At 34.7% G+C, this 71,605-nt stretch overlaps 6 protein-coding genes across 8 annotated transcripts in view; 2 read left to right on the top strand and 4 right to left on the bottom strand.

The window, feature by feature from the left end:
- Positions 1-4,549: 4,549 nt before the first annotated feature.
- On the bottom strand, positions 4,550-8,987 carry LOC146956267 (SUN domain-containing protein 3-like). The gene is made up of 4 exons (XM_085728147.1): positions 8,695-8,987; positions 6,975-8,296; positions 6,780-6,865; positions 4,550-4,864 (listed from the first exon to the last, which is right to left on the bottom strand). The coding sequence occupies exons 1-4, from the start codon at positions 8,855-8,857 to the stop codon at positions 4,618-4,620; spliced, it is 1,818 nt and encodes a 605-aa protein (XP_085584273.1). The 5' UTR covers positions 8,858-8,987; the 3' UTR covers positions 4,550-4,617.
- Positions 8,988-14,329: 5,342 nt separating this feature from the next.
- On the top strand, positions 14,330-18,573 carry HOT5 (GroES-like zinc-binding dehydrogenase family protein). Its single transcript, XM_085728052.1, has 9 exons — positions 14,330-14,484; positions 14,588-14,724; positions 14,833-14,879; positions 15,229-15,554; positions 16,951-17,033; positions 17,123-17,198; positions 17,336-17,493; positions 17,616-17,777; positions 18,178-18,573. The coding sequence occupies exons 1-9, from the start codon at positions 14,451-14,453 to the stop codon at positions 18,292-18,294; spliced, it is 1,140 nt and encodes a 379-aa protein (XP_085584178.1). The 5' UTR covers positions 14,330-14,450; the 3' UTR covers positions 18,295-18,573.
- Positions 18,574-22,763: 4,190 nt separating this feature from the next.
- On the bottom strand, positions 22,764-26,591 carry LOC146956269 (Tetratricopeptide repeat (TPR)-like superfamily protein). Its single transcript, XM_085728081.1, has 8 exons — positions 26,436-26,591; positions 26,149-26,361; positions 25,218-25,409; positions 24,747-24,947; positions 24,581-24,658; positions 24,283-24,415; positions 23,178-23,264; positions 22,764-23,087 (listed from the first exon to the last, which is right to left on the bottom strand). Exons 1-8 carry the CDS (start codon positions 26,538-26,540, stop codon positions 23,011-23,013), a joined length of 1,086 nt encoding a protein of 361 aa, XP_085584207.1. The 5' UTR covers positions 26,541-26,591; the 3' UTR covers positions 22,764-23,010.
- Positions 26,592-27,755: 1,164 nt separating this feature from the next.
- On the bottom strand, positions 27,756-31,469 carry LOC146956270 (uncharacterized). 3 transcript variants are annotated; one of them, XM_085728064.1, is made up of 5 exons: positions 31,057-31,469; positions 30,624-30,969; positions 29,969-30,021; positions 29,717-29,803; positions 27,756-29,561 (listed from the first exon to the last, which is right to left on the bottom strand). In XM_085728064.1, exons 3-5 carry the CDS (start codon positions 29,990-29,992, stop codon positions 28,173-28,175), a joined length of 1,500 nt encoding a protein of 499 aa, XP_085584190.1. In that variant the 5' UTR covers positions 29,993-30,021; positions 30,624-30,969; positions 31,057-31,469; the 3' UTR covers positions 27,756-28,172. The 3 variants fall into 3 exon arrangements, with proteins under 3 accessions (XP_085584190.1, XP_085584195.1, XP_085584187.1); XM_085728069.1 differs by having other exon boundaries at positions 29,925-30,021; XM_085728061.1 differs by lacking the exon at positions 29,969-30,021.
- Positions 31,470-31,640: 171 nt separating this feature from the next.
- LOC146956271 (uncharacterized) lies at positions 31,641-34,163 on the bottom strand. Its single transcript, XM_085749215.1, has 5 exons — positions 33,653-34,163; positions 33,165-33,568; positions 32,904-33,080; positions 32,769-32,822; positions 31,641-32,684 (listed from the first exon to the last, which is right to left on the bottom strand). Exons 1-5 carry the CDS (start codon positions 34,161-34,163, stop codon positions 31,641-31,643), a joined length of 2,190 nt encoding a protein of 729 aa, XP_085605341.1.
- A 32,332-nt stretch (positions 34,164-66,495) lies between these two features.
- Positions 66,496-71,605, top strand: part of ABCC5 (multidrug resistance-associated protein 5) — a 9,114-nt gene continuing 4,004 nt past the window's right edge. The window contains exons 1-6 of the mRNA XM_085728190.1: positions 66,496-68,928; positions 69,062-69,382; positions 69,471-69,557; positions 70,402-71,085; positions 71,166-71,330; positions 71,603-71,605. The exon at positions 71,603-71,605 is cut by the window's right edge and continues 292 nt beyond it. Coding sequence (XP_085584316.1) covers positions 66,826-68,928; positions 69,062-69,382; positions 69,471-69,557; positions 70,402-71,085; positions 71,166-71,330; positions 71,603-71,605 — 3,363 coding nt within the window. The 5' untranslated portion in view covers positions 66,496-66,825. The remainder of the gene's footprint in view (positions 68,929-69,061; positions 69,383-69,470; positions 69,558-70,401; positions 71,086-71,165; positions 71,331-71,602) is intronic.

Genomic DNA, 71,605 nt, shown 5'->3' on the forward strand with positions numbered 1-71,605 from the left:
CTATTATCAGAAATATCTTTCTCACAATGTTTTGGAGTTCTTGATATTTCCAGCAACTTCCTTAAAAATTTCACTACCAAACATGGAAATATATAGTCAAAAACTTACAATTTCAAGTTATAGAATTGCATATCTATGAATGATAGTAGCCCCATTACTTATGATTGCCTGGAATCATACGTGACCTCCAGATTTTCAAACAAAAAATGCCGACCTATTTTTAACTGATGAATCACTCAATCCATGACCTATTTGATAAAACAGGAAAAACAAAATGCAATGATTGTATAACATTCTACGAGTAGGTTTTTCAATCAACTGCATCGATGAAATTTTTCTTTTGGATAAGATCGACGAACTGACCCACAGGGGAAGGATTTTAGGGTCGAATCTAGGTCACGGCGTTCAACATAACAATTTTGATATTTGTCAGTTGAACTAGGATTTGTGAACGCAACGATCACATTTTTATACATGCCCTTGATCTTTCAATCATTACAATTTTCTTTACAAATTTAAAGAATTTTACATAAACAAGGAAACCCAGACCTTTACATACCTTCTTCCCACATGAGCGACAACCATACTAATACACAGAACAAGTCTTGCTGAAACTGCTGAACAGAACCTGCATATCAAGTTGTTTATGGCTAGTATCTAACTCTAATACAAAAATTGAATGAAACCAACTGTAACAACTTATTAAGACACTGCGATCAACATGTTCATTTTGGCCATGCCATAACAATAGTTTGAGGTGCCTTATATTTTTTAGTAGTACAAAATGATATAGTTTTGTAATCAATTTTTCGCTTGGTTATAATGATTTAAGAATTTTATCGTTTATGTATAAAATATTTGTAGTATTAGTATATGTTCTTGTCTATACTAATTAAAATTTCTTGAGTCTTGGGTGAGATCAAAGCAACATGGATTGGATTAAATTGTGGGTCCTGCTTATTTCATGTCCCTGCTATTGAGTTTAGCATTTGCCTCCAAGTTTTGTCGTAGCCTCGTAGGATTGTTGGACTCTTTGTAGGACTCTTGAATGGTATTGCCATTACCTGCTTGTTTTGTTGTTAGCATTTATTCAAAGATTAAATAAATTGGGTGGAAGAAACTACCCACAACAAAACTTCCCACAACAAATTTGGAGTATTAATGAATGTATTAAAGGTTGTGAAAATTGTTAGAGATATAGGAATAGGAAATTATAGATTATAATCATCTCTTGAACGTGGATGTCATGGCTCTACCATGCTTATGAAAAAGTTTTGAAATATCTCCCTCTTTCTGTATCACTGGCATTCAAATATCTCTTTCACTCCAAATTAATGAAAATAACAAAACACTTCTCTAACTTGCCACAATTTTCTCTCACAAACACATTACACATTCGCGCATAGGAGAGAATTCTAGGGTTTCATTTCTACATCTACATACTTTCATTTTCAATCAGGTTCGTTCTCCGCGAATTCACGCTGCCTTTCGATCTAGAGTTTCTGAAAAATTTGAGTTTTTGCGAATATTATTGGTGTTCTTTGTGATTTTATCCTTACTATAGCGATTTATTGTTTGAAATCCTCGATTTATGGTTTTTTATTGCTTATGTCTACCGGATTTAGAATTATGAAATTCATCCATTTGTTGATTTCGAATTTTGTAAAATGGTATAAATCATCTAGTTTTTGTATGGATCGGAATGATTTAGAATATCATATAGCTAAAAGCTTGCAAATTTCTGTGATGATCATGATTTTGATCGAATTGGGTTGGAATGTTTGAGATGATCTTACATGATTTCTGTTTTCATTTGTTATATAATACTTTTTGACCAAATACAAATTTATAAATGAATATCTGTATGTTAGAGATCCACATATTAAATTTGAGGCAAAATGGAGTTAATTTGGTTTGGTAGAAAAATCTTTACTTTTATTAGTAGCTTGGTAATCCTCAAATTTTGAACTTTTTGTGAATGCTTTTGTTTTGAATATATTTGAGGACTGGATAAGTTATCTCTATGTTATCGAAATAATTTCTAGAGTCTTAACATGTTATGGGAATGTCCAGTTTTAGTTACGGGACTATCCAGTTAGTTGCATTTTGATTGAATGGAAAGTGTATGTCTGATTGGTTATCCTCTTGTACAATTATATCATGGCTTATCCCTCCCCTAATATACTAGTTTTCGACAGGTGTTATTAAATAAAAGCTATTGTGGCGCTATCATATAGGGTAGCGGAATATGGACAAACCGCTGTTGTTCTGCAGTACACCATCTAGTACAAAATATTGTCAAATAGCGGCTTTAGTGGCGCTATAGCCTATCCACGATTGGCAACACCAGGTTTGGATGATGTGAATAGTGATGTTGCCTTGCATATAGTTCAATTGCGTACCTTATAAATCAAGGGATGATGTGCTCGTACCCTCTTGATTATAAAAAGGTGTAAGGAACTAGGAAGCCTAAAGCTTCTTTCATTTCTTTGCATTCTTATGAATGATTTTTTTGAAGTATAAAGCTTCTTGTAGTTTACTTTGTAGTTTCGGTAACTGACTGGACAATACACAGACTTTGGTAAAGTACCAGCATTTATTAGCCAATTCATATCATTTGATTCACCATGATTCTCCCTTAAACTTCCCTCTTTTAGACTTGCATGCACATTCTGCATGATTATGCAGAACTGGTGTTTCATTCAATGGATTTATAGGTTTGGCAGTGTGAAGAAAATGTAGAAGGAATAGACTCCTTCAGCTTTGGAATTTCCTTAGTTAAAGATGCAAATGCAATAGTTCTTAGGTTTGGAAATTGAGACGAAGATTTTTCATACATTTTTCATATGGTAAAAGTGTCTTGACTTGTAAGTCTTAGAGTGTGTTTGGATGGAGGAATGTTTTGAGGGAATGTAATGTTACGAGGGAATTCAAATACTTTGAGGTGAATTCCATTATTTGGATGAGGGAATGTAATGTAATGTTGAGGAAATGTAATGTTATGAGGGAATTCAAATACTTTAAGGTAAATTGACTAGAATTTTAAATTCTTTAAAATTTCCAAATTACCTCATCCAAACACACTCTCAGGTCAGTCTTTCCTTGGTAGTTCAAGTTGTGCATATATCTCAAAATTAAAGTTTAGAGGGAAGTGGGAACTACAGAGAGTAGGTCTGCAGAAACCCAACTCAGGGATGGAAATATGAGCTGTTATGATTAAACAAAGCCTCAAACAATGTACATAAAGGCAATGAGTCAAATTGAAGCAAACTAGTGATACATAAATAACAACTGTATAAAGACTTGTTTTTGCTCAGTTTCTATTTTCTATGTTTTTGCAACTGAACTATTTTCATATTTTGGTATTATATAGAGTTTGGACAGAGGGAGTAAGAGCCGAAAATGATTCCACAGGGTTTTGAACATAATAACCACAATTTTGGGAAAAGCATTTATGAGATAACTGTTGGCCATATGCAGGATGGCAGAACCAACAGAAGCACCATTCAGACCACGTGAGAAGCTTATTGAGAAGCAAAAGTATTTATAGAATATGCGTAACCATACTCACTTGAAAGGGCCTTTTGATAAGATTACGTCTGTTGCAACCAATTTAAATACAATCAACCAATTCTATCATAAATTCTATCATAAATCTTTTGATAATTTAGATTAAGGGAGACACATCTTATGATAGAATTTAAATACAATCAACCAATTGCAAGAATTTCAGACTTAAACATAATAATAATTACAACAAATATGAGCAGAAAATTCAACCATGTGTCTAGCACAATTGATGCATGTTTTCACAATTGCTTGAATTTGAAAATGTATCTAAGAAAACCATTGCTATATTAGAAAACCATCGTGTGAATAGGAGATGCATTTTATAAGTGTTCACAATTCAACTTCTGTTTTGTTAATGAATGAATCGTCAGCCACAACGCTAACTTGAAATCCCAAAGGTTGAGGACACATATAACATTTGTCTTTTCAAGTTACTTCGTGTAACACACATGCTTCTTTTGGTATTTTAGAATCGCATATATGATTTCTTTAGTTCTCAGATTCATTCATCAACTTGTGTATCATCGATACATGCATAGTAAATTATTAATGATTATTTTTCAGATCTAAGATTTGTCATTTCCCTTCATCTTGCAAAGTTTACACCAGTGGAATAGTAGCATTGCAACCAATGTGCTTATGGAAACTATTTATCCTCATAAAATTGAGGAAAGAATGCACAGTGATCAATGGTTGTGATGTTGGATAGCTAATAGATTTATTATTATTATTATCACCATCATCACCTCGACTGTGAATATGCATTTGAAATTCAACGACTGAAACTGTTGCCAATGTAACTTTATGAGAATGATGATACATTGATATTGGCAAATGAAGAAAACGACTTAGTTTTTATCTACAGTTGCAGAGGAAAGGTGTTAAACAAGAAGCAACTTCATCACTATGCAACTCACCACCTTAGTTATTGCATCCACTCTAAGTGATGTCGAACTGAACCTTGAAGATTTTAGATCAATATAAAAAGAAGCGACTTCATCACTATGCAACTCACACAAGATAACAAGATATCTCAAAAATGGACTGTCAAAAGGTTAATATGAAAATGATAATGATACAACTCAATAATAGAAGAAACCAGGAAGAGCTACCCACACAAAATTCCCTGGAGTCAACTGTTCTATCAACACTAAGTGCTCTATAAACATTCTTAGCCATATCCAAAGATAGCCGTAACAAAGCAATCAATGAAAAAATACAACATAATAGAAACACAATCACACCCTTGTTTTCCAAAGAAACCTGCTTCTCCCGGACCTTTTCAACCTCGGACCTGAATTATTAAGAAAAAAAATTCAGATTCCAAATAACTATATAGTTCGTAGCATCATCAATTAAGAAGAAGAAAAAAATCTTACTTTCTATTTCTTAATAAACTATGGTGGTAAAAAGGCATTCAACAAATAACGCAGCAACCACTAAACTTAGAGCAATGACCAGAAACAGTAAATAATGTCAACTTTCCTAAGTGTATTATCGTCATACAGTAGGATATCCTGTATAAATAGGAGGTTTATTGAGTTAGAGGGGGCATTGAGTATTTTGTAAAGTTTAGTGAATAGAGTAGTGACTCTTTGTGAAGGGGAAACCCTTGGAGGAGAGATTTCTCTCATATTCTATTTTATCCTTTCTCATTATTTCAATAAAACTGTTCACTCTTTTCAATTCAATTCTGGGTTCCTAACAAATGACTACAAAGTAAAGAGAGTTAGCTACTTAGCTGAAGTGGTCGCATCAGTTGTTGTAAATAGATATGTGTTAGGGTAGTACACCTAAGAGTCGTTTAGGAAATTAGATTGTACAAACTGTTTTCCCGTTGAAAAGTGGATTCTTTCCTTGGGAGCAAAACCAATTGGGTTTTTTCTGATTCTTTCCTTAACCTTGGCGCAACTGGTAAAGTTGTTGTCATGTGACTGTAAGGTCACGAGTTCAAGTCCTGGAAACAGCCTCTTGTGTAAAAACAGGGTAAGGTTGCGTACAATACACCAAATGGTGGGACCCCTTCCCGGACCCTGCGTATGCGGGAGCTTCAGTGCACCAGGTTGCCCTTTTTCCTTGTCTTTCTTTCAGAAATTTTTCCCAATCATAAATGATCTATCAATCGGTCCGTCCAACCCTCCGTTTTTCGAGGGAGTACCAATATCAGCAGAGCCTTTGAATCACACAATTTTTAATTTCACTCAAACTTTTTTAGTACTTAACATAAACTTTTTTAATTGTAATTTCTGTAACTTATGGAACCGATGCATCAGTTCGTAAATAAAAATAACTATTTTCCATCCTAAAAATTGAAATTTTGGTTTAGTAGCAGAAGCTCGTCATCAAAATCGGCAGATGCTGGATCTTAAAATTTGAGTTGGGCCTAACTCAACCTATAAAACCAACTTGTAAAGTGAGTACAGCCCAAACTATATAAGCACAACTTAGGCCTTAGGCAATGTAGGACTAAATTCATCCCCTCACACCCAAAACAATGGTGCTGGAGACTACAACTGCAACAAAGGCAACCCAAATGCCGCACTTAGGTGGCTAGAGGGGACTGCAATTCAGGCGGAATTTCCAACGTCAAGTTTGAATACATCTTTCATTACTTTATTGTAAAGTTAAATTCTTAATGATAATGACAGTATGTGAATGAATCTTCCATGTTTCAATAGAAGTTCACTTGTTGGGCCAGATCTGGCTAGTTTATTCTGAGTCTTACCCACTGTCAGTAGTTCACTATTTTTTTTGTCACTGACCAGTCGGGTCTTAGCATAGAACTCCGATAGAAAGACTAAGGCAGGGAGAGACACAAATACTACTCTACTGTTTTAAAGACCTCCGAAGTTTACTGATAGATGAATAAGGAATTAAATATAATAATGGAAATGGTACTTGCACTATTATTGAACTTCTCTGGATAACTGTCCAACAGAGACAATTTCACAACAGGGGAATTACAAACTGCTGTAAACATCATATATTAACTGCTGCAAACTAACAATTCCTCTAATTCGAGCCTAGTCTCTCCAACATAAACAACCGATTAGCAATAAATGCCCATCCTTATTCTAATACATGTGAATAAACTATATTGGGCCCTGTCTATTGGGCCAATTAATATTTACACTAGGTACTGAATCTGAATGAGCTCCTGAGTTCATATGGTCAGAAATTATGAAAAGCTTGTATTTTAAAATTCTCACCTCAAAACAGCATTGTCCTGGAGTATATGATCCAACTGCAAAGAAACTTGAGACTTCCAAGAATTGAGATCACCAGCATATTTTGCCTGCACGAGCAACGAATCATTTCCAAAATGAATAGAGTAGGATAGTAATGAATTTGATTCAAGTACAAATACAAATATTGTGAACAATATCCATGACAAAATTACGCACTATAACATCCTGCTGGTCAATGAGATTCTTAATGCCTTCTTTAATCTTCTGAAGAACTACATCTGTTTCTTCTATGTCTTTGCTGTACTCTTTGAAAATATTGACATATCTGGAGTTTAGGTCTTCCATATACCGCTCCAAAACAATTAAATTTAGGTCTAGAGTACGGACTTTCTGCATTAGAATCTTGAGAACAGTATCCCCAGGCATCCTGCCAACTGGTTGACGGATTTCTTCAACTGGAGCAGGAACATTACTGTTTGCCGTTTCATGATTGGAAGAAGGGATACCTGAAGCAGGGTGGGAATTCATCCCCTCAAAAGTGTTTTGCTGAACATGTTCACTCTCAGCAGGATCGGGATGGGGTGATACTATCTTCTTATCATCATTGCCTTCTCCAGATGCAAATAGATTGTCTTGAGTACTAATTAAATCCTCCAGCATCCTCTCAACGGCATCCACACCAAAAACTTCAACAACACTTAGTGTGCAATAAAATTCGGAACCATAGTGGCTTTGAAGATTCAACTTTAGGTATCTTACCCATTTTGGCTCTTTAAGAACAAACCTTTGAGCATGCCTCACATTTGAGGCAGTAAAATTCCCAAGGAAAACCCAAGCATCTGTTGGAAAGTTCAGACTTCCATGGATTTCAAAGTCTTTCAAATTGGAAGAGTGATGTTCAAAATTAGCTATTTCTACAGTATCTACCAAGGTTTCTTCTGAAAGTTCTATGATGACAAATTTCTCCTCCACAGAACACGGATTTCGAAGATACTTGTCTTTATCCCTGCTTAAGATATTAGAGGCACCTTTCCCTTCTTTATTGGAACCTAAAACTTTGGCTCCCTTTGATGCCGAAGCATAATTGTATTCTGCACCTCCAGGCTCCAATCTATGTATTACACTTCCAGATTGATCAGTGCCTGACTTAACTTTCGAACTGATCGCCCTGCTCTTGAACTCATCAAGACCGAGAGGCACAGCCCGAGATAAGAGATCAGATTTTTTGACATCATTTTCATGTTTGACAGCAGATTCAGAACTCTCAACTACATGCTCCTCTTTATTGGCCGAATCAGTATGTTCTTTATTACAACCACCAAGTAGCACATAAACACCACTTTCTCTATCAGTGAGTGACTCACCAACTAAACCAATAGCCTCAGCACCTCCACCTTTAGAGTATAATAAAGCTTCTGACGGAACGCAAGCATCACTTTCTTCAATACAATTTTTATCAACAGTATCAGATATTTCACAAAATCCGTGGTTAACTTGATTCCAATTTGATAATCCAGCTGAAAGCTCTTCAGATCCATCTACATACAAAATAATAAACTGACCAATAAGATTATGAGACGTATGTCTGCAACGAAGTAAAAATAATTGGATGACAGATGGTCTGAGCAAGTATTCATAAGTGAGGGCAATCTTCGCCTCACAAGCCGGTTTGTTGGGGTTGAGTTAAGCCCAACCACAAAGTATAAGACTATGCTGAAGCGCTATAGCACCACTATAGCCTTTATTTGATAACACTTTGTGCTAAATAGCGCATTGCGATACAATAACTATTTTTTCAAATTCCGCTATGCTATGATACCAACAAATCCCTCCTCATCCGAGAACAAATTAACCACTAACATCAGCCTATAAGTCCTACCATGCCTCGAATGGAAAGAAACAAAACAAGAAAGGATGGAATTTAGTTAGTTAGTACCTGTGTGAGTGACCCATAAGCTGAAGAGAAAGAGTAAAACCCACAAATCAAAAAGCAGAGAAAGTTGATAAAAATGGAAACTTTGGGCAGAGGAAGAAATGGGGTTATGAAGAAGAGAAGGTCTTCTTTCCAATTCCATGCGAGCTTTACGTGATCTCTGCATTGCATATCTATTGTGCAGAAGTCGAGTCGCGGAACATAGCGCGTGATATAACGTTACCCCTCCCTCGTCTTCCTACTGCTGCCTGCTTAGGATGAATGACAAGATTTTGTTTTTGAGTGCGTTGACACTTGAGAGCTTTGTGGTTGGTTCACAAGATTATTTTATTTAGGGGAGGTTAACAAGACTAGTTGAGTTGGTATTGTACAAGTTAGTAGGCTTGTTTTTCATTGAACGATTGTGTTGTTAGTTGTTATGGTGTTTATTTAATTTCTATTGAACAATTGATTATTTAATCAATGATTAAGACATCAACATCATAGAACACAGGTTTTCCGGTCATTTTAATTTTATCTAGTTATTTGTACTTATTTTGTCGTTAAATGCTTTTAAGTTGAATGTAGTGAACTTGTATGCAGATTCATCTTTTCGTTTCTAGTGATGTTTAATGATGTACTCTATCAATTTAAATAAATGAATATGGTTTCGTTTTCGTCATAAAAAGATATCAGTTAACATGAAAACACATAGGCAGATGCTTATAACGTAGACTAAATGAGGGATCAAAAATAAAATAAAGAATTTGATATGTCATGGTGGAATCGAAACTTTTTTTTGGAAATTAATTCATAAACACTCAATATTCAATCTACCGTTGGAGATAGAAATAAATAAATAGAGTAAAATGATAGATGTGATAGATTGATGATACGATAAGAAGAGAGAGATATAGAGAAATTAAGGTGTTGGACGGGGTATGAAAAATAAAGGTGTACATGTATAAGTTCTTTAAATTGAATGTTTATAACAAATTAGACCATCCCTAATGGGGTGTCTCAAATTTTAAAACTTGGTACCTATGAGGTACCCCCATTTAGGAGAAATAACTTTTGATACCTATGAGACACAAGGTCTTAATAGAGACCTCCAATCCTATGTGCACCACTACAAAGACTAATCCCTCAGGCTGGATAAGACTCCAATGATCACAAAGTTCTTCCTCAAAAAATTTAACAATGTTATGCTCTCAAGGTTGAATTCGAGCTCAGAACCTCTAGTTAAGCTCAAAGAGAACTTTTACCACATTAAATCTAAGTGCTCATAAGTATTTTCTATTATTGGTTATTATTAATTTATTATATCTACCATAATAATTTATTGTCCTTGTTGTGATGGTTTAACAATTTAGTTGTAGGGACATTTTCCGTGGAATCCCAAATTCAAGCCCGTGTCACCACATTCCCCCTCCATATATATATATATATATATATATATATATATATATATATATATATATATATATATATATATATATATATATATATATATATATATATATATATATTATAGGGGACATATCAAGTGAGAAGACTATTTAATATGAGAGGGTGAGAGGGTTAATTATTAACCATTAGATTGAAATAAACGGTTGGGATTATATTGGTCACAAAAACAACACATGTATCTGATAGATGTTTGTTTCGAGACTTTTTCTTCCTGCAAAAGCCAACATTGGTGATGAAGAGGAAAAACACAGTCAGATTTTTTTATTTATTTCATGAATGCAGTTTTTCTTGTTACTACTAAATTTGTTGAAGATAAGTCTTTGCAAAAGCAATCAAATCCACTTACTCTTTTTATTTTTTCTTTGCTCTACGAACCATAATTGTTGGTTAACTACCTCTAAAAATTAAGCTAGAAAATCTATCCTACAAAATTCAAGGCCGAAGAAAGAGGGGTCTTTAACTAAGATAACCAAAACTGTAAATGGGTTTCAATTTGATTGAAAAATTCATAGCTGCTGGATCTGGAATTGAAGAAGATAAAAACGGGTCTTTAGTTGAGAAAATCAAACTATGAATGGGCTTCGAATTGTGGTGTAGACTTGATTAAAATTCTATTGTTCTTGTTATGAAGTTGAAGAAACAAGGGATATAAAGTCCATTGTTGTTGTGATGGAGCAAGAGAGAGAAGAAAGGTGAAAACCAGAACCAGAGAAGGAGGAAGGAGAAAGGGTAACGGGAGAAGATAAAAAGAAGGGAAAAATAATCATGTGCAATTAATTTAATATGAAGCTTTTAATCTAATCCGTACAATTGATCTAATGGCTATTAATGAGTCCTCTCATCCTCTCATTTGAAATGTCCTATATCTTATTTATAAAAGTTCTTAAGTCTCTTCGACAACTTTTTTGGAGCCAAAAAAGTTGTTTGACATTTCATTCCTAATTTTGTTGCTGTTTTTCTATATTTTTAAAAAATGATCGCGTATCTTATCTTATCTTATTTATAAAAGGTCTTAAGTCTCTTAGACAACTTTTTGGGGCCAAAAATGTTGTTGCACTTTTCCTTCCTAATTTTTTGCTGTTTATTTATATTTTTAAAAACTGATCGCGTATCTTATCTTATTTATAATAGTTGTTAAGTCTCTTCGACAACTTTTTTGGAGCCAAAAAAGTTGTTTCACATTTCATTCCTGATTTTGTTGCTGATTTTCTATATTTTTAGAAAATGATCGCGTATCTTATCTTATTTATAAAAGTTCTTAAGTTTATTAGACAACTTTTTTGGAGCCAAAAAAGTTGTTTCGTGAGAAAACATGTAGATTCTATAGTAAGAAGAGTAGATCAAATAGAGGATAGTCATATTACAAGAGGTATATGAAGACCTAGAAGAACGATAAGGGGGTGTTTGTTTCAAGGTTAAGGATGATATTCCCGGGAAAACATGGCTAGAGAATGATTATACCCATGTTTGTTATGAGGTTGAGAAAAAAATATTCCTGGGTATAAAGGTTCCTGGGAATGAAGTAACTTTGCATTCCCATGATATTCTGCATTGATTTGAAAAAAAAATTATAACTTCCAATTTTCCCAGGAATGTCAAGTTATTTGCCAAACACTTTTTTTCAACCAATTCCCAGGAATCAAATTTTCATATTTTCATTCCCGGGTATGTTAATCCTAGGAATACTTATTTATAAAAGTTCTTAAGTCTCTTCGACAACTTTTTTGGAGCCAAAAAAGCTGTTTCACATTTCATTCCTAATTTTGTTGCTGTTTTTCTATATTTTTAGAAAATGATCGCGTATCTTATCTTATTTATAAAAGTTCTTAAGTTTATTAGACAACTTTTTTGGAGCCAAAAAAGTTGTTTCGTGAGAAAATTACAAGAGGTATAGGAAGACCTAGAAGAACGATAAGGGGGTGTTTGTTTCAAGGTTAAGGATGATATTCCCGGGAAAACATGGCTAGAGAATGATTATACCCATGTTTGTTATGAGGTTGAGAAAAAAATATTCCTGGGTATAAAGGTTCCTGGGAATGATGTAACTTCTCATAACTTCCATTATTCTCATGTAAAGAGATGAGAATGTGCATTCCCATGATATTCTGCATTGATTTGAAAAAAAAAATTATAACTTCCAATTTTCCCAGGAATGTGAAGTTATTTGCCAAACATTTTTTTTTAACTAATTCCCAGGAATCAAATTTTCATATGTTCATTCCCGGGTATGTTAATCCTAGGAATAATTTGTGTTTCCCTAAAACAAACGTCCCCTAAGAGAAACTATTTGGAAAGATTTATAGATTAATGAGTTGGATTTAAATATTGTTTATGATAAAACAATATGACATATTTCGATCCATGTAGTCAACCCCATTTAGTGGGATAATGTTTGGTTGTTGTTGTTATCTTCTTTGAAAGTATTAACTCATGCTCAACAACAACTATTATTTCATTTCATGATCAACTACCGCATTTATTCGTCAATGAGATAATCAACTTCCCGTGCATCGCACGGGTCTAAATTCTAGTATATATATATATATATATATAGGTCATATCAAGTGAGAGACCTTTTTACTGTGAGAGATGAGAGAGTTAGATGCTGACCATTAGATTAATCTTTATTGTGTTATTTAATTTTAATCACCACATAATATTCAACCTCATTTCCTTTCTTCTTCGTCTTTTAATTTTCCTTTCTTCATTGGCTTTTCCAGTGGCACCACTTGTTCATGGAATCAATTCTATTTTTTTTTTCCTTCCCTAAAACAAAATAATCACGCTTTTGTTAATTGAATCATTCAAATTCTACCACAAAAATTCAAACCCATCTCCATGTCTTCTCTCTCAAATCTCAATTACAATTCCTTTTTCTTTGTTTTAAAATTGCCTTCTCCACTTCCTGCTTGAGGTCATCCTGTTCAAGGCAATTGTTGTGTCTCTTTTGTGTGTGTGAAGCGGTCAATAGCAAAAAAAAATGATTCTGCTTGGTAAAAAATATTTTTTATGTTAAGTAACAATGACTAGAATTTCACCACAAAAATGAATAAGTGGAGAATCGAGGTCTAACCCTGTCCCTTGCACATATAAATCAATATCTCTATCAATCGAGTTAATGTTCAATGGGCAAAAGAAAATCACTTTTAAGGAAGTTTCCAAAATATTTACTTACAAAATAATAAATGACAATTTCAATTTTCAATACAACATTTTATGAGACAAATTTTGGGGTGTGTTTGTTTCAAGTTTATTTCTAGAAATAACATTTCTTGGAATATAAAGATGAGAATTTTATTCCAGGTATTTAGAAAAAATATGTTTTGTTAACTTTATAATATTCCTATGAACCATAAAAATAGGGATTATAATAGGTAACTACATATAAATTTATTCTCATCTTCATGGGAACTTTATTCCCACCCTTTTCTATGGGAAAATTTTTTTATTCCCAGGAACTTTTTATACCCAGGAATAAAATTTAGTAAACTTGTAACAAACATAGGCATATATATTTCTATCATTTTATTCTCATGAATCAACAAATATAACTTGAAACAAACATTAATTACTTTTTTAATTGTACCTCTAATTAATATTTTTTTCGTCACTTTTAAATCTTAAATTAATATCTTTCACTTTATATTCATTATGGTATGAATAAATTAACATTTTATCACAGCAATTTAGCAAAAATATTATGCGTTCTTTTTATGTCAAATAGTATAATGATTAGATATTCACTCATAAGGTGAATATTTGGGGTGTCGGGATTCGAACTCTAACAACGTCCCTATCAATTGAGTTATATTCACGTGATCATTGTGCGTTTTCTTTTATTTATACATTTCTCTTAACTTAGGTGAGATGTTAAAATCGTGTCTTTGGTTTCAATTTATTTTTTGTTACTTCAGTTTTTTTGGTACATGTGAATCACTTAATAATAATAATAATAATAGAACAATTTTTGAGACAACTATCATAAATATAATTTAAAATACAATGTAAATATTAGAGATAGTTGTTACAAAAGTTATCACAAAAATAATTGTACAAATATCACTATTTAATAATATGGTATGGAACAAATTATTTAAAAGAGCAATTATATTTGAACATATATTTCTTTTTCTACCTCATTCAACATTTCATATATCACATCTATTTAAAAGTTCAGCAGACTCTCTAGAAGAATACGATATGTTCACAAAATACTATCATTAGAAACAAAATCAGGGATTTGTCTCTTTCATGTGATTTCATTTCATACATTTGACTGTGCGTTACAATCAACATTCTATTCCATTTCGATGGCTACTCAAGGACAAGTCATCACCTGCAAAGGTTTTCTCTCTTTCCTTTCTTCTATTCATCTCAATTCAATATCATCACATCAATAGCCTAATACATTCTTTTTCCTTGTTATCATATACATATATTTGTGTAGCTGCGGTGGCCTGGGAACCCAACAAACCACTGATCATTGAGGACGTTCAAGTGGCTCCGCCTCAGGCTGGTGAGGTTCGAATCCAAATTCTCTTCACTGCTCTCTGTCACACTGATGCTTACACTTGGAGCGGCAAGGTACAAATATAACAATAACTTGTGTTGTTTGTTGACCATCTCCATTTTATAACAATGGTAATATTTTTATGCATAAGTATTTGAATTCATCTTGATTTGCTTTTGCAGGATCCTGAAGGTCTTTTCCCATGTATACTTGGTCATGAAGCTGCTGGGTGGGTATATAAAACCGTGTGTGTATATATATATATATATATATATATATATATATATATATATATATATATGCTTGCTTGTTTGATTGTTCATATTCAGTTTGTTATCAATAATAATACTATTATGATCTCTGAAACAATGACACTTCTGATTGAATGTGTATCCGGTGTCCAACACATGCTAGTATCTGACACCGACATATGTGATTATTACATCTAACTTATTTATTTTCTCAAAATTATTATTGTTGTTGATGTGTTAGTGTCGGTCGGTATTTTGTTTGGTGTCCATGTCTGTGTCAATGATTCATAGATTATGATTATGATGGTATGTTTTTGGTACATAAAGGATTGTGGAAAGTGTTGGAGAAGGTGTTACTGAAGTTAAGCCAGGGGATCATGTCATCCCTTGTTACCAAGCTGAATGTGGAGAATGTAAGTTTTGCAAATCAGGCAAAACCAATCTTTGTGGCAAAGTTCGTTCTGCTACTGGAGTCGGAGTCATGATGAGTGATCGCCAGAGTCGCTTTTCTGTCAATGGAAAGCCTATCTATCATTTTATGGGAACCTCCACTTTTAGTCAGTACACTGTTGTTCATGATGTTAGTGTGGCTAAGATTGACCCTATAGCTCCTTTGGACAAAGTTTGTCTCCTTGGATGTGGTGTTCCAACTGGTAAGTTTTTAATGATTATATTATTAGGTAATATAGAAATTGTATTGAGATTTTGCATGTTATATAAGAAAAGAGCTTGGTTATCTTTTATATCCATCATTTGTTACTAGTGTTCATATGATCTGCCATCAAAGTACATCTGATATGGTTTTAAATTGTGGTTGCACTCGTGGCAGTGGTGCGAACTTTTATATTGTGAGAAAATGTGATCGATGTGGTTGAAATTGCGGTTGCAATGCTGTTGGAAAGATCTCCAAATCATTTATATTGCATCCATAATTGCATATGTGGACTGCATTTTAAAACCATGCATCAGGGTGACTAATTTTACTGAAATTGTTTTCTAGAATAACCCCCTTTGTATCTTAGCCAACCCTGCTACGAATTCAAGTTATTATTCTTACACGAGTGTATTGTCTAATATCCACATATAGGCACAATTCAATGAAATCTCAAGATAATATAAATAATCTCAACATGACTCGTCTTTTTCTGTTATAATTGTTTTAATGTATCTTCTTGAGCTAATTTTGATTGGTGTTGCCTAGTATAGCACACACACATACATGGACACCGTTCATAATTTGAGAAAATTAAAGTGATTGAATGTAACCAAATATGTTGGTGTCAGACTTCGGACAAACGTTCGATATGAAGTGTTGAGTGTACATTAAATAGTACTCGTGCAAGAATTACTCATGGAATTTTTACTCCATTTCCACTTAACTCTAATAGTAATACATGACTTTGGATATATTCAAATGAGATTAGGGTATGTTAGGGACCTTCTTCTGGTATATCGAAAAAAAATTCAAAACTTGGCAGAAATGAATAAACAAGAGAATGATTCTAACTAGAATAAAGATTGATCAAAAAATTTGAGAAAAGAAGAATTCTTTGAATTTCTTTCTGTTACTATCAATTGAATGGGATTATAGGATTGAAAGAGAAGATACAAAAGGTTTACACTGAAGACGATAACCTTGCACTCAAGGCTACCCCAAAGGAGAACTCTCCTTTCACACTAGATCATTCTCTAGACACTAAATTTAATTATTCAAAGCTATCTTTCCCCTCTACCAATTGAGGACTATTTGAAGACTTTCTAAGAATAACTTAAGCAACCACCTAATATCAACTTACTAACTAACTTCTACTAACTAGCTCTTAACTACTCTAATTATTCAATATTCTATATCCTAACAGGGTATGTTTTGTATTGTTGAATGAAAGTGTAGAAGAGATTACTGAGCTGACAGAAATTAAAAGGGAGTTTATTCATTTAATTTGTTTGAAATCTTGAAACAGTGTTTTTAGTCTTATTCTTGATCCAATTCAGTCTAGTAGACAACATTAGTAGATTTTGAAACAATTATTATTTTGAGTAATGTTTCAGGCCTTGGAGCTGTCTGGAACACTGCAAAGGTGGAAGCAGGGTCAATTGTTGCTGTTTTCGGTCTTGGAACTGTCGGGCTTGCTGTGAGTTTCTAAAAAAAACCAGTAGCTAGATTTTCATATTAGCTTAGTGTTGTTGGCTTGTATCATTACCTAGAATTTACATTGAACAGGTTGCTGAGGGTGCAAAAGCTGCAGGTGCATCAAGGATTATTGGCATAGATATTGATAGTAATAAGTTTGAAAGAGGTACATATCAATGTTACTTGCTTTTCGGCTTTGGTTCTATTCGGTTTTTGTATTAGGAATATATATTGGATATGATGCTAAAGCTAAAGTGTGCACGTTATCAATACCTTAATTTCTTATATTTATTTACTTTGCAGCGAAGAACTTTGGAGTCACTGAGTTTATTAATCCAAAAGAACATGAGAAACCAATTCAGCAGGTCATAGTTGATCTCACAGATGGTGGAGTTGATTATAGTTTTGAGTGCATTGGAAATGTCTCTGTAATGAGGGCTGTTTTGGAATGCTGCCATAAGGTGACTGTTGCTGCTACCTCAGTCACTCATATATTACAACATGAAAACCATGAATGGTTATGATGAGAAATTAGCAACTTGTGTAACAATATATAATATGTTTTGGTGTTGCAAATTTGCAGGGGTGGGGGACATCAGTTATTGTAGGTGTTGCAGCATCAGGGCAAGAAATATCAACTCGACCTTTTCAGTTGGTAACCGGACGCGTCTGGAAAGGAACAGCTTTTGGTGGCTTCAAGAGCCGATCACAAGTGCCTTGGCTTGTAAACAAATACTTAAACAAGGTAAATTCATTAAGCAGTTCCATTCCATTTCATTCCATACATTAAACTTAGGAGTGAGCAATCTGATAGAAACTGGTACCAAACATGGAGATTTTAATTTAATAGTAATAATTGATTTTTGCTAATGATAAAGTAGGATTAACAATGAGTTCCCGAGAAATTCGAGAGTCATCGGTCTCTCCTTTCCAAGAATTCAAGAGTTTGGTCTCTCCCAATCAATAATCAGTCCCAATTAATTGCCTATTTCACAAACTGCATGACCTCCCTGTTTATATAAACTGCATATTAACCTCTAACCAGACTGAAAAATAACTTCGAATTACCGACCCACACACCTTGGATCTTCTATTTTAATGCTTACTAATAAGGGGCCTAACACAATATTTATCTCATATTGCAGGAAATCAAGGTTGATGAATACATTACTCACAATTTGACTCTTGCGGATATCAACAATGCATTTGACCTCATGCACGAAGGAGGATGCCTCCGTTGTGTGCTTGCAATGCATGCATGAGATAATAAGTGATCTGATGATAGCTCTGTGAAAGTGTTGTGTGCGATGGAAGCTGTGTTATGCTGCCTTTCGTTTGAAGTTTAAACAATCATGCGTGGTATAATTCTTATGATCATGCATGGATTTTATGACATGTGAACGTTAACTTCCTAAGGCATTGCCACCTAATTTTCAATGCAATGTTTTTAGACGACCAAATTTCCCACACTAAATCCTTCTTCATTTTTATGTTTGCGACAATCTACAAGTATACAAGGTGATCTTTACTATTTGCAGACAGGTTGTGAGGAAGTCTGATACTAGTTTTTTCATCTAACTCCAAAGTCCTTTCTGTAAAGAACATATAACCTTATAAACTCCAATACATGTAATGTGCAGATACACTTAAGCTGTACATGAAATGAGAGAACTTGAAACTCTGCTATCAGAAGCTGTTGCTGAAAACAAGGGGAGCTAAGAACTTGTCAATATTACTCTGATCCAGTCACCGATTTGTCGCAAAATGATCAATATGATTGAGAATAAGATTCCAGTGTATCTGATAGCAGAGTTTCAATATTACACAAATACAATAATGTAACAAAAGATCAACATGAATAAAACCAAACCATCAGTACAAATCAAGTAAATATAACATAAAAAGCAATGGAGAAACTTGTTACTAATTGTTGGTCAAATATTCAATCTGTCCCTGAGATTCAAGACCAGGGCATGCCATAATCCCATTCAGCAGTAAAATTCAAGTGATTGATTTGATGAAACACATGACGGTGATAGAACCAATATAATTTAAAAAAATTATTAAGTTACTCAGGAGTTTGGATTCTTTCATGTTCATATAGTTCATGCCATTTATTTTCTTGTTTTTAATTTAATACAATTTTTTTGGTTTGGTTTAGGTCGGTCCAATGTATTTGGAAGCTTAAAGTCAACATCAAAAGAATAACTATATGTCCTAAATTTGATTTGACCAGCTGAGCTGCGTGGACATTATACAAAGTTTCAACTTATTATTATTATTATTACTACTTTTGTTCAAATGCCTAAAGATTTATAAATCTAATTTTTATATCCCTTAAAATAATCTACTCTTTTTTTCTAACACAAGATTTGGTTTGTCTTATGCTTTTTTTTTTTTTTGAGGGAAGGTTTGTCTTATGCTTGTAATGACCCTAGTTTAGATAACGGTAAGATTTTCATTCAACCCAACATATTTTAAGGCCTAAAACGAATTATGATGTGAAGTTTTTATATAAGATTTCAAAAATGTCAAATAGATTTTTATTTATTTTTAATGAGTGATCAATATATTTATTTTTAATGTCAAATGGATTTCATTATAAAAATTTGTAATTAACTTGAGTTTTTTCATTCTCTTTTATAGACACAAAAAATATTAATACATACAAATTTTCACACATTTCGTTCTCAACACAAAATTTCTAACCAAAAGAAAATACATCACATTTTTTTTCCTTCCTTTAACCATATTACAATAGTTTCAAATTCAGTCTGTTTATATTTAATAAGTGATATGTATGTAATTTTATTCTTTAAAAAAATGTATGTAATTTTATTAATTTTTAACGAGTATAGACAATCATTGACATAAGTACCATTAAACTTGCATATGTATCCATTAATTAACGGGTGGTTGGAATATTCATTTATTTAACACATACGCACGCACGTGCGCGCACACATTTCTATATATTTCTTACCCCCAAAGCCCTCCCTTCCCTTCCAAACTGTTAAACAAAGCCTAATAATTTTATTATTGTTTACTCGGGTTACTTTTTATGTAATTATTTGTTGTTGCAACGAATTCGAGACCAAAATTGTATTTTTGCTCTGAAACAATTGACATTGAAAATTAACAGAAAACAAAACCAGATGGTGTTTTTTCGAAAGACGATTCCTCTGTTGATTGACCTACTAATAAGTCGTAGTCAATACCAAGTGATTTTTCAATGTTTCCTGCATTTTAAAGCATCCAGATAGTTAACTCAGTTGTACAAAATACATACTGTCTTCTTTTTTTTACCAAATAAAATACATACAGACTTAAGTTATAAAAGTCACTGACTTTCAAAACTATGGATCGAAGGGTGCTCTTGTGGCTGCTGCATATCAGAAGGATACAACGGAACATTATCCCGCTTACACCTTTTTTTTCCATGTATTCCAATAATTTTTAATGGAATTACCTGATCGGCCTGGAAGCTGCATATCAAAATAAACACAATTACTGGTGTTTTTAAATGGCATGCACTAGTCATTAGAAACTCATCAAACTCATTAGAAACTCATTAAAAATGCTTACCATTTTTGCTATTTCTATCCAGCGATTTCCTAGAGCTGCGTGTTGTTTACAGATCAGTGTTTCCTCGTTGGCATCAAAGGGCCCTGTCTTCAAACCTGGGCGGAGATAATCGTGCCAACGCCCCCAGCCACATTCTCCAGTATGTTGTAGGCTCGTGTCCCGCTGAAGGAATTTCCAATTCTTCCCTTTGTTTTTCTCTACAAAACCTTTCAACAGATTGTCCTCCTGTAAAGTCCACGCTCTTTTAATTCCCAAAACTCTAACCTGCAAAACAAACATGGGAATAACAAACAATTATGTAACATATGAAGAAGTACTGAACATCTTGCAGATATACATGGGAAGAACAAGAATTTTCTGATGCGGAAGCTTCAAGATCTTCTTCGTCACCATCGTGGCCATCTTCTTCATCAGAATCTGGATCGAAATCGCTATCTCCATAGAGCTCTGTATTATGAATCAGAGGATGCCGGGTATCAAGGTCCCATACAATGGAAAGATAGAATGCATAATGCTCTCTAGGAGTCATCATAAAGAAACAATTGTATAGAAGATGATTGAAATGATACATGAGTGTTCCTATATATGGAGATTAGTTAAGTAACTAACTCTAGCTAACTCTTAACCAAGCTTCTCAAACACTCTAACTAACTATAGTGTACTCTAACTAACTATAGTGTAATAGTAAGTACAAATTCTTATCGGATCGGTACAATTCTTCTTTTTGACAAAAGGATCGGTACAATTCTTATCCTACTATCTTGTTTATTTTTTTGTTAAGGGTATAATAAATAATATTATTAAGCACTAGCGAAAAGACGGACACGTTTTTCCGCTCATTTTATTACGTTGTTTCAAAATTAGTAACAATGTGTTTTTTTTTTATGAAATAGTAAGTTCAATGATTGTTAAACCTATGGAAGCTAACTTATCTGCACATTTGTGTGTGTGTGTGTGTGTGTGTGTGTGAGTGAGAGAGAGAGAGAGAGAGAGAGAGAGAGAGAGAGAGAGAGAGAGAGAGAGAGAGAGAGAGAGAGAGAGAGAGAGAGAGAGAGAGAGAGAGAGTAACTACATAGTTTATTTCAGGCAACATCAACATACAGTTTTGCCACTTGTTCCTTAAGTTGCAAGGCACCTTGGATTTAGCATTGAAAGCCATGAGCACAAGGGATGAATCAGTTTCAATCCAAAGGTTTCTCCACCTCCTCTGGCTAGCTATTTCAATTGCTCTAATCACTGCATAAATTTCAGAATGAAAGGCAGACCCTCCATCAAGGTTATCTGCAAAGCATGCCGGAAAGTTTGCATTGTTGTTTCTAAAAATTCCACCACAAACTGATGTTGAAGAGGTTGATGCTCCATCTGTGTTACATTTGATCCGATTAGCAAAAGGAGGGCTCCATATCACTTCTTTGATAATGGGAGGCTTTGGAGGATGTATGTTATTGTTGATTTTTTTTCTCAAAATGATTAGGTCTCTGACCGATGAGTTTGAGACCTTTGAAGTGTAATCCGCACGTTTAGTGTGGACACTCTTTGCAAAGTTGTGTGATTGAAGAGCCATTGCAATGGATGCAGAGCATATCTTTGTATTATTATGACTATGCTATTCTCCCTACCTGTTTTAATGCAAAAATCACGCATCTGAAAGTTACAAAGCTATTCCCTTTGATTTGTTTCTCACCCTTTTTATGTAGTGTTTGGTTTCATGTCAGCCTTGTAAATCTTGCGCCAAAAGACAAGATTTATAGTGAATTTATGAAGCTACAAATTCAAGAGGCGGCTAGACACACATCCTTGCCATGACTATTTTTCCAACGAGATGTGTTATATGGACATCAAAATACTAATATCATATGTAACACCATGTATATTTCAAAAATACACAAAAATCAAAGGACATCGTATTTGACATCACAATTTTCATGTCAAAATATCATTACTCTTTTTCAACATACACTTAATGCCCTGCATTTTAGTTTTTCTACGTATCAGTGTATATAGTCATTCTTAATAGCAAATTCTCAGAGTTGTGCTGCATTGGATAAAGAGAGCTAAAAAGGCAAATTGTAAGGATTGATATCAAAACGGGAACTAGAATGGTCAGTTATCCCTTGTCTGTGTGTGTCCCAAGTGAAAAACGAAATTTGAAAATTCTAATATTAGAAGTATTATGCACCTGTAACCTTGTAAAAATCTGAAATCAAAGCTACCAAATTATACATGTACCAAAACAACACAAATTATCTTTGTTAACTACATTACATGAGAAAGAGAATAGATACATCCATGCGAGGTTCCTCCAATTCTAGCATTATAATTGAGAGAACTACTACAGCCAGAAATCTTGAATCTAGTTACTGCAAAACATGTCAGATTCTTGTTGCTTCCTTTCATACACTTGGAGGAGCCCACTTTCCATCTTTGAATTTGCTATAAAAGCTGGACTGCTTAGAAACAACATAAAAGACTGCAAATACATCATATATAGTTAGATGAAACTCTAAACAGAATCAATGGAAAAAACAAAAGTATGTCTTCTAGTGGAAAACCATTTCACCTGGGATCTCAGGAATGATGAAATTAGGCTCTTTCAGAACATCATGGAGTGTTCTCCTTTCATTTACTTTGATCCATTTCGGGGAGCCTGATGAACATACATTCTGTTAACAATGATGCTAGCAACAATCTTTTAAATACATTCTTTATCGTTGGTTCAAGAGTCCTCATTTTGTTAAACATATGTGACAAGGGAGTACAAAGTTAAACTTATGATGTGCCAAGGGAGTTTTTTTTCTTTTTTGCTTTATAAAAAGGAGAAATCTAGTGAAAGAGGCATTTGCCTAGCTTAGCATGATGGGGATGGTTTTAAAATGTTAGGTAATTTGAAATCATTTGACACTTGAATCAAGTTCTCATTGTCAATTTTTCAGTTAAAAATAAAAAAAGAAATCCATTCAAAAATTGGTTTTCAAACTAATAAGTTCTTGTACCAAACAGTGGTTGGTCACAGTGGAATAGTGGTTGGCCGGTCACATGACCTCCAAGAGTCATATTTTGGGAAAGGTTCTACATAAACACCACCTTCGCAGTGACAGATCTTTTGACAACCACCATAGACAATCTGTGAAGGGATGCCCGCCATGGCGGCACCATAGGCCGCAATGGCGTGTTTGTATGGAAGATCATTGGCCTTCCGCCATTATCAAAACTGCTCTCAACCTAGGGGATCAGTCTTAGAGTTATGACTATGGGAGATGATACCCTAGTCATAGATTTCACTAACTAGTTTTTATTTGAATTGAAAAAGTTCTTCTGACCATTCTTCTCTTTAATTTATCTTAAATTTAAAAGGAGATTCACTAAAATTTACCAAAATGTAATATTAAAACTATTTTAAACCAAGAATTTAAAAACATTGAATGAATAGACTCACAAAACTAGTTTAACACCTATGAACTACTTTTATCATCCAAAACCATAATAAAAATGGCTCGCTATAAATCATCACCAATAGGTGTTTTCCTCATTGTCTATATCCTTACCGCCCAAGTTATTACTTTAACACAGTATGAACCATTATATTAGGGAAATGAAGTCATACAAACAAAGAAACCAGAAATCAATTGCAACGAAGGATAAAATGAACTTCAAGAGTAACATACTTTTGTTTAGCTTAAAATCCTCAACTGCGTCTTTCTCTTCATCACCAATAACTTCCCCACTAGTAGCTGCGGCAGTTCCCTCTAATAGATATTGAAGGAGTTTTTGCTTAGATAGACGAGGTCCAGAACCAGCCTGATAAAACAAGGAATAAGGGGTGAGGTGGGAAATTGCTTTGGAGGTATAACTTTTCCAACATTTGACACAAAATATGCCAAAATGAACGATTTTGCCAAAAAATATCACCATGTCAAACTAGTAACTAAAAGTACACAATTTCAATGGAAGCAGAAAGCTTGCCTCGTAGTATAACTCAATAAATTCACGTTTGTAATTGTTTTCAACATCCCATGAAAGCGGCTGATCTTCTGAAAATACGTTTGATAGCTAAGGGTGTAACACGGCCATATATACACAAAACTAGTATAAAGAAAATGTGAACAAAACATTTCATATAAAAGGATATCATATCAAGGTGAACCGAAAACATGTCGGTCTCGCAGAAATCCTCAATGAAGTCACTGGACATAACTTCTGCATACAAAAGAAGAACAGGCCAATGAAGGATGTTACTTTTGTCTAACACAGGTTTCCTTAACCCAGTAAGTTCTCGATACATAGGCTTTCCAATCTTCAAGCCTCTATTTTCTATAGCAGAAACAAGTTCCTGCACAATTTATGTTTAAAGAAGGGCATGAGTCTCTCTCCAGTCTCCACATTACAAGTTACATGAGAAAACCAGTGTTGTTAAATAAAGGAACTGTAGCGCTATAACATAACAAAATTTAAACAAACCGCTATTGCTCAGCGATATAGACATACTATTTAGTACAAAATGTTGTCAAATAGGGGCTATAGAGGCGCTACTGAGGCATAGTGGAATTTGAAAAAACTGCTATTTTCTGCCACTAAAGAAAACAGTTCAAAGCTTATATACCTTTGCCTCTGCAATAGCGTTAGAAACTTCAGCCTCATGTTTTTCATTCTCCAGTATCTTAGTTTCAATCTGCTTATCAAGCTTCTTCAATTCCTCATTCTTGGGATCCAAATGAAGACCCATTTGACAATAGTCTTGTGCTTCATCCAACGAATTCAACGAAAAGGAAGCTTTGGCAGCTCTATAAATCGCCTAATAAATCACAGTTACCATTATTACTATTGAAACATCAGACCAAGGAATTACAAGAAGCAAACAAACACATGGTACCGTTTCGATAAACAACTTAATTAAGTGATTATCATATATAATATAAGTAATTATTTATTTTTTTTTTTGAAAACTCAGTATGCGGCCCAAAGACCGAATAATCCGAGGAGACCAATCTTACCTTCCATTAGTGGGGGACCATTTAAAACCAGTATGGACTAGCCCACAGAAATTGGTACCGGGAGGATTCAAACCTGAGACCTTTATAGAAGCGCAGTCCAAGGTCTCAAGCCTAGTCGACATGTTTTCATATAAGTTATAAACTATTTTCATATGTTATCCTAAACAATACATGGACATTTCAAAGTTGTTTTCATAGACATACTCACAAGTGTTTATGACAGTGGATAAGCTCAAATCAATCTAAACAAGCTCACAATGTAGTACACGTAGAGCTTGTTTGGATTGGCCTATTTGAGCTTTATCTAGTGGCATAAGTTTTGTAAGACCAATTGGGAGAACTTATAAGCACAGCTTATGACACTTTTTATCAGCTTTTTTCAGCTTAATTTCGTAAGTTCTCCAAGATAGCTTATGAAAACAACTTACAACATATAAAAAAAGCAATTTAACTTTATCTTTTCCTATAGAAATAGCTTATGTAAGCTCAAAGTTTGCAAATAAGTTGTTTATCCAAACAGGGCCATAATAAAGTACACACCTTTATATTTGAAGGGGACAACTTGATTGAATCATTAGCATCATTGAGAGCCCTTCTAAAATTTCCAAGTAGCAAATTAACATGGGCTCTATTTGAAAAAAGAATAGAAGTCTCAGAGTCACTCGAAGCTTTCTGATCAATTGCCCTTGTGTAGCAATCAATGGCATCAGAGTAATGCTTCTTACCCATCTTCACATATTGGTTACCCTTTTCCTGAAAAAGATTATTGAGTGTGAAATCAAAATCTTTTTTGAAAAACACAGTGAATAAGTAAGAGTAATTATTACCTTGAGTTCTAAAGCTGAAGATTCTTTGATAGCAGCAATGGCTTCAAGGTCTGCTTTCTCGTTTTCGGTTAAAGGCTCAGAACCCTTTTCCATCCATAGCGCCATCGTTGCCCTTTTTCTCTTTTTGCTTGCTCTGAGACAGTACACAAACAATAACGCAGTTTTTGTTTTTTAAAGTAAACCTTAAACGCAGTTTCGTTGGAAGCAATAACTGTGTACGATGAAGTGGATCTTTGGTTTGGAAAACACCAAAATTTAGAATTTATCATATTTCAATACACATCCATTAAACTCAAATTAAAAATTATTTAAAAATAAATAAAAATCATCCATGGAAAAAGATTTTTAAAAAACAAAAACTACTCAAAACAGCTTTTTAAAAGCAATGTTTAGAGTTTTTTTCTTTTTAGTTTTTCATTTTTTTCAAAAAGAAAATATTTATAAACGGATGAAAAACATTATTTTTTTAATGTAAATAAGTAGTTTTATACAATTACTTCAGACATATTTTAATTTTATAAATATTTATGCCGGTGTCTTAAAAAAAATATTATAATGTGATAAATGGCTCTATAAAATTTGTTTAAAGTTTTGTGAGTGTATTGTTAATGGAATTATGTTAGAAGTTTTTCAATGCAGCTTATGGTTTTTTGTTTGTTTTCAACGAAGCTTATGTTTTTACGTTTGGAGCAGTGTAAAATTGAATTGCTCTCAAGTAAAATTGATTCTAACTTAAAGCTAGGAGTTATAGGAGTATCTTTAGAGTCTAAACGTGATATCGTGATATTTACACTAAAATTTTATTGTTCATCTCCTTTTATGTAAATGTATCCAACTCACTTTTAATAAAATCAAATTTACAAAATCAATTCATTTAGAATCAGTTTTTGTAACCGCAAAACCAAACACACACTCAAATGCAATATCAAAGACTACACGGTCTCCAACCACTAATGAAATTACAATGACACCGTGGTTTTACCAAAATCACTGTCATACTATGATTGCGCTAAACTGCCGTCGATCCAAATACGCACTAAAAGGCGAGTAGTATCAGGTCATAACTTTACTTCGGAAAGTACACAGCTCCCCGGATAAGAGCCTGGAGTTCGACCTTGATGAAATCAGATCTCTGATTCCATAAGATACACAACCCAGAACACCAGCCTGAAAGACAAACAGGCTTGATGCAATTAGAACTAAGCCCTTGGAAGTAGAAGTACTGAAATAAAATATGTCAAATTTCTCTGTAAATCAAAGCCAGCAAGAGATTCCATTCAAATAACACTACTCTTACACTTAACTAACTTTACACGCAAATTTTAGATAAATAGAAACTTTAATTACTGCTTAAATGAAAATAAAATACATGAGATAGAAAACAAACACTTTTTGATTGTGTTAGTTTTACTCTGCTTCCTTCTGACCTTCACATCCATTACCCTAGAAGCAAAGACTTCACTACATCCAACTAAACATAACAAAACTAAATTAGGTTATGCTAGCAGAACCTATAGATCTAACTTAGTATTAATAACTATGGGGATTAGTGAACATACAACACAAATCACCTCTTAGCGCATTTGATGAGCCTAAAAATGAAACTTGCCACACAAATGACTCAGTCACAAGACTGCCACTAAAAAATAAGTGACCACTGTAATGGCATCGTTCCACTATACACAAGTCTGAGCACTTCCATTGAAGACTGCACTTGGCTTGCTACGTTTAACTTATTCACCACCATGAAGATAAAAGCATACTCGGATCTTCATCAAATGGACTAGGATCTGGAGAAGGTACATTCAGTTCAAATGGCAAAACATCGTCTGTTGTCATTGGCCCAGTTTCTTTTCCCGAAAGCCAGTTTTCAAAATCATCAATTGAAGAAGGTATACGAGAACTTTCATTTACCGGTTCAACGTTTTCAATAAACTGAGTAATGGAATTCTCGACATTAGGAGGTTGGTCTGTAGATCTTGAGCTTTGTACAGGAGGAAATTCAATGAGAGGTTCAGTGCTTTGACTGATATTCTCTGTCCAACTTGAAACAAAAGCAGAAAATTCTCCGGCAGATATATTTGAACTTTCTTCTTGTGGATTTGATTGGCTAGTATCTTGACTTGTAATTCCACTTTGTGTCATATTTCCACTAGCAATTTCATCTTTACTTTTGACTTGCAGCTCATTTCCATGCTGATTGCTATTCTGGCATGCTCCATGAGGAGCGTCATTACCCTGAATATATGTTTGATGGAAATTCTGGCTAACGTTGAATTGGGACGATGCTTGGCCATATTGAGGTTCAGGAGTCCTGGTATGCAGCTTGACACCACTAAAACTGACCCCTCCTAAACTTGATTGTGAGAACATTGATAAATTCATGGGACTTGAGAATCTTGTAGCAGAATGAAAACTGGAAGGTTGTTGTACTAAATTAACATGATTGTTGAAGCCAGATGAACCACGAGACGGGTGATTCGCTGCCAATGTGCGCCCCATACTGCCTACAGCCCCTTTTGACATCGTAGGAGAACGGAGGAGCTGTGGTCCTAAACTGCTTGCACCCCTTCCCCGCTCCCTTTGAATGGCATGACTACGTACACCCAGTGACTGCTTTGGTACAGAGTGAGGCCGGTTTCTGTCTCTCGACAAAGCGGATCTTGATTCCAGATATCTACCATGGTTTGCACCATTTGGGATTGTTAGGTTAGGGACTTTGGATACAGGTATATTAATTGGTCTAGTGATCTGATTCTGCATACCAGAATTCACTGAGATGTGGCTGTACGTTGCTTTTGGCCGAGAAACCTGATTTTGAGGCATGCAGTTGAGTGAGGGAGTGTGCATTGCAGTTGACCTGGCTGATTGATTACGTAACACGGAAATCGGAGACAATTGAACGATATCACGAGGAAGAATTTCGTTACTTTGCGAACGTACCATACCGAGTGAAGTGCCATAACTAATTGAAGCTGGTAGTGGGGAACTCAGGGTCCGCTTGAAATCTTTCCTCTTAATTTTCCACACCTCAGTTTTATCATTTGCATGACAATGATCTGAACTCAAAATGCCAATGCCCCACTTTAGACATGGTGCCAAGGAGTCGCAGACATAACAGTGGCACTGCATGTCATCGAAAAAATAAATGAGGGACAGAAAGGATAATGTTGAGTGAATCAAATAACACACAATAAACAGTAGTGAATTAAAAAAATAAAAAACTAAAGCAAAAGTGAATCCTGACATAGTCCAATATGTGATCTTTAGTTGTTTTTTACCTGGCCACAGTGTCTCTCATGAGGAGTGGATGAGAAAGGAAATGTAGCACACAGATGTCGGGCATGAGGATAGTCTCTACATGCAACCTGCAAGTCAAAAAACAAAATGAGCCTCTATCTGAAATACAATGGCTACATCTTCTCCCATAAGCAAAGAGAAGCATTAAAATAGTAAGTTTGAGAAGACAAATAAAGTGTTTTCGCATACACAATAGCCAAGACGCATGGCCAAAGATCAAGGTCTTCTTCTACCTTTTTGAACATTTCCTCAGCCATCTTAACTTGCCTCGTGGTAATTTCACACCCTGCAAGAATTAGCTATGAGGCTAAACTTGGCAATGGTGCACGGTGTACCATCTTGTGTGACAAATTGACACTTTAGGAGAAAGTACTCCCCCACTTCCAAAAGAACGATCAAAAGCACATACATGATAGTTTAGAGATACAACCATAGATGTATAAAATCCACATACAACCCCATTAGATTCACATGTCATTTCGTGAACAAAGACAATCCACACTAAAAGCAATAAACACTTCAAAAACATGTTTCCTTGGTGTTGTCAATTGCAAATTGTGGAAAATAACAGTTTGTTCAGATTCCGCTGCTTTAATTTGACAACACTTTGTACTAGATAGTGTATTCTGGAACAATAACAATTTGACAACATCGTACTTTGGACACTCCTACCAGTACTTGGTTGAACACATGTAATTATAAATCCTATAACGGAAATACGAAATAACACAAGCTGGGTCCACAATAAACCTCCCCAAAGCAATAACATGAATTTGTACTCTTTCTCTATCCCATAAACAACACAAAGATTATACTTTTATAATATTCAAGTAAACAAGCATACAATTACCATTTTATTTATAGTAATAAACAAACTCAAGAACATACCTGACCCTTCTCTCCAACTACAACCAAATCATCTGACCCTTCTGTTGAATCCTCTTCATCAACAGAAGTAACACCATTTTCAGGATCACCCTCCAAAACCACACAATCATCATCATCATCAACATCATCTTTCACATCTTTCACAGACAAAGTTGAAGACTTTGACTTCTTCTCTGGTGCTTTTTTCTCATGAATGAAGACAACATCATCAGAACCACCATCAGATTCATCATCAGAATTGAACAACAATTCTTGTATCCATTCAAAATCAGTGTTTTTGGATTCCTCTTTCACATCCTCTTCTTCATCAGAACTTATCTCCAACACCTCAGGCATGCCTTCAACACTACACCAAAAATAAATAATTAAATAAATAAATAAAAACAACTAGGTTTTCTAGGAAACATCAAAAAGTTGAAATTTTTAGAACAACCTCGTACTGGGTTATGTGAATTATCACATAAAAAACAGCAAAGTGTGAAAATTGGTCGATTATGGTGCCTTAAAGAGTAATTAAAGAATCCCTTTTCATGTTTGAGACAAGATTTTCCCCTTCTATTTTTGGAGAAAAATTAATAAATTTGGAATAGGTTGATTTGAGAAAAACAAATGGGGTTGAAAATGGATTTTTTTGCTCGATTGGGTTTGAGATTGTGGAATTTTCAGGCAAAGTGGCTTCAATTTGAGGAAAGAAATTGCAAAGCCGTGAGAATTGGGATGTGTGTGAGAGAGAGAAAGAGAGGCTTCTGTGTGTAATGCAAAAAATTGCAAAAGAAAGAAATGGAAAAGAGAGAGAGAGAGAGTGTGTGTAAGAAAATAAAAGAAATATAATTTCTTCTCTTTCTTGATATAATTTCTTCTCTTGAAATTCTATATATTTTCCAATTTTATTATTTTTTTTTTAAGAATCAAAAATGAATTATAATAATAACGGCAGCCGTTCCCCTCTAGTACAAGGTATGCTCAAGAGGACGCCCCAAAATACAAGCTGTCAATTTACAAAGTCATAAATAGGTGTCAGTCTATACCCAAACAAAGTAGCGGGTCTGACCACCACCTTTGGTAACCTAAGACAAAAGTAACGTTATTGGCCTTAAGCCACCACAACGAATTAAACTTGACCTTTTCTAACAAATCTAACATGGAAGTTTGAACATTATTGAAGAGTCTATTATTTCGTTCCGTCCACAAAATCCACACACCCAATAACCAAATAAGCTGCAAAAAAGATCTCTGTTTCCGTGATGATCCCAAAGCATATGTAAACTGCAAAAAATGATCATGAACAGAATACGGATCTGCTCCATATATACCAAGCCAATGCCGAATATGCTGCCATAAAGGGCCAAAAATACTGCAATGAAAGAATATATGAGAAGTTGTTTCATCATTGCCGCACCCTGTGACACAATGAATGGCTGTGGGTTGTATAATACCGCGTCGAAGAAGATTGTTTTTTGTTGGTAACCTGTCCCGTAGTAACCTCCAGGCTAGGATAGAGACCTTCAACGGAACCTGTTTATGCCAAACAAGCTCTCCTATGTCGTCCCGAATAGAATGCGCCTGGTTTGAAAGAATATGATAGGCTCCACGGACGGTATAACCGGCCACAGGGTCGGGAAGCCAATGCCACATGTCAGGAACATCAGACTGCAAATCAAAATTATCAAGTAAACCACGACACTCGCCTATCATCTCCTCCTCCCAATCCCACAGACGTCTCCGACAACCCCACGCCGCTCCCCCTTCCTCCCAACCAAGAGAGAATATCTCAGCCACCGTGCTTGACTTATAAATTGACAAATCAAACAGGCGACTAAACCGCCGACACAAAGGAACGTCTCCTAACCACCTATCCTGCCAAAATAAAGTATTCATTCCCGTCCCTACCTTAGTAGCTACCCTGTCAGCGAACCAACTCCCACCTTCACTACCTACACCATCCCTAATCTTCGCTAACTCTCTCCACCAAGTCGAAGCACTCCGGCCCCCTACCATCAACCTCCCAGCCTCCTCACCATACCTCGCCACCAACACTATACCAAAAACCTCCTCTATCCACTAACAACCTCCAACACCATTTTCCTAATAAAGCAAGATTAAATTCATTTAACTGTCTCACCCCCAAACCCCTATCTTCCTTACGTAAACAAATAGAGCTCCAAGCAATCCAGGAAATTTTCCTGTTGTCCTCACTCCCTCCCAAAAAAAAAAATTAAAAATAGATTCAATGGAAGAGATTATACCTGACGGAGCTTTGAAAAAGGAAAGGGCATAGACAGGCAGTGCTGACAGGACAGATTTAAGAAGAACCAATCGACCACCGTAAGAAAGGAAACGACTGTGCCATCCCGTCAATCTAGATTTAATGGTGTTCAAAACCGGTTCCCAAAATGCCAATCTCCGAGGATCACCCCCAATCGATAAACCCAGATACATAAACGGAACTTTCCCAACCTTGCAATTCAGTACCGACGCAACCTCGTTCAACTAAGAATCCGCAATGTTAACACCAACCAGCAAACTTTTGTGAAAATTCACCTTTAAATCGGACATACCCGCAAATAAAGACAAAACCGCACGAAGAGCTTGCATGTTGGCCCAACTCTTGACACCAACTAGCAGCGTGTCGTCTGCGAACTGAAGATGGGAAACCACAGCTGAGTTTGCGTTTCCTACCCCATAACCAGTGAATAAATTATTGTTCACCATCGATCTCATCATGACATTTAGTCCCTCAGCCGCCAAAAGAAAAAGAAACGGCGAGAGAGGATCACCTTGACGTAACCCCCATTTTAGAGGAAACTCATCTGTAGGACTACCGTTAACCAGAACTGAAGTCGTTGCGGTTGTTACGCACTCTTTCATCCACTTTCTCCATAACACCGGAAACGACATTTTACTCATTACCGCGTCCAAGTACCCCCAATCCACCGAATCATAAGCTTTTTCAAAATCAACCTTAAAGAGCATTAATTCCTTTTTTGTTTTTCTTGCCTCATCTACCACCTCATTTGCTATAAGGATACCATCCAATATCTGTCTACCTTTTACAAATGTCATCTGAGTCTCGGATATTAAACTCCCCATTACCGTCTGTAGGCGATTAGCTAACACTTTCGATAGGATTTTGTAGAGGCACCCAACCAGAGAAATAGGACGATAATCATTTAAACGCTGAGGGCTATTCACTTTAGGAATGAGAACAATAAATGTGTTATTTATACCTCTTGTTAGCCTGCCATTCATGTGAAAGTCTGTTATGAAGTGCATGACATCCCCTTTTATTTCTTCCCAAAAATCTTTCAAAAAGCCAAAATTCACACCATCCGGTCCGGGACTTTTGTAGCTATCACAATTCCATACCGCGGCTTTCACCTCATCTACTGAAAACGGTTTAGTAAGACCCCCTCTTTCCGCAACAAATAACTTTTTGAAAGCCAAATTACCTACCCCTGGCCGACTTGTGTCTGAAGCCGTGAAGTGCTCCTTAAAATGGGAGTAAACTGCATTCCGAATAGGTTGCACCCCTTCAACCATAGAACCATTCACTAGAAGCGATACAATTGTATTTGTTCTCCCTCCTTCAACCAATGTAAACGCGATTGTTGCCAACTTACACTCGTGTTCACTCGAGACAAAGAATGAATTTCATGTGTTATGTCCCTCAATTCCTCGATTTCTTCAATAGACAACTCCTCCTCGACGGCTTTTTCTTCAAAATCCCACCGCCGAGATTTTAACGAATCAATTCTTGCCGGTAAATTTTGAGCATGTGTTGTATGTCACTCCTTCAGGGCTGATTTTAATAACTTCAATTTTTCTTTAAGAACATAACCCCCCCACCCTTCTACTCTGAAAGAACTCCACTTGTCTTTCACAAACTGACGATAGCCCGGTAAATCTTGCCAACACTTTAACATTCTAGTCGGACGTGGTCCCCAATTTTCCTCATCTACCGATAATTGAAGCGGACAATGATTAGAAAGGCCCCTGAGAAGGGCTACCTGAAAGCAATTAGGTCATTGAACACGCCATTCTTCAGACAACAAAAAACGATCAATCCTGCTCATCGAAGACCCATCTCCTTTATACCATGTGAATCTGCGGCCACATAATGGAAGATCTATCAACCCATTGTCGGTTATGAACACATTGAAATATTGCGTAGCAACTGCGGCACCATCCCCCCTTAATGACCGTCTTTCCTCCGCATATCTAACCTCGTTAAAGTCTCCACACACACACACACCTTCCGCCCACTAAACAACTGCAAACGTACAGATAAAGAGGCCCATAACTCCCGCTTTGCTCGACCCTCACACGGTGCATAAACATTGAATAGAAAAAATTCTTCATTTGTCTTAATAAATTTGCCATGAATTTGAAGTACGTGCTCCTGAGAAAACGACGAACACACCTCCACCTTCGAAGTATCCCACATAGTAAGCAACCCTCCGGAAGCCCTTACTGAGGGGCGAAAGGAAAAATCATAATTTGAATCACCCCACAGTGACGCACTCGTAGCACCATCAATCACCATTAATTTTGTTTCCTGAATACACATAATAAACGGTCGTTTTTCCTTCACCAATTGTTTCACCTCCATTCTCTTCTCCAACCCACCTAACCCCCTCACATTCCATGAAACCACCTTCATCTCTAACACCCCCCCCCCCCCCCCCGCCTCTAGCACCACTCCGCACCACACCTCTACACATTCTCCACAGCCGCACCTCCTCCCTCCTCCCCTAGACTTAACACGAGCCCTGAAGATTCCAATTTTATTATTATCTCATAGTAATAATAAATTTGTTCCTTCTTTGTCAAAAAAAAAATAAATAAATAAATTTGTTCCTTCTTTCAAAAAATAATAATAATTTTGTTCCCCTAAAAAAATTGTTTTCGCCCTAAAACGCCCTTATTATTATCAAATTTAACTCACTATACCTTAGAATGGGATTTGAATTGTCTAGAGCAGTCGTAATAGATTTGATTGTTCGATAACGATTAAACGATATAAATTTAAAACTTGAATTTTTAATTTACAACATAAAGAAAATGAATTTGTAATAAATTTAGACCATTCAATTTAAATCAGACGGTCAAATATGTCCCGACTACAGCATTACATGCAATTTGAATTCCTTAAAATGTTGATTAGTGTAAGTACAAATGTGTTATTAGATCTCCTTCCATAAAGTCACCATAGTATGTAGATCAAGTTAAAGAAAAGTTAATAAAGAGAAAAAACATGAATTTTAATTACATGACAATCTCATATACTAATGTTGTAGATACGTCGATGATTGTTGAATCGAGATCAAACGATCAGGGTTTCAAACTCGGTATTTTTGTTTTAAAAAAATAAGATCTGCATCAAAATCTTGAGTGTTAGGTCTCGATCCAACAATCATTGATGTGTCGATACTTGAATGATTATGGTGGAGATTATCAACAAAATACAATTCAAATTCAAAAACCAATGATATATATATATATATATCTTGTCAAAATATATATATATATATATATATATATATATATATATATATATATTAAGTTATCCCTTTTCAATATGTATTTTATATTCCCCGATCATATTTTATATTGTAACCAGAGCCTTAAAGGATTTAACTCCTAACATATTGTCATGTGTACCGCTACACAAGGGTTAAAATTGAAAGAAAAAATGAGGCTAGCAAATCTCACGTTTGATTATGACAATGATGTTTTTACAAGAGTAAACATGCCTCTTGTATGATTGTGATGATGGTGTATCTTGTGGCTTTTACGGTCATACATGTGACAATAAACATATTGTCATGTGTACCGCTACGCAAGGGTTAAAATTGAAAGAAAAAATGAGGCTAGCAAATCTCACGTTTAATTATGACAATGATGTTTTACAAGAGTAAACATGCCTCTTGTATGATTGTGATGACGGTGTATCTTGTGGCTTTTACAGTCATACATGTGACAATAGAGAAGACGACATGCGAAGCATTCACTATTAGGGCTAGCACATGGTAAAGCCATTAAGACCTTTATGTTAGGTCTTGCCTAGAGGAAAGTGTATGATTAAGAGAAATTACTATCAGGAGAGACCTATTTCGTAAAATATCAACTCAAAACTATCTAAAGTACACATCGACAGCTTGACAACTAAAAAAAATCAATTCATTGAATTTAATACATGAAAAATTCTGCAAACCTTGTGTATTGAAGCAGGAACCACAACTACTGATTAATGGATGTACACGTACGCTTGGTGTAACGCCCGTCTTAATTATTCGATTATTTAAAAATATATTTATATATATGATTTACGTGATTTTCATGATTGATATGTGTGAATTTTATGATACATGAAGTTGAGTGGGTTATATGATTTATAACTGAATTATGTGGAGTATTTTGTTGTGGTGAAGTTGTTATGTTGTTATGACTTATTTTATTATTAAATAAAATAAGATATGAGAAATAAAATAAAAATATTAAAAATTGGGCTGTGTTGTGAGATGAGCAATTAGTAGTGAGAAGAGTAAAAAGGAGAGAGAAATAGACAGACATAAGTTAGGAAAAATAGTACGTACGTTTTTGGAGAAAAAGGGAGAAAAGTCAGAAAGAGAGAAGAACCAAGGGAGGGCTGCGATTCTGCTATTATCAGGTAAGGGTGAGACTAATTTTCAATATTATTAAGGGTATAATTCTGTAGAATGAATTTAGCATGATTAGGTTAAGTTTTGGTGAGACTTTAAGAATTAGGGTTTTGAGGTTGTTATAGATTATTGATAGTATAGAAGTTGTTAAAACTATGTATAGATGATTTACAGTTCATAGATTAATCCTATAACAACGTTCTAATCAGTATTTTGGTATTTGGGTAGAATTCGGGATTTCCATGTGAAATATTGATGTTAAGCGTTTTTGAGAATAAGTGACTAAGTGGGGTTTTGGAAAACGATTTTTTTGAGTGGGTTAAACTTGAATTTTTCTATAGAATATGATAGAGCTTAGTGTCAGGAGCGCGTAGGCGAAAACGGCATCGAAAACGGATTAACGGTTTAGGTTTTATGCACGAAAACGTGAAAGGTAGAAAATCTGATGTTGTCTGTCGAACTAAGAACGTGCCACGATGGAGGTCCAACGTGCCACGATTTTTCCAGAAACGAAACCATTTTTAGGCTGTCCAAACGTGCCACGATGGTACCTCAACGTGCCACGATGAAGTGTTGACTTAGACTATTTTTGACCTATTTTCATGTCTCTAAAGGGGTCCTAAGATGTATAGTAAGACCCCAAATCAATAACCTTAATGAGAGGGATTGTAATTAAGGGTTATAGTAGTAGTTTCTTTTGCCATAATGTGGTATTGTTATATGAGTATTATGTGGATTATATAAGACGTTTAAGATGTTTTTGATTATCATTGATACTGTTATATTGTGATGTGGTTTCTGTGCTGCCATGTTGATGTCACTTACTGAATTAAGCTGTATGAGTCTATCCAAGATGTTGTCCTAAATGTTGGTTATTAATGTCATGAGGTTCTATATGTTGGTCTAAGTTGTAAGTTGTAAGAAGTTGTCCATGATTATGAGTCGTATGAGTTGTTCATGTTGTTGTCTAAGTTGTTGGAAGTTTGAGTTCATTGCATACTCATTAAAGTTGGGGGCTTTAGGCCCGACAACCTTTGTGCTCATTAAAGTTGGGGGCTTTTCGCCCGGCAGCCTTTGTGCTCATTAAAGTTGGGGGCTTTAGGCCCGGCAGCCTTTGTGCTCACACGTTGAGGAGCCTATTATGCTCATTATATTGTTGATTGTGTTTTATCTTGGTTTTCGGGTGTCAAACATTGATTACGTTTGAACCTTTTTAACCTTTGATATCTCATTTTTTCTTGGGAAGGGAAAAAATAAGCAAAACCCTTGAGAATCGAGGTCCGGGAGTTGTTTTCGCTACGGGAAGGTGTTAGGCACCCATAACGACCATAGTATCCTATAGGAACCGTCTTTACTTTCTACGCGCGCGCTTTATTTTTAAATGCTATTTGAAAAGTGATATTTACACCTAAGAGTATTTTAAGTGAAGAATTGGGGGGAGAAGAATGTGTTTGAATTTTTATTTTATTTGAATTGAAGGAATTTGGATTCCTTGCCTACGTACCCGGTTAAGGGATCAAATCCACCGTAGTTCTCTTCCAAAAATGTTTTTGTTTTTGTTGGTTGATTTTAAGTTTGAAAATTGGAGTTTGAAGAATGGAGATTGAGAGGCCTCAAGGGCATAAGATTGGAAAAACGTGAGGTGGGATTAGTTATTTTGCAAAATGAAAGTCAAAGTATGATTAAAATTCATTAAAATTTGATTAAGAAAATAAAAGAGAAAATCAATGGGGTTTTGGACCCCAAAGGTTTATTGTGAAAAAGATTTGGGTGATGTTGTTCATATTTTTTGGAAAAGGATTTTTCTAAGTGTAAAGCCTAAGCATTCATCTAAACATACAATCCTAAACAACATCTAAACATGCATATCCTAGCCATACATCTAAAGCTATCTATGTGATGTGTGTGCGTGTGTCGGTGTACATTATTAGAGTCCATAGTCCATATTAGACGGTCAAATATGTCCCGACTACAACATTACATGCAATTTGAATTCCTTAAAATGTTGATTAGTGTAAGTACAAATGTGTTATTAGATCTCCTTCCATAAAGTGACCATAGTATGTAGATCAAGTTAAAGAAAAGTTAATAAATAAAAGAGAAAAAACATGAATTTTAATTACATGACAATCTCATATACTAATGTTGTAGATACGTCGATGATTGTTGAATCGAGATCAAACGATCAGGGTTTCAAACTCGGTATTTTTGTTTTAAAAAAATAAGATCTGCATCAAAATCTTGAGTGTTAGGTCTCGATCCAACAATCATTGATGTGTCGATACTTGAATGATTATGGTGGAGATTATCAACAAAATACAATTCAAATTCAAAAACCAATGATATATATATATATATATATATATATATATATATATATATATATCTTGTCAAAAATATATATATATATAGATATATTAAGTTATCCCTTTTCAATGTGTATTTTATATTCCCCGATCATATTTTATATTGTAACCAGAGCCTTAAAGGATTTAACTCCTAACATATTGTCATGTGTACCGCTACACAAGGGTTAAAATTGAAAGAAAAAATGAGGCTAGCAAATCTCACGTTTGATTATGACAATGATGTTTTTACAAGAGTAAACATGCCTCTTGTATGATTGTGATGATGGTGTATCTTGTGGCTTTTACGGTCATACATGTGACAATAAACATACTGTCATGTGTACCGCTACGCAAGGGTTAAAATTGAAAGAAAAAATGAGGCTAGCAAATCTCACGTTTAATTATGACAATGATGTTTTACAAGAGTAAACATGCCTCTTGTATGATTGTGATGACGGTGTATCTTGTGGCTTTTACAGTCATACATGTGACAATAGAGAAGACGACATGCGAAGCATTCACTATTAGGGCTAGCACATGGTAAAGCCATTAAGACCTTTATGTTAGGTCTTGCCTAGAGGAAAGTGTATGATTAAGAGAAATTACTATCAGGAGAGACCTATTTCGTAAAATATCAACTCAAAACTATCTAAAGTACACATCGACAGCTTGACAACTAAAAAAAATCAATTCATTGAATTTAATACATGAAAAATTCTGCAAACCTTGTGTATTGAAGCAGGAACCACAACTATTGATTAATGGATGTACACGTACGCTTGGTGTAACGCCCGTCTTAATTATTCGATTATTTAAAAATATATTTATATATATGATTTACGTGATTTTCATGATTGATATGTGTGAATTTTATGATTCATGAAGTTGAGTGGGTTATATGATTTATAACTGAATTATGTGGAGTATTTTGTTGTGGTGAAGTTGTTATGTTGTTATGACTTATTTTATTATTAAATAAAATAAGATATGAGAAATAAAATAAAAATATTAAAAATTGGGCTGTGTTGTGAGATGAGCAATTAGTAGTGAGAAGAGTAAAAAGGAGAGAGAAATAGACAGACATAAGTTAGGAAAAATAGTACGTACGTTTTTGGAGAAAAAGGGAGAAAAGTCAGAAAGAGAGAAGAACCAAGGGAGGGCTGCGATTCTGCTATTATCAGGTAAGGGTGAGACTAATTTTCAATATTATTAAGGGTATAATTCTGTAGAATGAATTTAGCATGATTAGGTTAAGTTTTGGTGAGACTTTAAGAATTAGGGTTTTGAGGTTGTTATAGATTATTGATAGTATAGAAGTTGTTAAAACTATGTATAGATGATTTACAGTTCATAGATTAATCCTATAACAATGTTCTAATCAGTATTTTGGGATTTGGGTAGATGAATTCGGGATTTCCATGTGAAATATTGATGTTAAGCGTTTTTGAGAATAAGTGACTAAGTGGGGTTTTGGAAAACGATTTTTTTTGAGTGGGTTAAACTTGAATTTTTCTATAGAATATGATAGAGCTTAGTGTCAGGAGCGCGTAGGCGAAAACGGCATCGAAAACGGATTAACGGTTTAGGTTTTATGCACGAAAACGTGAAAGGTAGAAAATCTGATGTTGTCTGTCGAACTAAGAACGTGCCACGATGGAGGTCCAACGTGCCACGATTTTTCCAGAAACGAAACCATTTTTAGGCTGTCCAAACGTGCCACGATGGTACCTCAACGTGCCACGATGAAGTGTTGACTTAGACTATTTTTGACCTATTTTCATGTCTCTAAAGGGGTCCTAAGATGTATAGTAAGACCCCAAATCAATAACCTTAATGAGAGGGATTGTAATTAAGGGTTATAGTAGTAGTTTCTTTTGCCATAATGTGGTATTGTTATATGAGTATTATGTGGATTATATAAGACGTTTAAGATGTTTTTGATTATCATTGATACTGTTATATTGTGATGTGGTTTCTGTGCTGCCATGTTGATGTCACTTACTGAATTAAGCTGTATGAGTCTATCCAAGATGTTGTCCTAAATGTTGGTTATTAATGTCATGAGGTTCTATATGTTGGTCTAAGTTGTAAGTTGTAAGAAGTTGTCCATGATTATGAGTCGTATGAGTTGTTCATGTTGTTGTCTAAGTTGTTGGAAGTTTGAGTTCATTGCATACTCATTAAAGTTGGGGGCTTTAGGCCCGACAACCTTTGTGCTCATTAAAGTTGGGGGCTTTTCGCCCGGCAGCCTTTGTGCTCATTAAAGTTGGGGGCTTTAGGCCCGGCAGCCTTTGTGCTCACACGTTGAGGAGCCTATTATGCTCATTATATTGTTGATTGTGTTTTATCTTGGTTTTCGGGTGTCAAACATTGATTACGTTTGAACCTTTTTAACCTTTGATATCTCATTTTTTCTTGGGAAGGGAAAAAATAAGCAAAACCCTTGAGAATCGAGGTCCGGGAGTTGTTTTCGCTACGGGAAGGTGTTAGGCACCCATAACGACCATAGTATCCTATAGGAACCGTCTTTACTTTCTACGCGCGCGCTTTATTTTTAAATGCTATTTGAAAAGTGATATTTACACCTAAGAGTATTTTAAGTGAAGAATTGGGGGGAGAAGAATGTGTTTGAATTTTTATTTTATTTGAATTGAAGGAATTTGGATTCCTTGCCTACGTACCCGGTTAAGGGATCAAATCCACCGTAGTTCTCTTCCAAAAATGTTTTTGTTTTTGTTGGTTGATTTTAAGTTTGAAAATTGGAGTTTGAAGAATGGAGATTGAGAGGCCTCAAGGGCATAAGATTGGAAAAACGTGAGGTGGGATTAGTTATTTTGCAAAATGAAAGTCAAAGTATGATTAAAATTCATTAAAATTTGATTAAGAAAATAAAAGAGAAAATCAATGGGGTTTTGGACCCCAAAGGTTTATTGTGAAAAAGATTTGGGTGATGTTGTTCATATTTTTTGGAAAAGGATTTTTCTAAGTGTAAAGCCTAAGCATTCATCTAAACATACAATCCTAAACAACATCTAAACATGCATATCCTAGCCATACATCTAAAGCTATCTATGTGATGTGTGTGCGTGTGTCGGTGTACATTATTAGAGTCCATAGTCCATATTAGACGGTCAAATATGTCCCGACTACAACATTACATGCAATTTGAATTCCTTAAAATGTTGATTAGTGTAAGTACAAATGTGTTATTAGATCTCCTTCCATAAAGTGACCATAGTATGTAGATCAAGTTAAAGAAAAGTTAATAAATAAAAGAGAAAAAACATGAATTTTAATTACATGACAATCTCATATACTAATGTTGTAGATACGTCGATGATTGTTGAATCGAGATCAAACGATCAGGGTTTCAAACTCGGTATTTTTGTTTTAAAAAAATAAGATCTGCATCAAAATCTTGAGTGTTAGGTCTCGATCCAACAATCATTGATGTGTCGATACTTGAATGATTATGGTGGAGATTATCAACAAAATACAATTCAAATTCAAAAACCAATGATATATATATATATATATATATATATATATATATATATATATATCTTGTCAAAAATATATATATATATAGATATATTAAGTTATCCCTTTTCAATGTGTATTTTATATTCCCCGATCATATTTTATATTGTAACCAGAGCCTTAAAGGATTTAACTCCTAACATATTGTCATGTGTACCGCTACACAAGGGTTAAAATTGAAAGAAAAAATGAGGCTAGAAAATCTCACGTTTGATTATGACAATGATGTTTTTACAAGAGTAAACATGCCTCTTGTATGATTGTGATGATGGTGTATCTTGTGGCTTTTACGGTCATACATGTGACAATAAACATATTGTCATGTGTACCGCTACGCAAGGGTTAAAATTGAAAGAAAAAATGAGGCTAGCAAATCTCACGTTTAATTATGACAATGATGTTTTACAAGAGTAAACATGCCTCTTGTATGATTGTGATGACGGTGTATCTTGTGGCTTTTACAGTCATACATGTGACAATAGAGAAGACGACATGCGAAGCATTCACTATTAGGGCTAGCACATGGTAAAGCCATTAAGACCTTTATGTTAGGTCTTGCCTAGAGGAAAGTGTATGATTAAGAGAAATTACTATCAGGAGAGACCTATTTCGTAAAATATCAACTCAAAACTATCTAAAGTACACATCGACAGCTTGACAACTAAAAAAAATCAATTCATTGAATTTAATACATGAAAAATTCTGCAAACCTTGTGTATTGAAGCAGGAACCACAACTATTGATTAATGGATGTACACGTACGCTTGGTGTAACGCCCGTCTTAATTATTCGATTATTTAAAAATATATTTATATATATGATTTACGTGATTTTCATGATTGATATGTGTGAATTTTATGATTCATGAAGTTGAGTGGGTTATATGATTTATAACTGAATTATGTGGAGTATTTTGTTGTGGTGAAGTTGTTATGTTGTTATGACTTATTTTATTATTAAATAAAATAAGATATGAGAAATAAAATAAAAATATTAAAAATTGGGCTGTGTTGTGAGATGAGCAATTAGTAGTGAGAAGAGTAAAAAGGAGAGAGAAATAGACAGACATAAGTTAGGAAAAATAGTACGTACGTTTTTGGAGAAAAAGGGAGAAAAGTCAGAAAGAGAGAAGAACCAAGGGAGGGCTGCGATTCTGCTATTATCAGGTAAGGGTGAGACTAATTTTCAATATTATTAAGGGTATAATTCTGTAGAATGAATTTAGCATGATTAGGTTAAGTTTTGGTGAGACTTTAAGAATTAGGGTTTTGAGGTTGTTATAGATTATTGATAGTATAGAAGTTGTTAAAACTATGTATAGATGATTTACAGTTCATAGATTAATCCTATAACAATGTTCTAATCAGTATTTTGGGATTTGGGTAGATGAATTCGGGATTTCCATGTGAAATATTGATGTTAAGCGTTTTTGAGAATAAGTGACTAAGTGGGGTTTTGGAAAACGATTTTTTTTGAGTGGGTTAAACTTGAATTTTTCTATAGAATATGATAGAGCTTAGTGTCAGGAGCGCGTAGGCGAAAACGGCATCGAAAACGGATTAACGGTTTAGGTTTTATGCACGAAAACGTGAAAGGTAGAAAATCTGATGTTGTCTGTCGAACTAAGAACGTGCCACGATGGAGGTCCAACGTGCCACGATTTTTCCAGAAACGAAACCATTTTTAGGCTGTCCAAACGTGCCACGATGGTACCTCAACGTGCCATGATGAAGTGTTGACTTAGACTATTTTTGACCTATTTTCATGTCTCTAAAGGGGTCCTAAGATGTATAGTAAGACCCCAAATCAATAACCTTAATGAGAGGGATTGTAATTAAGGGTTATAGTAGTAGTTTCTTTTGCCATAATGTGGTATTGTTATATGAGTATTATGTGGATTATATAAGACGTTTAAGATGTTTTTGATTATCATTGATACTGTTATATTGTGATGTGGTTTCTGTGCTGCCATGTTGATGTCACTTACTGAATTAAGCTGTATGAGTCTATCCAAGATGTTGTCCTAAATGTTGGTTATTAATGTCATGAGGTTCTATATGTTGGTCTAAGTTGTAAGTTGTAAGAAGTTGTCCATGATTATGAGTCGTATGAGTTGTTCATGTTGTTGTCTAAGTTGTTGGAAGTTTGAGTTCATTGCATACTCATTAAAGTTGGGGGCTTTAGGCCCGACAACCTTTGTGCTCATTAAAGTTGGGGGCTTTTCGCCCGGCAGCCTTTGTGCTCATTAAAGTTGGGGGCTTTAGGCCCGGCAGCCTTTGTGCTCACACGTTGAGGAGCCTATTATGCTCATTATATTGTTGATTGTGTTTTATCTTGGTTTTCGGGTGTCAAACATTGATTACGTTTGAACCTTTTTAACCTTTGATATCTCATTTTTTCTTGGGAAGGGAAAAAATAAGCAAAACCCTTGAGAATCGAGGTCCGGGAGTTGTTTTTCGCTACGGGAAGGTGTTAGGCACCCATAACGACCATAGTATCCTATAGGAACCGTCTTTACTTTCTACGCGCGCGCTTTATTTTTAAATGCTATTTGAAAAGTGATATTTACACCTAAGAGTATTCTAAGTGAAGAATTGGGGGGAGAAGAATGTGTTTGAATTTTTATTTTATTTGAATTGAAGGAATTTTGATTCCTTGCCTACGTACCCGGTTAAGGGATCAAATCCACCGTAGTTCTCTTCCAAAAATGTTTTTGTTGGTTGATTTTAAGTTTGAAAATTGGAGTTTGAAGAATGGAGATTGAGAGGCCTCAAGGGCATAAGATTGGAAAAACGTGAGGTGGGATTAGTTATTTTGCAAAATGAAAGTCAAAGTATGATTAAAATTCATTAAAATTTGATTAAGAAAATAAAAGAGAAAATCAATGGGGTTTTGGACCCCAAAGGTTTATTGTGAAAAAGATTTGGGTGATGTTGTTCATATTTTTTGGAAAAGGATTTTTCTAAGTGTAAAGCCTAAGCATTCATCTAAACATACAATCCTAAACAACATCTAAACATGCATATCCTAGCCATACATCTAAAGCTATCTATGTGATGTGTGTGCGTGTGTTGGTGCGTGTGTCGGTGTACATTATTAGAGTCCATAGTCCATATTACATCATTGGCCTAGATACATTCTATGGTCTTGCAAGAATTTAGACATAAAGGAAATTGCAAAATTTCTAAGTCTTAGCATAGGAATTAAAGTGCAAGAGATGGAGCTAAGGTTGAATGGTGGAATATGCTTATGGAATGTATGAGACATGAAACACAAGAAAATGGTTAGTAGCACATGATAATATAAAGGGAAATAAGGCAAGGAATACTATAGCAAAAGTATGGAAACTAACACAAAATAAAGCCAAACAAGTGCAAAATATGACTAAAATTCACCCACAAAATGTAAGAAACCTATTGCCTAAAATCCTTACATTCTCATACATTTTTCAAGGGCTTAGAATCAAGTCTTAAAGTGAGAATTAGGGCAATATGATGGACTTGACATTTTAAGGTGAATTTAGACATATATGCATTATTTATTCACAAATGTGACTTGTAAACCAAGCAATTAACCAAGATCCACACACAAGCATCAAAATTATGTACAAACAGTGGCTAAAGATTCATAGAAACACATATCATGTATATCAAATAGTCATTAAGGACATAGCATAGAATTGAACAAATTTTTAGAGGTTTTTCACATAAAAAGAACAAGAAATAATGCAAGAAAATGTGTTAACACCTCTTGGCAAAATTTTCAGTGAACTAAATGCATAGATGTATCACAAAATTGACAAGAAACATACAAAAAACTTTATAGAATTTTTAAAGGATTTTTAAAGCTCGAGAACATATAAAACTCCACAAATTTCAATTACAATAGTAACAATTAGCAAGAAAATACCACACATATTTTTTTTATCAAGATTTAACACATAACACATCACAAAAATATCAAGAAAAAGATCAAGAACACATAGGAATTTTTAAAGGATTTTTAATGAAATAGAGGTGCAAATACTAAAAGGCAGTATTCAAATAGCACAAAAAATCAAGCAGGGACGAAATCCAGTAAAAAAAAGAGTCCAGGCCCAAAACCTAACAGACTTGGATCACAGGGAGCAAACACAGCCGTTGGATTGATCCAATTGGATCAAACCCCAAATCCAACGGCTAAGATGTAAAACCAAACGAACCAAGACTGAACCAGACCGGTTCAGCAGTTTATAAAAGGATTTGTGGACCGGTTCGTTTCATTTCACTTCTTCGTTTCTCTCTCTAAGTCTTCTCTCTCTCACTCTTCTCTCAAACGTTGCTCTCTTCTCCTCACCGGTTTATGGATGAAACTGGTCGGAGAAGATGAAGATCGGCCGGAATCTTCATGATTCCGCCGGAATCTTCATCTAAACCGCCGTCACCTCCAGATTCCGACGAGGTTGAAACTTTACTGATTTTAACACAACAAAACCCTAATCTATTCTATTTTTCAAGCTGATTATGAATTTGAACTTGATTTCTCAAAATAAACGGTGAATCATCCTAGATCTACATGTTAGAGTTTCGACTTTGAACTTTCCCAATCTTTTTCGAACTTTTTCGAAAGAACCAGTCTAAAAGCTCGTTGATCTATTCAGTTTCACCGTTTATTTTTGATTTTGAGCCTTCGATGAAGACTAGAAAGAAAAATGAGAAGGCTCTTTGTGTTATACCTGGATCTGATGTGGATATTCTTCGTGAATCCTTCCTGATGTGTCTGCTAGATTCCTTGTTGTTGTGAACTGAAAAACGAACCGGTGAACTCCTCTTCTTCTTCTCTGCTTCGAATCTTTTCGATCTTTCTTCTTCTCTTCTCTCACTGTCTTCTTCCTGTGATCACCTTAGGGTTTGAATTGCAGGGAGAGGACAATGATTCGATGACGAATCTTCGTTGAAGATATCTGAGAATCGAAATGATTCTCAATCAATTGAGAAATTGAAGCTGTTTGATTCGTTTTTGTGGAATTTGTTGTTGAACTGTGTGTTCGATGATGAATTTTGGTACGAATTTGTGTTGGATTGTGTTGCTGGAAAACGGTTAGGGTTTAGAAAGGGGATGAATGTTCTTGAATGTTCATCTTCTTTTCTTTGAATTCGTTGGGTTTGATCTTGGATGATTCTGGAAAGAGAGAAAGAAAAGTGTTTTTTGGTGACGTGGCCCTCAATTTTGCTGAGTTGTTGCGTTGTGAATGGGACTGACCCTGACTTGCTCAGTGAGGTGGCCTTTTATAGGCTGACACATGGCCTTCTGGACCAGTAGCTTGCTGCCACGTATGCTTGGACCTTGTAACAAACTCTTGGGACCAATCTGCAATTTTTTAAGACTTTGGGACTCTTCTGCAAAATATAACAAATAAAGGACCAAACTGCAAAAACAATAAAGGACTTTAAAAGGACTGAAACACAATTGATCAAAAATAAAAGGACTAAAGTGCAAAAAATAAAAGGACTAAAATGTAATAAAAAATAAAATTGGTAAAAAAAGTTTAATTTGAAAACAACGTAAAGTGAAACCAATAAAAAACACCAAATGGACTAAAACGAACCAATTACTTAAATGAGGTACTTTAAAGTAACCTCTCTCTGTCAAAATTTCGTCTGAAATGACCAAAATGCCCCTTGGGACTAAAACGACTAAAAAATGACTCAGATGCAATTTAAAAGTGGTTTTTAACAGAGAATCAAGGCAGGATTTTATTCAAACCAATTGAAAAGACTCAGAGACAATTTTTTTAGAAATTAAACAGAGCTTTAACATATGAAAAGACTAAAATGCCCCTAGGGGCTAAACTGACTCAAAATGACTTCAAATGCAATCTTTGAAATGGATTTTGACATAGAATTGAAATGAAGACCTATTCAAACCCATTGAAAGGACTTAAACAATTTTCCAAAGATTGAAAGAAATTTTAACATAGGAAATGACTAAAATGCCCTTTTTCATGAATTTTGCTAGTAATATTGAAATAAAATGCAGAGAAAGATGCAATTGATCAAAGACAGTTCAAATGACTTGAGATGCAAGAAAAGAAGAATTGAACAAGTATTTTTAGGTCCAAAATTAGGGTATAACAGATTGGTACCACATGCATTTGCATATCAAGAAGTTTCATGATGTTTAAGATTGTCAAGTTGTTGTTGAGTTGATAGAGTTGCATGGTCTAAGATGAGTTGTGTTGTCAAGTTGTTGTTGAGTTGATAGAGTTGCATGGTCTAAGATGAGTTGTGTTGTCAAGTTGTTGTTGAGTTGATAGAGTTGCATGGTAAAAGGTGAGTTGTGTCGTCAAGTTGAGTGTTAAGTTGATTATGATTTGTGATGAAAATTAGTAATGGTATTAGATGATTGTATTTGTTATGAAATGAAAAATATGTTAATTGTTAATTGTTGATATGTTATTAATGTTTAAGTTGTTAAATGCATTTTATTGGATTATATGCTTAATGTATTATTTATGAAATCTCACCCCTTCTGCGTATATGTTGCCTCGACCGTGGGTAATGTGCAGGTAATAAAGATTAGAGGCGTTCGTGAGTGGACTCCTCACTTGGTGTCTAGGTGCTCTGATACGTAACGGGATGGGGGCTTGCTTTTACTTCTATTCCTTACGTGTCTCTTTTATGAACTAATTTATGAGATTTTCCAATAAGGCCTGCGTGCCAAGACTTTTAAATGTTGAACTATTTTCCGCTGCAACAGTTTTAAGATTTTCATGATGTTGAATTTGAAGGATAATTATTATTATCTGTTTGAGATGTTAAAGTAGTGTGTGACATTTCGTTATGAATTAAATACTCTGATTTTAAATGAAATTTTTATGTTGGGAAAACGGGGTGTTACAATTGGTATCAGAGCAGGTCGGTCCGTCCGGCCAAGTAGTTGAGTCGCATTGTGTCAGGTGACAGTTTTTGTACTATCATTATGTTGTCCTAATTGTTGTTTGTTGTTGTGCAATCCCTGATATGAACTGGTTGGAGTGCAACCATGTTCGTATTAATTGTTTTAGTAAGTCGGTGTACTTTTCTTCCGCCGAAGAAGAAAGTGGAGCAGAGTTTTTGTCTAATAAGCAGCTGAAGCAGTCAGAACGTGATGGAATTTTAATGTTTTCTTTGATGGCATCCTTATCCTTGGAGAGTCAAGCAGTGATTGATAGGTTGCAAGTGGTGTGCGAATTCCCTGAAGTTTTTCCTGATGAAATTCCTGATATACCGCAGGAGAGAGAGGTTGAATTTTATATTGATCTTGTTCCGGGAACGAAGCCTGTGTCTATGACGCCTTATCGCATGTCAGCTTCAGAGTTAGCAAAATTAAAGAAACAGTTGAAAGAATTGTTAGACAAGAAGTTTATAAGGCCAAGTGTATCACCTTGGGGAGCACCGGTGTTGCTAGTAAAGAAGAAAGATGGAAGTATGAGGTTGTGCATTGACTATCATCAGTTGAACAAAGTAACGATAAAGAATAGATACCCCCTCCCCAGAATTGATGATTTGATGGACCAGCTGGTAGGTGCACGTGTGTTCAGCAAGATTGATTTAAGGTCGGGTTATCATCAGATTAAAGTAAAAGATGAAGATATGCAGAAGACGGCCTTTAGGACGCGATATGGTCATTATGAATATAAGGTGATGCCTTTCGGTGTGAGTAATGCGCCTGGCGTGTTTATGGAGTATATGAATCACATTTTCCATGCATTTTTTGGATCGCTTTGTGGTTGTGTTCATCGATGATATTTTGATTTATTCTAAAACAGAAGAAGAACATGCAGAACATTTGAAAATCGTTTTGCAAGTGCTGAAAGAGAAGAAGTTGTATGCTAAATTGTCTAAGTGTGAATTCTGGTTGAACGAGGTAAGTTTTCTGGGCCATGTTATTTCTGGTAGTGGTATTGCAGTCGATCCATCTAAAGTTGAAGCAGTATCACAATGGGAGACTCCTAAGTCAGTTACAGAGATTAGAAGCTTTTTGGGTTTGGCAGGACACTACCGAAGATTTATAGAAGGATTTTCTAAGTTAGCACTTCCGTTAACACATTTGACGTGTAAAGGTAAAACCTTTGTGTGGGATGTTCATTGTGAGAACAGTTTCAATGAATTGAAGAAGCGTTTGACGACGGCTCCAGTTTTGATTTTGCCAAAACCTGATGAACCTTTTGCGGTGTATTGTGATGCGTCCAAATTGGGCTTAGGCGGTGTGCTTATGCAAGATGGTAAAGTTGTTGCTTATGCATCAAGACAGTTGAGAACTCATGAACGAGACTATCCTACTCATGACCTTGAATTAACTGCAGTCATATTTGTCCTTAAGATTTGGAGACATTACTTGTATGGTTCGAGATTTGAGGTGTTTAGTGATCACAAGAGCTTGAAGTACTTGTTTGATCAGAAAGAATTGAATATGCGACAGCGGCGGTGGCTCGAATTGTTGAAGGATTATGACTATAGTTTGAATTACCATCCGGGTAAAGCTAATGTTGTTGCGGATGCCTTAAGTAGGAAGAGTTTACATATGTCTGCTATGATGGTGAAGGAATTTGAATTGCTTGAACAGTTTAGAGATATGAGCTTAGTTTGTGAAATGTCGTCTCGGAGCGTTAAGTTAGGAATGCTGAAAATTGATAATAATTTCTTAAAAGATATTAAGGATGCGCAGAAAGCTGATGTTAAGTTTGTGGACTTGTTGGTTGCTAGTAATCAAACTGAAGATAGTGACTTTAAGGTCGATGATCAGGGTATGTTGAGGTTTCGAGGTAGGATTTGTATTCCATACAATGACGAGATAAAGAAGATGATTCTTGAAGAGAGTCATAAGAGTAGCTTAAGTATTCATCCCGGAGCTACAAAGATGTATCATGACTTAAAGAAGTTGTTTTGGTGGTCTGGATTGAAACGTGATGTAGCACAATTTGTGTACTCTTGTCTGATTTGTCAGAAGTCGAAGGAAGAGCATCAGAAACCTGCTGGATTGATGACACCGTTAGATGTACCAGAATGGAAATGGGATAGTGTATCCATGGATTTTGTGACGAGTTTGCCGAATACTCCTAAGGGAAATGACGCTATTTGGGTGATTGTTGATAGATTGACGAAGTCGGCACATTTCCTTCCGATTAATATTAGTTTTCCTGTGGCTCAGTTGGCAGAGATTTATATTCGAGACATAGTGAAATTGCATGGTGTCCCTTCAAGCATCGTGTCAGATAGAGATCCAAGATTTACTTCTAGATTTTGGAAGAGTTTGCAAGAGGCTTTAGGCTCTAAGTTGAGATTGAGTTCGGCTTATCATCCTCAAACAGATGGTCAGTCGGAAAGAACAATTCAGTCACTCGAAGACTTGTTGAGAGTTTGTGTACTTGAGCAAGGTGGAACTTGGGATAGTCATCTTCCGTTGATAGAGTTCACTTATAATAACAGCTATCATTCAAGTATTGGGATGGCACCTTTCGAGGCTTTGTATGTCGGAGGTGTAGGACTCCGTTGTGTTGGTTTGAGACAGGTGAAAGTGTGGTTCTAGGACCAGAAATTGTTCAACAGACTACTGAGAAGGTGAAAATGATTCAAGAGAAGATGAAAGCGTCGCAGAGTCGACAGAAGAGTTACCATGATAAGCGTAAGAAAGACTTTGAGTTTCAAGAGGGAGACCATGTGTTCTTGAGAGTTACTCCAACGACCGGTGTCGGTCGTGCATTGAAGTCAAAGAAGTTGACTCCAAAGTTTATTGGTCCTTATCAGATATCTGAGAGAATTGGCACGGTGGATTATAGAGTTGGCTTACCACCGCATTTATCGAATTTGCATGACGTGTTTCATGTATCGCAGCTGAGGAAGTATGTTCCAGACCCGTCCCATGTGATTCAGAGTGATGATGTGCAAGTTAGAGACAACCTTACGGTAGAGACCTTACCCTTGAGGATTGATGATCGCAAGATGAAGACGTTGAGGGGCAAGGAGATACCTCTAGTGAGAGTTGTTTGGAGTGGAACGACTGGTGAAAGCCTGACATGGGAGCTGGAGAGTAAGATGATGGAGTCTTACCCAGAGTTGTTCGCTTGAGGTAAATTTTCGAGGACGAAAATTCTATAAGTTGGGGAGAGTTGTAACGCCCGTCTTAATTATTCGATTATTTAAAAATATATTTATATATATGATTTACGTGATTTTCATGATTGATATGTGTGAATTTTATGATTCATGAAGTTGAGTGGGTTATATGATTTATAACTGAATTATGTGGAGTATTTTGTTGTGGTGAAGTTGTTATGTTGTTATGACTTATTTTATTATTAAATAAAATAAGATATGAGAAATAAAATAAAAATATTAAAAATTGGGCTGTGTTGTGAGATGAGCAATTAGTAGTGAGAAGAGTAAAAAGGAGAGAGAAATAGACAGACATAAGTTAGGAAAAATAGTACGTACGTTTTTGGAGAAAAAGGGAGAAAAGTCAGAAAGAGAGAAGAACCAAGGGAGGGCTGCGATTCTGCTATTATCAGGTAAGGGTGAGACTAATTTTCAATATTATTAAGGGTATAATTCTGTAGAATGAATTTAGCATGATTAGGTTAAGTTTTGGTGAGACTTTAAGAATTAGGGTTTTGAGGTTGTTATAGATTATTGATAGTATAGAAGTTGTTAAAACTATGTATAGATGATTTATAGTTCATAGATTAATCCTATAACAATGTTTTAATCAGTATTTTGGGATTTGGGTAGATGAATTCGGGATTTCCATGTGAAATATTGATGTTAAGCGTTTTTGAGAATAAGTGACTAAGTGGGGTTTTGGAAAACGATTTTTTTGAGTGGGTTAAACTTGAATTTTTCTATAGAATATGATAGAGCTTAGTGTCAGGAGCGCGTAGGCGAAAACGGCATCGAAAATGGATTAACGGTTTAGGTTTTATGCACGAAAACGTGAAAGGTAGAAAATCTGATGTTGTCTGTCGAACTAAGAACGTGCCACGATGGAGGTCCAACGTGCCACGATTTTTCCAGAAACGAAACCATTTTTAGGCTGTCCAAACGTGCCACGATGATACCTCAACGTGCCACGATGAAGTGTTGACTTAGACTATTTTTGACCTATTTTCATGTCTCTAAAGGGGTCCTAAGATGTATAGTAAGACCCCAAATCAATAACCTTAATGAGAGGGATTGTAATTAAGGGTTATAGTAGTAGTTTCTTTTGCCATAATGTGGTATTGTTATATGAGTATTATGTGGATTATATAAGACGTTTAAGATGTTTTTGATTATCATTGATACTGTTATATTGTGATGTGGTTTCTGTGCTGCCATGTTGATGTCACTTACTGAATTAAGCTGTACGAGTCTATCCAAGATGTTGTCCTAAATGTTGGTTATTAATGTCATGAGGTTCTATATGTTGGTCTAAGTTGTAAGTTGTAAGAAGTTGTCCATGATTATGAGTCGTATGAGTTTTTCATGTTGTTGTCTAAGTTGTTGGAAGTTTGAGTTTATTGCATACTCATTAAAGTTGGGGGCTTTAGGCCCGGCAGCCTTTGTGCTCATTAAAGTTGGGGGCTTTAGGCCCGGCAGCCTTTGTGCTCACACGTTGAGGAGCCTATTATGCTCATTATATTGTTGATTGGTACCACATGCATTTGCATATCAAGAAGTTTCATGATGTTTAAGATTGTCAAGTTGTTGTTGAGTTGATAGAGTTGCATGGTCTAAGATGAGTTGTGTTGTCAAGTTGTTGTTGAGTTGATAGAGTTGCATGGTAAAAGGTGAGTTGTGTCGTCAAGTTGAGTGTTAAGTTGATTATGATTTGTGATGAAAATTAGTAATGGTATTAGATGATTGTATTTGTTATGAAATGAAAAATATGCTAATTGTTAATTGTTGATATGTTATTAATGTTTAAGTTGTTAAATGCATTTTATTGGATTATATGCTTAATGTATTGATTATGAAATCTCACCCCTTCTGCGTATATGTTGCCTAGACCTTGGGTAATGTGCAGGTAATAAAGATTAGAGGCGTTCGTGAGTGGACTCCTCACTTGGTGTCTAGGTGCTCTGATACGTAACGGGATGGGGGCTTGCTTTTACTTCTATTCCTTACGTGTCTCTTTTATGAACTAATTTATGAGATTTTCCAATAAGGCCTGCGTGCCAAGACTTTTAAATGTTGAACTATTTTCCGCTGCAACAGTTTTAAGATTTTCATGATGTTGAATTTGAAGGATAATTATTATTATCTTTTTGAGATGTTAAAGTAGTGTGTGACATTCCGTTATGAATTAAATACTCTGATTTTAAATGAAATTTTTATGTTGGGAAAACGGGGTGTTACACTTGGAAAGTCGATCAATTTTTGAATGCTTGTGTACCGATGTATTAATATTACCTGCAAAATGTAATGTAAGGAAGGATGCAAATTGAATTTGGTATCACCTTGAAACAAAAAGACTGTATTTTTTTGTTCGCAGCAGAGGGAGGACAATGATTTGGGAATAAGGTGTTGTTGATGTCGTTGTTGTTTTGAGCTACGAGACTGGATACATACTAACATTGGTGGAGGAAAAAAAAACACAAATCATTTGTGACCCGCAACTAAAAGATTTCAAAGGATACGAGGGTGCTTTGACACCACCGATACGTATATTTTATCTATCCACATTGGTCGATTCGTTCTTATTTATAAGTATAAAATATGTGTTTTCTCAAAAAGGTATCATGGACATGAACATTTTCCATGAGAATAAAAGAGTATTGAAAATAAAATTGATAGTATCAATTTACCGATATTTAAGAAAAACGTACATGAGACGAGTGATAAGAGTTTGATCTTGTGACCTCAATGAGCGAAATTCAAATTCTTTATGGAGTGTTTGTAAAATTGTTATTAGTACCAATTTAATTAATAATAATTTTTTATCTCCTAAACTTAAAAAAATTGTATATATTTTAAAAATGATGTTGTTCAATGTTGAGATATTTCAAACATTCATACACGACTTACAGTATATTAACGACGAAATATACAAAGTGATAGTTTGTAGGTCATTGCTTAATTGGCAATGTCGATACTGTTAGGTTGTACATTTACATTCGAGTTTGAATCTGAGATTTTACAATTGAGAGAGTGGATTTTAGGTGGTGTTTATTCGTCTATAGAAGTATAAAAAAAAATACAAAGTTAGATTATAATAATTAACACAACTGTAATAAGGGTTAATAAATGTTTAGTCCCTATAAATATAGTGAATTTTATTTTTAGTCCTCATAAAGAAAGTGACATTTTTGGTTTGAGCAATGCTAGGGACACTTGCTCATACACTCTCTCTCAAGCACTCTCTCAATGTATGGTGCCACATGTCCAAATTTTTAAGTCCTCACTTGTTTACCGGTTTTTAAAGTAATGTAAGGGAATTTATTATTTTTATTTTTATTTTTAATAATTACCAGCAGAAAGGTCAGTTCGCAAACGGTTGCAATCCGACGCCGTCATGTACAATCACAATGGCTTCTGTGTATGGAAAAAGGATTACACAACCGCCATGCACAAATCTCAGTTCCATAACTTTTTCCTTTTTGATTTTTTTTTTTCAATATAAAAAGTATGCCTATCAATTTAGTACCATTTTCTTCACTCAAATCGGACTTGTCGTTTGTCATCATCGGTTAGTAAAAAAATTATAAAAAGCAAGGCAACTATTGTTAACGAAAAAGATGCCATAATCACACTTAAATCTTCTATCAATTTTGATTTGAAATATCAGCATCACTCCAATTTTTTCTGGGCTGTACTGGTGGGAGGACGAGATCTACTATTGTAGTCAATCAAGCTCCGCCGCACACAAAGAATTTGGCCGGCGGAGAGGCCATTAAAGTAGATCGGGAACCACAACAATGGGGAAAGATGTTCACTTGTCTTCCATTATTAAATCCCACTTCAACTTCATCCCATCGTCTTCTCTGCCGTCATCATTTTCCATGACTGTTCCGTCGTCTTCCTCCACTGCTCCTCCCTCCTCTCATCACTCTTGTCTTCTCCGGTGTGTTGGTCTTTGGAGCCGCCGTGGTTGTTTAGATGAAGTGTCATAAGAGGGGGAGAAAACGTGTAAAAAAGTAGAGAATAAAAAAAATGTTGAAAGTATCTCAACCTGTTGAACCGGTTAGTAGGTAAGAAATTGAAAACGAGGGAAACGTGGCACCATACATTGAGAGAGTGCTTAAAGAGAGTGTATGAGCAAGTGTTCCTAGCATTGCTCTTTTGGTTTATATAAAAAAATTTAGCATGTAGTTTTAGTCTCTCTTACATTAATTTTTTTCGATTATGCTTAAACTTTTAAGCTTTTTAATGATTTTTTTTAAGAACATTATACTAAATATGAATTTTTTTAAATGTCAAAGTTTGAAAAAAAAAGTAATGAAAAGTTGGGCCTTAAAATAAAATTTTGAGCATATTTTTTGTGGAGAAACTTTTTATAATGTTATAAAAAAGTCTATAAAAAATTGTTCAAAAATTTAAAAGCTTAAGTATAATTAAACAAATTTTAATTTAACAATGACTAAAACCACATGTTAATTTTTTTTATAGGAATCTAAACATGTTAGTTGTTTCTACGAGAACTAAAAATAAAATTGACTGTAATTATAAGGACCAAAAACTTGTTTAACCATTTTAATAATAACTATACAATATTTTATTACTACTAATATAGTGTTTTAGGTTCGTCAAAAAAATTATTTTAACAATGTATTACTATATTTATGATTTAGTATTACTATATTTGAAAAAGTTAAATTGTACATTATTAATTGTCATAGACATTAAATAATAATGTGAAAATTCATCATATAAATGTATGTTTTTAAAATAGTATTAATATAAAAACATTGTGTATAAAGTCAGTCAAAAAAAATCAATCTCTCAAAAAAGTCAAAAAAAATCAATGCATATTAATGATATTAAATATTTATAAATATCGTAACTTAAAAAAAGAATTTATAAATATCGTAGTAAGTAGACATATTACATCAATAAAAATTATTGGTAAATTTAATTTAATATTTTAATTCCATATATTATTTATAAAGCTTAATATTTTATATATTGTTTTATCATGTTATTAGTAAAAAAACAAATTCAAGATTGGATCTTAAATACAAGTAAATAAATAAATATCTTGGTTCTTATTTTTTATTTTTTTAATCTTTTTTAAATCTTAGCAAACATATTTAATATATTGATAATATAAATTAATATACAATATGTATCATGAATGTATTAACAATTAGGGTTAAATGAGTAACCAAAAAAATTAGTGTTAAATGATGTTTACCCCATGTCATTTTAGCAAGTTTTGATTTATCCTCCTCTTAAAGAACCGACGAGTTTTGGTTTATCCTCCTCTAAAAAAAAAGAACTTTGGATTTCAACTTTATAATTTGAAGTTTTTCGACTTTGGACTTTCATGACATTAAATTTCAAAATTTAAGGTACTTTCGTCCTCTCTAATTAGAGTGAATTTTGGTTTACCCCTGTCATATCATCTATTATGTACAGTCAAAATTCACGAAGGTTCAAGATTAAAGAATATTCAAATTACAAAGTTGGAATACAAAATATTTTTAAAGGGGGAAAACCAAAACTTGCTCAAATGGCAAGGGCGTAAACACCATTTAACCCTAACAAATATTACTTTTTATATAAACAAAATTAATATTTCAAATAGCCTGTGTAATTTGAGTGATGCTTAAAAATACACCATGTAAAAAAAAACATAGATTTGACCACTATAACTTTGGATTCTTCGTATTATGGTCATCTACCAACCTAGTCATGCATGAGTCCCTGACGTGGCAGTGAATTTTGACATGTGCCTGCAACAACGTGTATTTTTTTTATGATGTGGCAATTTTTTTTATTTGCGTCAAATTTTTTTCTAACATTAATTGAGGGGTTGAAATTAAAGTTTACTCGAATGTTAGGGGTCAAAATAAAAATCAGAAAGAGAAAAAAAATGTTTTTTCCGTTATGGATCGCCGATCAAGATGTTTTCATTGTTTTAAATGTCTTTCATTACAATTGACGTGCTCTTGTGTTTCTATAAATACTCTTGCTTTCGGCGTGTAACTAATCTCTGCTGTTGATTTACCATGCATCATGTCTATTGAGGTTTATTGATAATGCAAAGAGTTTGCAATATTGACTATGATTATTCTTTGTTGGCCTCTTGTATTGTCCTTGCAACTACTTTATGATGTTTTTGGGCAATATTTTGGTTAAGAAAGGAAGATGTACGAAGCCATAACTCTATAAATCTTGGGGAAGATGTACGAAGTTGTAGCTTCCATAACTTAGAGTTGTAGCTTTACTTGTAAACCTCTATCTTTACCAAGTTAATTTCTTAAACACTCATTTTCACTTGAATATGTAAATCCTTTTTACATGTTTTATTTATTTATGCATTTTACTTTAGCGCCTTATAACCTTGTACTTTTATCTTTGTTATTTGTCACTTTGGATCTTGAATAACTAAAATTAGGATTTGGAAATACTTACAACTTATCCACTATAATCCTTTAAAATAGTCTCATTGTCAATATGACAAGCATGGAGAAGCTTGCAAATGCCTCTGATGTGACGAATATGAGGGTGTAACACAAGAGCAAAAAGGAGTGTCCCAACAAACCGCCTTGTTGCACTCCAACGACCGACATGATACGTCCACCCCAATGTATAACCTCGCTGCCTGACCATAAAGAAATAGTTGGACATGTCACCCTCACCTCACATGGTAATACTGACATGTCTACCAAGGTTAAAGTATTCATCAAAATTACTGTGAGCATAGACAAAGAACCATATCCATGTCGTTGGCTCAAACATCTTGTTGGCACTATGCAAAGTGACCTTTGCACCACCTGGTACTCTGACACCAAACTATAAGTCATGGAGATATTTAGCCACATCTTTACCGACTCATTTCATAACAACCTTGGATATCATACGCCTCCAAATAGTACCTACTACAATAGGACATATTCCACCATTAGACCTTAATAACAGTGTCAAAGGTTCAGACACTACAAACTTTGTCAAACTCATTGGATATTTTTCTCCTAGCAACTTGTTAACCATTGAAGTAACAACATGTAAAAGATCTCTCGCTATAGCAGAACCTTCGCCACACAACACATCTAAAAGGTGTTGGGCCCGCAAAACATATCCCTTATACGATGTATATTTAGAAAACGATTTAATGCACTCGAAAAGAATACCAACTTTGGCCACAAAAGGAGCTTCGAAATATATGGTGGTCGACATGGAGGGAGGTGACATTTACATGTCACCCTCCATTCACTATTATAAGCAAAAATATGTTTTTTAAGCTCATTCAATAAACGATGTATGTAGTCTATATATAGACCACATACATCATTGAATGTATAAATCATATACATCATCGAATGAATCTAAAGAGTATATTTTTACTTATAATGGCGATTGGCGACTCAAAGATATATGTATGTAGCTCCAATGTGTATTATAAAGGGAAATGTTAACTAGTGCTCCCGGGGCACTGGTTAATCACTTGAAATGGTAACTTTATATGAATGTTTGTGTAATAAAGTGCATTGAAAATTGAAACTTTGACATTTTTAAAAAATAATTACTTAATTTATAATGCTTAAAGAGTGCCCCGGGGCACCCGTTAACAAGACCCTATATTATAAGGTCTTGTTAACCGGTGCCTCATGGCACCGGTTAAGGAATCCAAAAGTAGAAAAATTGTATTATAACTATAACTATTTTAGCAAACACAATCGTAAAATCCCTATCACATATCGACATCTTATTGGTCACCATTCACGCTTAAATTTCATCTACCATACTAGGGGTGGGCAATTCCGGGTCAACCCGAATTTACCCGACCAATCCGATGTAATTTTTCACATTCGGTTCGGGTTAATGCGGGTTACGGGTTAGCCGGGTGAATTTTACGGGTTGTTATGGGTACGTTCGGTTCGGTTCGGGTGTTCATTTCGGACCCGTCGGAACCCTAACTAACCCGACCAACCCAACTAAACTATTTTTTTTTTAAGTTTTATCCTAGCTAGTCTAAAAAAATTGGAGAAGGTGCAGTTAGCGCCTATTATACAAGCCCAGACTCCCTAAAAAAAAACACATAAGCCCAACACTTTGGCCCAATAACATCAAACCCTAAATGCTCTCCCTCACTCTCTTTTCCCTCATTTCACTCAACCTTCCCTCATTTCACTCGGCGGCTCTGTCAAGTTCAACACCACAAATTTCTATTTCTTTCTTTTAACTATTCTTCCTTTAGAAATCTAGCCTAAATCTCAAACACTTTAATCTAGCCTAACTATTGTCTCTCTCAATCAGTCAACCACCACTCCATCCTCTCAACTTCAATGACATATCTCTTCTTTACTGCTAGATCTATGTTGTTCTCTTGTATATTATATTCTCATGTTGGTAATGATATGAGAGAAAATTAATGAAACTGAAAGATGTTTCTCCTCTTGGGTCTTCTAATTTCATTTTTGTGTTCCCCTTCTCTCGCACAAAATATGAAAAAAAAATAAATTGATTTGAAAAAAAAAAAAAAAAAAAAAAGATGAAGGGGCCAACCCGAAAACCGAACCGGCAAACCCGGAAAACCGAAAAACCGAACCCGAGTAATCCGAAATTTTAAAAGGTTATGTTTGGGTCTTTGTCTACAACCCGGGGGTTGGCTCGGATTTGGGGTTTGGACCCGAACCCGAACCGAACCGACCCTATGCCCACCCCTATACCATACAACCACATGCAACGAATATTCCTTTCATTTCCATAAAAAATATCATATCATTGATGGTGACGTTTAGTGTGGGAAATGACTCTTTTTTCCCATGATGGGAAAGTGTTCTTTACAGCCATAGATTTAATATTATTTTAATTGGATGGTTAGGATCAATTACCTGGTAATGGCTGTTACCTTTTGTTGAGTATTGTGAGCCAAAAACGTGGACCCCACTAGATGATTAAATAATATTTTTTCATGAGAAATTCTTACATGAACTCATACCTAAGAAATCATTCTTACACCCAACCAATTAAAATCAAACATCTCATTAAAATAATAAAAATAATTAATATCATAATTTTTTCTCATTATTTTTAATATTTCTCTCTCCTTTTTCCACTTTCTTTAACCAACAAAAACCACCCACCACCATTTATTGTTTCCATTTCCTTAATTAAAATCACATTTTTTTTAAAGTTAATAACATGTGTCATATTTTTATTGGTTGGATGTAAGAATAATCTCTTAAGTAAGAGTTCATGCAAGAATATCTCTTTTTTCATTTGTTTGATATACTGTTTTTTTTATTAAATCATGGGCCTTTGACATAAAATAAATTTGTTGAATATTAATAAGTGACATTTTTATTTCTTGAAGCATATATTTATTTTATTTAAAAAGTACGTACCATTTTTTTCTTGTGTTTATTTTATTTCATTTTTAAAAATGATGTGGTATTTTTAATAAGATATATTAAAATGATAGCATAACGTTTTTTTTTTACCAATATCTTTTGTTTTTTATAATAAGACATCTTTTGTGTGACAAAAAAAAATGCTGGCCACGAAAATGCAGGCCCAATTTATATTTATTAAGCATATTTGAATAACACAAATTGTTAATAATTTTATTAAAATTCCTTCAAAAAAAATAATTTTATCAAAATGATAGCATAACGTTTTTTCACCAATATCTTTTGTTTTTTTCTTTATTTTGGAAAGGGAAAAAATGTTGATAACTAAAAAAAAATTGATAAATGTAAAATACAAAAAATTGGAACATCTACTGGATCATTTTTATTTAACATTTAGAATTGGAACTTCAAGTTCTCTCTTCTGATCACTACAAAATTGGGGTCACCCAATTAGCCTTCAACAAAACAACGAAAACAGTGCAAAAAATTAGTAAAAAAAAAGTCATATGTGAACAGTAAAGCAAATTTTCCCTCTTCTTCCTCCTTAGAGAAACGGTGTTTCCATTTTGGTGTTGATAATCCCTTCGATCTCAATACTTTGGTTGTATCAGCATAACACTCTTCTCAAATGGGTTAAGATCTATATGAAGTTGTTGCATTTTCTCAAATAGCAATCTATGAGCTGATTTTTTACATCAAATAAATAGCTTCTATTCTAGATCTGAACAAACTGCTCCTCAAGACAGGATTAACATGGAGCTTTGATTAAGGGTTCAATAGAAATGATTTTCAATGGGATAATTTCAAAGAGATGGAGAAATATACACACAATAAATGGAGTTTAACACAGAGAAGCTAAATATGTAAAAAAATAAAACAAAGAGAAGCTAAGAGATAGATGTGATTTAACTTTGTTTTTTCCTGCATATATATGAAAAAGGGAATAAAGCTGAGTAAATGAGAGAGGAGTAGATGTATTGGTGTGTGGAATGGGAGGTGTAAAAAGGTAATTCTTTTTTGATATTATAATAATTAAAATATAAATTTAATATAATTGGAACAACCGGTTATACCGTCAGCTGGCAGGAAAATTTCAACTTTCCCATGGTGGGAAAGAAGTTAACTGTACCAGGCTAAACGCCACCATCATTGATATGTCTTTGATGGTGGCATTTAACATGGGAAAGGCTAAAACTTTCCCACCATGGGAAAGTTCACTTTAGCCATTAGATTAATTGAAGAGTACAATATTATCATACACTCTCAACACTAGATTTTTCCTTTTACCCCTTCCACCATCCTTCTCTCCTCCCTTGCCAACAATTCTCTCTCCTCTGTTTCTCTTTCACGGTCACCACCACCAACAATTCTCCTTCAATCAGAATGAAGAAAAATCAAACAAAGTCTCATACTATACTACCAATGAAGATGTCATCACTTTCCCATTTATTATATTAATAGAAAATGAGAATGAAGCGCTGCTGTCATTGTAGCTTTCAATTCCTTGACTCAATCAAGAATTCTTCATTCAACTCAATTGAGATTTTCGATTTTTTAATTTCTCAACCGGAAGCGACGAATAACGATAGATCGATAATATTTGATTCGTGTTTTTCTTCTTTCGTTTTTGTAGTTTTTGCTGATTTGATTCGATGTTACTGTTACACAAGTTGATTTTGGTTGAATTCAATTGAATCAGAATTTTTTTTCATTACAATTGCAACAATCATCATAATTATTCACTTTAGCTGAGAGTGTGAAGGAGAGAGAAGGGTGTGTTTGTTGCTGGCGGTGGAGGAGAGAACATGGTGAAAGGTGTAAAAGAAATAATCTAGTATTGGAAGTGTATGATAATATTGTGCTCTTCAATTAATCCATTGGCCAAAATGAACTCTCCCATGGTGGGAAAGTTTTAGGTTTTCCCATGTTAAATGCCACCGTCTTTGATATTTAACTACGTTTTTTTTTTTGAAAGAATATTTAACTACTTTATCAATGAAATAAAATTCAATTACATAAGCATCTTATTTTGTGGTGCAACTGTATTATATATACATATCTTATATCTTATAATATCTTACGGTCTAATAAAATAAATTAAAAACAATCAACCGTCTAAAGTTGAAGCTCTTAATAACTTATTTTAATATTTTAACAGAGGTCAATTGTATCGTGCTTGTATAACAGTAGTTTTTAATATTGTATCAATAAATTCAACATCTAGATTAAATATTAATTCTATGACATGCAAACCAGTTTCTACCATTAAAATACGATGCAACTTTTAGATGCAATGGTGGAAAAGAGATTTGTGTATAACACAAGATAATTGTTTAAAAGCGTCAATAAAGGAGATATCAATTGTGTGTCTAAAAATATCTACACAATGGAGACATATAATTATCAGAGGAGATGTTAACTTGTGTCTTTGGGACAAAAGTTTAGAAACTAAATATAGAAATTTTTCTTAGTAATAGTTTAATAAACATTCAATCTTTCTAACTCAAAACTTAACACAAATGTTTTAAACGAGATAAACTAATCATCCATCATAACTCTTTATCATCACATTTCAATATTCAAATATTAAAAAGTGTGGGTCTCATTTAAGATTAGAGGTCTACATTAAAACTTTGTTTATATCGGATACTCAAAATAATTTTTTTATGATTGAGATATCTAATAGGTACCAAATCTTGAAAGGGAGATCTCTCCCTTGAGGATAGAGAGCTAGCGTCCTAGACAAAAGTTAAAAGGTTGAAGATTTGTGTCTTCTTTGTACTTGCCAAACACCAACTGTCCCCAGCACACATAATGGTTAAAATGAAGCGATAGTTTTGATGTTACTACTAAGCTAATCTCACCTAGAGAGGAGATGACGAAACCTTTTACACCAAAGCATAAAAAGGAAATTTGGTCCCACCATTGAACATAACCACCACACAGCTGAGTCATTTTGCTTTTGACATTTTTTGTTTCATCAACCGAAAGTTCCAAATATTTTTCGGCACCTGCTTCAATGCAACTGAAAGGTTTCTCACTCTCACACGGAACCATATTACAAACAACACACGACACCATGTTATAAAGAGCAATAACAAATTTCATCTTAAAAAATATATTTCAGTTGTAATAACAAATTGATCAGAAATTTAGTACTCCCAATATTATTTTTTTAAAATTGTTACATTGAGTGTTTTTTTAGAGGGAGTGTTGTTTTCAACTTAATTTTAATTTTTTTTGAAGGATTAATTTTAATTTAATATTAATACTTTTTTTAATTGTATATCTAGTTTTTTTTTTTAAAGATTTAATTGTATATCTAGTTAATCATTTACATTTCACCAAACTTATTTAATAGTAATGATGAATATTTACATTATCACAAACAAAATAAATTAATAAATTATACTCCCTCCGTTTCAAAATGAGTGTCGCTTTAGCCAAAAAAAATTGTTTCAAAATGAGTGTCGCTTTTAGTTTCCAATGCAATAATAACTTTTTCTTTTCAATTGTACCCTCCAATTAATACTCTGCACACTACTTCCAAAGTATTACTTTTAAAACTAACCAATAGTTAATAAGGATAATTTGGTAAAATAACCATTCTCTTTCTCTTAATAATTGCATTTCTTAATATATGTGTAAATACCTAAAACGACATTCATTTTAAAACGGAGGGAGTATGTTATTTCTTAGGATAATATATTTTGTTCGATAAGTGTGAAATTATTAACATAAAAATATGAGCAAGTGTGTGTGGGACATAGAGGTGCACATTATATAACAGAGAACAGAGGAGAAGAAGCAAAATTTTCTTCTTTCTCTCTTTCTCTCATTTTCTCTCTCTTTGATTGTTTTACAATTTTACACGCTTAGCATCATCGCTGGCAATCACCATTTCAGAGGTGAAGCTTGTTCAACAACAACTTCATCACCATTCATAACAAGCTTGCTTCACAATTCTGCACAACAACCCAGTTCCTGAATTTTGCATTTTTCTCTATTGGGTTTCTTTCTCTATCTTCAAAATTTCATTTTTATTGCTTCATCTTCATTTCCCAAATTCTGTAATGCTTTTCTCGCTGACCCAACATTTTTGAATTTGTTCCATCTTCATCTTTACACCGTATTCAATAATGGGTATTGCCCAATTTCTCGAAAAAATCTCAGCTTTATCAACTTCTCAATCTTCAGGATCGTTGCAAATTCTTTCCAGCACGATTCTGGGATTGTCTGTATTGGAACTTGCAGCAATATGCGTGAACTTGACTCTTGTTCTGTTGTTTCTCTTTGTTGTCTCTGTTAGAAAGATTCTTGTGTACAAGAGAATTGGAATCGTTAAGGACAGTACTACCTCAAATGATAGTCCACTTTGCAGTGTTATTGATAGAGAAACGAGTGATGTTTCAATAGGTGTTTGGTTCAAGTTATCTGTGTTGTCTTGTTTCTATGTTTTGTTTGTGGAAGTTTTGGTGTTGAGTTTTGATGTAGGTGCTATCATTTGGGGTGAGGTTCTACACTGGTCACTTATTTCTGTGCCAGCTTCACAGGTTTTAGCTTGGTCTGTGTTAAGCTTCTCAGCTTTGAATTGCAAATTCAAGGTGTTAGAGAAGTTTCCATTTTTGTTAAGAGTTTGGTGGTTTTTGTCATTTGTTATTTGCTTGTGTACTTTATATGTTGATGGGAGAGGTTTTTTGTTGGAAGGTTCTAAGTATTTTAGTTCTCATGCTGTTGCAAATTTTGCTGCCACGCCAGCACTTGCTTTTTTAGGCGTAGTTGCGGTTAGGGGTCTTAGCGGTATACAAGTCTGTAGAAATTTGGATCTTCAAGAACCGTTACTTGTTGAAGAAGAAGAGCTAGGGTGTCTCAAGGTTACTCCATATAGGGATGCTGGACTTTTTAGCTTAGCTACACTTTCTTGGTTGAATCCACTTCTTTCCATTGGTGCAAAGAGACCACTTGAGCTTAAGGACATTCCACTTGTTGCACCAAGTGATAGAGCCAAGGCTAGTTACAAGGCTGTGAATTCTAACTGGGAGAAATTGAAGGCTGAACATCAAAATTCGTCTAAGCAACCTTCATTAGCTTGGGCTCTTCTCAAGTCATTTTGGAAGGAAGCAGCTTTGAATGCTGTATTTGCTGGTATGAATACTTTGGTTTCGTACGTAGGTCCATACTTGATAAGTTACTTTGTTGATTTCTTGGGTGGGAAAGAGACTTTTGCTCATGAGGGTTATATCCTTACTGGTATATTCTTTGCGGCGAAGCTTGTGGAGACACTGACAACTAGGCAGTGGTATCTAGGAGTGGATATATTAGGTATGCATGTTAGGTCAGCTCTCACTGCAATGGTGTATAAGAAGGGACTCAGACTCTCGAGCTTAGCCAAGCAAAGTCACACAAGTGGCGAGATTGTCAATTACATGGCTGTTGATGTTCAGAGGGTAGGGGACTACTCTTGGTACATTCATGATATGTGGATGCTTCCTCTGCAGATTGTTCTTGCCCTTGTGATTTTGTATAAGAATGTTGGAATTGCTTTCGTTGCAACATTGATAGCTACAATCATTTCCATTGTTGTCACTGTTCCTGTGGCTAGGATACAAGAAGAATATCAAGACAAGTTAATGACTGCCAAGGATGAAAGGATGAGGAAAACATCAGAGTGTCTGAGAAATATGAGGATTCTGAAGCTGCAAGCTTGGGAGGATAGATATAGAATAAAGTTGGAGGAAATGCGCGGAGTAGAGTTCAAGTGGCTAAGGAAAGCACTTTACTCTCAGGCTTGTGTAACTTTCATATTTTGGAGTTCACCTATATTTGTTTCAGCAGTCACATTTGCCACAACCGTATTTTTAGGAACTCAGCTGACTGCAGGTGGTGTTCTATCTGCTCTAGCCACTTTCAGGATTCTTCAAGAACCTCTCAGAAATTTTCCTGATTTGGTATCAACAATGGCTCAGACAAAGGTTTCTCTTGATCGCATATCTGGTTTCCTGCAGGATGAAGAATTGCGGGAAGATGCAACTACTGTCTTGCCGCGTGGAACTTCTAGCATTGCCATAGAAATCATGGACGGTGTCTTCTGTTGGGACCCTTCTTCCTCTAAGCCTACTCTTTCAGGAATACATATGAAAGTAGAAAGGGGGATGAGTGTAGCCGTTTGTGGCATGGTTGGTTCTGGGAAATCAAGTTTTCTTTCTTGCATCCTTGGAGAAATTCCCAAGCTTTCTGGTGAAGTATGTTGTTGTTCTTTTTCATAATGATAGAATTCCACCTATACTGTTTTTATATTTTTTCTTTGGCATTTGAAATAGGATACTATTATTGTTTATATCAGCTTTGACAAGATGTAACCGATTTATTTTGCAGGTAAGAGTGTGTGGTTCTGCGGCGTATGTCTCCCAATCAGCATGGATACAGTCAGGAAATATCGAAGAAAATATTCTGTTTGGAAACCCAATGGATAAACGAAAGTACAAGAATGTTATTCATGCTTGTTCACTGAAAAAGGACCTAGAACTTTTCTCACATGGAGATCAAACAATTATTGGTGATAGAGGTATAAATTTGAGTGGAGGACAGAAGCAGCGGATTCAGCTCGCACGGGCACTCTACCAAGATGCTGATATTTATCTCCTTGATGACCCCTTTAGTGCACTTGATGCCCACACTGGATCAGAATTGTTCAGAGTTAGTTTCTCCCAATAATTAATGACACTGTTTAACTTAATTGGTTCTGGGTGTTTTTCTTAATCTATGACATGTAATGTAACTGCAGGAGTATGTGTTGTCGGAACTAGCAGATAAAACAGTTATTTTTGTGACCCACCAAGTTGAATTTCTTCCAGCTGCTGATATGATACTGGTATGGCTCTATGGCTTTGTCTTTCATTTGTGTATTAAGAGGCCTAGTTGATGTTTATGCTTCATTTCAGGTGTTTTAGTTTTTTTTTTTTTTTTTTTTAAATTATTTTAAATTACGGTATAACTCTTTTGCATTTGAGAGTTATATATTCCCTGCATGATCAGGGGTAGCTGTTGCTCTCTACTATTTCAGTGTGATGCATTGTTTCTCCCTGCATATCCTGGTTGGGTTCTTAATTCTTTCTCTTTATATTATGATCTTGGTTTGAGTTAATTAGTCTGTCAAATTTATAGGCTGTATGTGTGTAATAACTGGAATTGTGGTTGATTTTTTCTTTAATATGAAAAAAAATCAGACTCTGGCAAGTTTACACTGTCATTTCTTTACTACTTTGGAGATATTGTAGGGAAACATGTGTGAAATATAGGTTTGATTTGTGAAATTATTGTTATATATAGGATATGACATGAGATGTTGACAGCTATAATACAAGTCAGGAGGAAAACGTATGACTTTTGGGTCCATGTTTAATTGCTTTGTGCAACACTAAGGCTCAGGAGTGAAACCCGATATTGTTCTGTTTTATAGCAGCTTCCTCCTGAGAGAAACTCGTTACTCGTATCAATTGGCCATTATGGTAATTGAATGTATTGCTGATACTTTCTAACAATGATCCTTAGTTTCTTTAGTTGCCTACATGTCTTATTTATCTTTGTCTATAATGATGTTTAATTCTTTCAAAGACTAAGAAGAATCCTTTATTATCTTACGTCTTAAAAATGTGGTTGATATAAAATGAAAGTAGTTTTCTCAATTACTATTATTTTTTTGTCCAATTTTGAAGGTTCTTAAAGAAGGCCAGATCATACAGGCAGGAAAGTATGATGACCTTTTACAGGCAGGCACAGATTTTAGATCTCTAGTTTCAGCTCACCATGAAGCAATAGAGGCAATGGACATTCCTACTCACTCATCATCAGAAGATTCAGATGAAAATGAGTCGTTGGAGGCACCTATTAGGACCAGTAAGAAATCTATTTCTTCTGTAAATGATATTGCCAGTTTGGCGAAGGAAGTTCACGAGGGATCGTCAGAAATAAAGGAAAAGAAGAAGGCAAAACGCTCAAGAAAAAAACAGCTTGTTCAAGAAGAGGAGAGGGTTAGAGGTAGAGTCAGCATGAAGGTGTACCTGACCTACATGGCAGCCGCCTATAAAGGCTTACTGATTCCCCTCATAATCATTGCACAAACATTATTTCAGTTCCTTCAGATTGCCAGCAATTGGTGGATGGCTTGGGCGAATCCTCAAACTGAAGGAGACGAGCCCAAAGTAACTCCCACGACTCTTCTTCTTGTTTACATGGCCCTTGCCTTTGGTAGCTCATGCTTCATATTTGTTAGGGCCGTTCTCGTGGCTACATTTGGTTTAGAAGCAGCACAGAAGCTGTTTTTCAACATGCTTAGTTGTATTTTCCATGCACCAATGTCTTTCTTTGACTCTACACCAGCTGGAAGGATCCTGAATCGTGTAAGTTTTCTCGTTGTTTCCCACTCCTCTTTTGTTTTTGTCTCTCTACATCATATAATGGACTGCCTTTATTCCCTCAGGTTTCAATTGATCAAAGTGTTGTGGATCTTGACATTCCTTTTAGACTTGGAGGGTTTGCTTCATCAACGATACAACTTATTGGCATTGTTGCTGTAATGTCAGAAGTTACATGGCAAGTTTTGCTCCTAGTAGTCCCAATGGCAATTGTTTGTTTGTGGATGCAGGTAATCGGAAATCTTAAGCATATTTTTTAATCTTTCAATCTGCTTTTCAAAAAGATTTCTTTAGCTGAAAATCAAGCCATGAAGGATAAAATAAACCCCATTTACTATAAAGTTCCTATTCATCATTTTTACTATTAAGGAAATTTTTTATTCAAGGGGGACAGAGAAGATACATTGACAAAGGACTAGAAATCCTCCATTAATATATTGCATTTTGTGTTTTCCTAACTCCCAATGCCGTGGCTTAATATTTGACCATTAATTAATTGCAGAAA

The sequence above is a fragment of the Medicago sativa genome, chromosome 1 (assembly GCF_051527215.1).
Source record: "Medicago sativa cultivar Bolivia chromosome 1, Bolivia_mono, whole genome shotgun sequence".
In the NCBI taxonomy this organism is placed as follows: Eukaryota; Viridiplantae; Streptophyta; class Magnoliopsida; order Fabales; family Fabaceae; genus Medicago; species Medicago sativa.

Excerpts from the sequence above, each read along its gene's own strand:
- LOC146956267 (XM_085728147.1), bottom strand. The coding sequence starts at position 8,857 with ATGCAGAGATCACGTAAAGCTCGCATGGAATTGGAAAGAAGACCTTCT. Across the intron at positions 6,866-6,974 it reads TTGACCAGCAGGATGTTATA|GCAAAATATGCTGGTGATCT; the intron begins GTGCGTAATTTT and ends TTGCTCGTGCAG. Across the intron at positions 4,865-6,779 it reads CAGGACAATGCTGTTTTGAG|GTCCGAGGTTGAAAAGGTCC; the intron begins GTGAGAATTTTA and ends TTAATAATTCAG.
- HOT5 (XM_085728052.1), top strand. The coding sequence starts at position 14,451 with ATGGCTACTCAAGGACAAGTCATCACCTGCAAAG. Across the intron at positions 15,555-16,950 it reads TGGATGTGGTGTTCCAACTG|GCCTTGGAGCTGTCTGGAAC; the intron begins GTAAGTTTTTAA and ends GTAATGTTTCAG. Across the intron at positions 17,034-17,122 it reads TTGGAACTGTCGGGCTTGCT|GTTGCTGAGGGTGCAAAAGC; the intron begins GTGAGTTTCTAA and ends TACATTGAACAG.
- LOC146956269 (XM_085728081.1), bottom strand. The coding sequence starts at position 26,540 with ATGGCGCTATGGATGGAAAAGGGTTCTGAGCCTTTAACCGAAAACGAG. Across the intron at positions 26,362-26,435 it reads CTTCAGCTTTAGAACTCAAG|GAAAAGGGTAACCAATATGT; the intron begins GTAATAATTACT and ends AATCTTTTTCAG. Across the intron at positions 23,088-23,177 it reads CATCATTCCTGAGATCCCAG|TCTTTTATGTTGTTTCTAAG; the intron begins GTGAAATGGTTT and ends ATGTATTTGCAG.
- LOC146956270 (XM_085728061.1), bottom strand. The coding sequence starts at position 30,959 with ATGCCTGAGGTGTTGGAGATAAGTTCTGATGAAGAAGAGGATGTGAAA. Across the intron at positions 29,804-30,623 it reads TAGTTGGAGAGAAGGGTCAG|GTTGCATGTAGAGACTATCC; the intron begins GTATGTTCTTGA and ends TTTGACTTGCAG. Across the intron at positions 29,562-29,716 it reads ATGAGAGACACTGTGGCCAG|TGCCACTGTTATGTCTGCGA; the intron begins GTAAAAAACAAC and ends GATGACATGCAG.
- LOC146956271 (XM_085749215.1), bottom strand. The coding sequence starts at position 34,163 with ATGGTTGAAGGGGTGCAACCTATTCGGAATGCAGTTTACTCCCATTTT. Across the intron at positions 33,081-33,164 it reads CGGGTATGTCCGATTTAAAG|GTTGGGAAAGTTCCGTTTAT; the intron begins GTGAATTTTCAC and ends CTGAATTGCAAG. Across the intron at positions 32,685-32,768 it reads TTGGAGCTCTATTTGTTTAC|TGGATAGAGGAGGTTTTTGG; the intron begins GTAAGGAAGATA and ends GGAGGTTGTTAG.